This window comes from Dromiciops gliroides, chromosome 1 (assembly GCF_019393635.1).
Source record: "Dromiciops gliroides isolate mDroGli1 chromosome 1, mDroGli1.pri, whole genome shotgun sequence".
NCBI classification, from domain to species: Eukaryota; Metazoa; Chordata; class Mammalia; order Microbiotheria; family Microbiotheriidae; genus Dromiciops; species Dromiciops gliroides.
In genome coordinates this window covers 60341165-60412053 of record NC_057861.1, presented here as the reverse complement: position 1 = coordinate 60412053, position 70889 = coordinate 60341165, and the positions used below count along the sequence as shown (strand labels likewise).

The window sequence follows — 70889 nt, the reverse complement described above, 5'->3', positions numbered from 1 at the left end:
TCTTCCTGACTCCAGGCCTAAAACACTATGTCCACTGGGCCACCTATGGTTCTGCACAAAGTAGGTCTTTTGTAACAACTTCCTGGATTAACTGGTAACTAAGCAAATACAAATCATCTTACTGATTTCACATACATTTAATGGAACTAGAATGTTTAAACTGGAATCACCGTTCATTGCCAAATCCATGGTCCCTGCTGCTCTGGAGGAAGGAAGGCAGATTATAATCCATTACTGTCTGAGTTACCTTCTACCATCTCAACTTGGTTTCACATCATACATGGGAAGTAAGAAGAAGGGAGAAAGAAAAAACATGCCTAAAACTAACCTAAAAATCTAATCAAGGTGGTGAAAAAAGTGTAGAGGGAGCAACAACTGACTGAAAGCATTTACCACTTTCAGAATAAACACTACTACATCCTATTACTGAACAGTCTCACCTTGACAGCTACACTCACCTGTCTCCACCTGAGCCATATAGTGCTCCTTGCATCATGTCCGTTTCTAGGTGAGATACCAACGTCAAAGCGCTGGTTAATTTTGGACAGAACATTATCGGTACCGGTGCTAGCAGAAGCATTAGGGTTTGTATTTGTGTCGGAGTTAGGAATTTCCCAAGAGTTTGAACTGGCCATACCATACCCATAATTGGTAGTGTTATCCTGACCATATCCATATCCATAACTATAGTTCTCGTAACCTGTAACAAGAGATATGGACAACTCCAGTCATACAATCTGAGCAGGTCCATTTAAAGCTGGCCTCTCGGTTATAACCATTCCAACCTGGAGTCTCGGTCCAAAGCTCACTTAAGGAACTATATCAGCTCACAGAAAGAGATCAGTGGTGTATCTAAAGGCTCATCACCAAACTGGTCTGAATCAATTACAGACCTAAAAGGATAACTCTTCAAAAGGAAAATATATAGGCAAATATACTGGAAAATACAACTAATTTATGATGGACTTGGGTTTTTATAAAGACAGGGATTGTTGGGGGATTTTTTTGGGGGGGAGGGGGCGGGAGAATAGAAGAAGAGGAAGCAATCTGAATGAGCCCTGCTCTGGCAGTTAAGTCACATTAAAAGTCACTTAATTCTCATGAATTTTTATACTTATATCTGGGACAAAAGAACCAAACAATAGATCACGGGTTTAGTCTCAAGGGAATTTTAAAAAAATAATAATACTTGCCTCTGTTTGTCCCAGAGTTCCAGGTTCCATATCCTAGCAAAAGACCAAACCATTACTAATTACACCCCAAACTGTTTATAATGAACAAAGATTCAGTATCTAAATATTTCTAAACACATGCTAAATGACAGAGTGAGAATACCTACATTCATAATCTCCGAATCAGCTATGTAAAAGCTACCACCCACCCCCCAACAAGAACACAATAATAAAACATGAAATCAGGTAGCTTTACAAGTCAGGGACCGACATAGATCACCTGTATGGATATACTACATGGCAGAGGGCAAACATATAGTGTAATAGTTGCAGGCTCAAACCCTCTGCCACTATTGTGATACAACCATCACCCCCACCCCTCCAATCCCTTACCACCTTTCCCAGTTCTCAACTAGTAAATGATTGCAAAGAAAATTTGTAGCTCTCTGAGCCTCCTTTAAAACAAACCCAACATCCGCCCTCTACAAAAAGTAAAGGGGCTTAGGATACTAACCCAATGCATTAATAAAGGAAAGAGATCCAATGGATATCTCACTTTTTCTAAATTATACATAAATAATTTCACCATGGGAAAACTCAGAAATTATGCTAATCAAATCGAGATAAAGCATTGACCTACCTGACCCAGAAAAATGAACCATTACTGAAATGACAGTATTAAAGGAGCAAATACCACTTTGGCAGCAGTTATAAAGAAGCAATCAGTACAGGAAAAAATAAGAAAAAGCCATCAATCTATATTGCAAAGCATGGAAAGTTTCTCATGATGTCCTTATGACAAGATGTTAGTATGGTGTTCATTCACACAGAATCACAGAGTTGGAAAGAACAGAAGAAGTCAGTTATTCACATCTTGACATTTACTAATTACTATATAACCCTGAACGAGTCCACTTGTCTCTGAACTTCAACGTCCCTTGACTGTAAAATCTAACTTAGGGTAAAATCTAACTCAAAGGGGTGTTAGGCAGCACAAATTTTAAAAATATATGTAATGGGGCAGCTAGGTGTGCACAGCAGATAAAGCATCAGCCCTGGACTCAGGAGGACCTAAGTTCAAATCTGGCCATCAACCACTTGACAAGTACTAGCTGTGTGACCCTGGCCAAGTCTCTTAAACCCTCATTGCCCTGCAAAAAAAAAAAAAGTATTTTTATATATATATATTATATATATATATATTTATATTAGAGAGAGAGAGAGAGAGAGAGAGAGAGAGAGAGAGAGAGAGATTGAGATTTACAAACCTTAAACTCCATAATAATGCAGTTTTGAATTTTCCCCCTTGTTTCTTTCTGCTTCTGGGGGGCAAAGAAAACATGCATAAATCCTTCAAACACTTCAAGGGAGTTATATAATCTAGGGGTAGCTTATCTAGTCTTTCCTAAAATATGGCTCACAAAACTGAATATAATGCTCTATGATGAACATGGAGTACAGTAAGACTAACTCTTATAGTCTGGACACTATCTTCTTTTAAAGCACATTATATTAGCCTTAATTGTTTGCCATATTTTGCGTAATCCCCCCCTTTTGCAGTTCAACAACCCCTTCACCTCCCCACCCATCTTAAACACACACATTAATGTCTAAATATGCTCCAATTTTATTGCTGGAGTCAATTTAAAAGTTCACACAGGATTTCAACATATTAGATTCAACCCATTATTCTAATCTATTGAGATTTTTTTTTTTTCCAGGGCACTGGGGGTTAAGTGACTTGCCCAAGGTCACACAGCTAGTAAGTATCAAGTGTCTGAGGCCGGATTTGAACTCAGGTACTCCTGAATCCAGGGTCAGTGCTTTATCCACTGTGCCACCTAGCTGCCCCTATTGAGATCTTTTTGGAAGCTGGTTCTATAATCCAACAAGTTATAGATCCTTTCCAGCTTTGTGCTATTGGCAAATTAAATATAAGAATGCTATCTGCTTCTTCATCCAAGTGAACAATTTTTATTTTTTATTGAGCAGCATAATAAAAAAAATTTTTTTGAAGATTAACGAGGAGCAGCTAGGTGGTGCATGGATAGAGCACTGACCCTGGCTTTCAGGAGGGCCTGAGTTCAAATCTGGCCTCAGACACTTGACACTAGGCTAGAGACACTTAACCCAATCTGGGCCTCCACCAAAAAAAAAAAAATTTTTTTTAAAAAGATACTACTGGAGGCAGCATAGGGCCGAAAGGCAGATTATTAAAGGATGCTATTAGAATAGCAAGTTCTCAAAGTTTAGTCTGGGGACCTATAGGGGTCCTCAAGACCTTTTTAGGAGATCCAGGAGATCACAATTATTTTTATAATAGTAAAATGCTTTCATTTCCATGTTGGTAAATATAAATAGATATAACCAACATAAACAAAAGCTGGAGAGGAAGATCCTCAGTAATTTTTAACATTGTATAGAGGTCCTGAGACCAAAAGTTCCGAGAATCCCTCTATAAGAGAAATCCCTTGAAGGTCATGGTAATCAACTAATGACTCATCTTTAGGTCTAGTTAATCTGGTCCACAAGCCTCCATCTTGTACACAACGACAGTATGAGGCTATATCAGATGCTTTGCTAAAATTTAGGGAAACTATCATACATGGAAAAAAAATCACCAACAGGAAGCCTCCCCCAACCTCTCTTATTCTAGTGCCTTTCCTCTTTTGTTTTTTTTTTTAATTTATTCAATATATAGCTCACTTTGTATATATCTTTTTGCATGTTGTCTCCCCCATTAGCTTATAAGCCTTGAGGGCTGTGTTTGACCTCTTTGTATTACCCAAACTTAGCAAAGTGCCTGGCACACAGAATGCTGAAGTTCAAAATGAGTTGAGGATGAAGACAGAGTAAGAATAAAAAAAGGGTTTGGGGTTTTGTTTTGTTTTTTTAAAGCTTCATAGGGAAAAAAAGCAGCTCTAAAAAAAGGTCAGGAACAACTCTAAACTAAGGACAGATGAGGAAGAGCTGTCCAAGTCATATTTTGTTACTTTTATATTCCAAGGAAAGTGAACTTTCGACTGGGAAGGACAGAATAGAAATAGATAATAGGAACTGATAAACAAAGAACGATTAAGAAACATCTTGTTGCCTTCAATAATTTTCAAGTCACTTGTCTGAAATGAAATGATTGAATGTTCTGAAAGAACTGGTGAATAGTCAGACATCCATCCAGACCGATGATGTATCCAATGGAATACTCAGGGATTTCTATATAGCTTTGACTTGTTTAATATCATTGGCAATTTATTATGGATAAAAGTATAGATGGCATGCTTACACAAAGTAGAAGGGCTAACTACTTAATATATTATATGCCAGATTTAAAATCTGAAAAGATCATGAAAGGCTAAAGATTGGTCTAATCTAAAATCAAATATATAGGATCAATGGAAAGTATTACACTTGAGTTTTTAAAAAATACTATTTTATAGAAAGTGAACACAAGGGCAAGCATTCACTTGGAGGTTAGAGAACTGATAGAAGAACACTCTTAATTTCTCTTCTAAAGAACTTTGGAACAGATTATGAGACATAGGAGACATTGGCACAGGACTTCCGGCAGTACCGCCTTTCCTTCATCAGAGAAGGGTGCCGTGCTCTGTGAGCAAAGCACAATCATAGTATCTCAAAAGAAAACATAAGATGCATATCGCCACTTCAAATGTTTATATGGACTATTTATGTCCAAGTGTGTAGTAGAACTTTCAGAGAACGAGCTTGTATTGTTCTGACTGATGCCAACAGAGTGATGGCATTTGTCCTCTTCAGGAACAAAGGATAATCAACCAACTCGTCCTGGCTGGCCACTTCCAGAATGGCATTCTGTTCGGGGTGACATTTCAGGAGTGTCCAGAGTAGGGCACAAATGATAGTTAAGAACTAGAGTTCATGATCTGTGAAGATCAGTTTTAGAAAACAGGGAAGTGGGCAGCTAGGTGGCACAGAGGATAGAGGCACCGGCCTGGATTCAGGAGGACCCTGAGTTCAAATTTGACCTCAGGACGCTTGACACTTACTAGCTGGTGGTGACCCTGGGCAAGTCGCTACACCCAACTGCCTCACCAAAAAAGAAAAAAAAAAAAGAAAATAGGGGAGACCAAAGAAAAGACAAATGGAGTTAAGGGGGAGGGAATGGCCCACAAGAGCGTTCCCAGTGTTTTTCTGAGTTGTTCTATGCTAATAGGATTAGACTTGTTCTGGCCTAACCCCAGAGCTGTAGGAATAGAGGAGTGAAGTTACAAAGGAAGTAAATTTAGGCTTGATAAAAATTTCCTAACAATTAGAACTATCCAAAATTGGAATGGAATGGTCTGCCTTGGGCAGAGAATGATACCCAATCACTAGAGATTTTTCAGCAAAGGCTAGACAACTAACTTATTAAATATACCTAAGAATGGATGTCTTATTTGTCAGATCAACAATCTTAAGTGCCTATGTGCCAGAAACTGCCTAAGCACAGGAGATACAAAGAGAGGACAAACAGTTCTTGTTTCCCAAGGAGCTCACGGTCTAATGGGGAAGACATATGCATGCAAACAAACAACTACAGACAAACCAAGGAGCTAGGTAGTGCAGTGGTTAGACTGCAGGGCCTGGAAATCAGGAAGACTCAGTTTAAATTTGGACTCCTGATCCACTTACTAGCTATGCGACCTTGGGCAAGTCACTTAGCCTCTGTTGACCTCAGTTTCCCTCATCTGAAAATGCTTGATAGAGATAGGAAATAGCAAACCACTCCACTATCCTTTGCCAAGAAAAACCCAAATGAGGTCATTGAGAGTTGGTTACCACTGAAAGGACTGAACAATAACAACAGCACCAACCTCCTAGGGTTGTTGTGAGGCTCTATTGAGATAATAAATGTAAAGCACTTAGCACAGTGCCTGTCATATAGTAAGCTATGTGTGTATGTATATAAACTATTATTAGATGTATACAGGATAAATAAGAGAATCATCGATATACTAGCATTAAGGAGAACTGGGAAAAGATTCTTGTAAAAGGTGGGACTAGAAAGAAACCAGGAGATAGAGAAGGAAGGAATGAATTCCAGGCATGGAGGACAATCAGTGAAAATGCAGGGTTGGGAGACAGTGCCTTTGTGTGTATGTAGGTTAGGCAAAATGGTCTCTGGGGTTTTCCAAATCTGAGATTCTGACTAGATGACCCCAACATCCTTTTAACCCCTAAATCCTATGGCAGAACTAGAAACAGAAGCATGCATGGTACAAGTGAAAAGACTGTACTTTAGGTCAGAAAAGCCTCAGTTCAAATACTGGACTCATTAACTGTGAGACCTCAAATGAGTCATTCTTTCCTTGGGGCTGGATGACTTCTGAGGTCACTTCAACTCTAAGTCTATGTCTAAGTATAGAAAGGGAAGTAAGGTGCTTCCTGTACCAAGATCATAGGGATCATCAAAGGATAGGCCACATATTCTCTAAGTATTATGGGGGGAGGAAGGTTTCCTAAGCACTGTCTAAAGCTTCTGTAAAAGATTACTAATGACAGTGAACAAAAAGCATGGGCACAGTAACAGTGTTAGGCGTGCGAGCATACAGGACAGCTCCCTGCCTTCAGGGTTTATACTCCAATAAGGGAAGGGAAGGGAAGAGTTGAGGAAAAGACCTAGGAAATTCTGGAGACTCAGGTTCGGGCAAATGAAAATGAATCGTGGCAAGCTGAAGCAAAGCACTCTAAAAATACCTACTTTCATTAATAAAAGTTCACCCATTCGAGCTCCTATCTCAGGGGCAGGTACAAGGTTCTAGCTAGGAGATATGGACAGAAAATTCTCAGAATGAGAAGGCATGATGGATTTGCAATGGGTACCAGTGAAAATACCCACATTGATGCAATCAAGGACCCATTAATATAAATATTTAGCTTTTTAAAAATATCAACTTCACAAGCAGAAACTGGGGTAAAGAGCCAATCATGTGACTACTAAAAAAACTATTAGGGAATTGATCTACATTTGAACAAGAATGCAACCACTGTACCCTAGCAGAAGAGAATTCATAATCCAGAATTCTATCTAGACTATGTCCAAAATGCAGTGAAAAGAGCTCCAATGGTTTGGCACGGCTGGACAACCCTAAGTTTATGAAACAATTTTAGAAGTGTTTCAGAAGGTAACTAGCTTGGATCATAGGATCTGAGGTTCCGTCCAGCTCTAGCTCTAAAAGGCCATCTGGCCCCTTTACTTCATTTTACAGAAAAGGAAACCAAGGCACAGGAAGTTAAATGCCTTGTCCAAGATTTAAAACAGCAGCCTCCATTTCAAGAAGTCAGTCTGCTACCTTGGGCAAAATCTGTTTGGTGTCTGCTGGAAGCAATCCCCTAAACTTTAACTGATCACCTCATTCCCCTATGCTGATTTTCTGAAAGACTACCCTGATATTGTCCTATATTTAATAGAAACACTTTGAAGGACATCCTTTCCTACCTTGCTTGATGTATCAAATACAGACCCGGAGGCTGGCAGAAGCAGAGGGGAATCAAGGATTTCCATCTTATGTATGCTAACATATTTCCTACAATTCTCCAACACAGAAGCATAAAATTTCTAACTAAAACCTTAAGACTACTTACACAGCTAGGCATTATATGCAGAAAGTTTAATGTGGCCAAAGAAGTAATGGGCATCTGCTGTCCTTTGCCACCAAATCCCAAACTCTGTCACTTTTCTTCCCCGTCTGAATATGAGAAATCTAGACTTACCATAGTCACATGTGGGCTGGGCAGTAGTATCAGAAAATGTGGATTGCAGAGTTGTTTCTGATCCTTGGACAAACCCTAGAAACACATAGTGGCATTATCACTCAAGAAAAATGCATGGAATTGATAACCACCCCCCCACACACACACACCACACACATAGATCTTCCTTCATATCAATAAAGGAATTTCACTTAAATTATTAAGGAGAAAGACTCAAATTTAATGATTTTTTTCCTATAAATACATTCTTGTTTATAAAATGACCTCACTATAAAAGTAGATTTCAATCAGAAAGTAGATACTTTACAATATTTTTTAAGAGTAGAGGTGAGGCAGCTAGGTGGTGCAGTGGATAAAGCACCGACCCTGGATTCAGGAGGACCTGAGTTCAAAACTGGCCTCAGACACTTGACACTTGCTAGCTGTGTGACCCTGGGCAAGTCACTTAACCCTCATTGTCCACCCCTACCCCCCACAAAAGAGTGGAGGGGTGCCTGCATTTTAAAAGTATTTTTCAAATTAATTTGGTAGATACAGTAGTAAACAATGTTATAATTTGAAATCATGTCATATGAAGGAACTGGAATATTCAGGCCAGAAAAGGAGAATTATAATTTTTATTTTAAGGAAGATGTAAGACTTGTTTTGCTGGGCCACAAAAGGTAGACATAGGAATAATGGATGGAAATTACAAAAGTGATTTCCCTTCATTACAAATGAAAAATTTCTGGCCAATAAGAGCCGTCCAAAATTGACATGGGTTGCTTTGAGTTAGAGGATGTTATCACTGGAGATATTTCAAACAAATAAAAAAGATGGTGTATAAAGGGCATATATGTACAGGTTGGTACTCAGATCCTTCCAGATCAAAAAATCTTTCAATGATATGCTTACTTTATTTAGCAAAAATAACAAGCTAACATCTGTAAAATCACTAGAGAATCAAACTATTAAATGTTATTGCACATTCCTACTAATGACTTTTTCTTTTGGGGGGCAGGGCAATGAGGGTTAAGTGACTTGCCATGGGTCACACAGCTAGTGTCAATTAAATACATGGTCATGTATACTCATTTACTTAGGAGGTTGGTAGAGGAAGATGACCAGAAACACCAGTATCCCGAGTTCTTGACTTTAAACAAATATATGCATTTCAACAAGTTCAACAAATAGGTTTTTACATTTTAAACTATTTTGTTATAAATCTGTGAGAAAAAAATATATTCAACCAGATCAATATGAGATGCAAATAGTCTCTTTTTTATTTGTTGATAACTGTGTAAATGTTACTGCCTTTTTCAATCCCCCCCCATAAATTTTCAACTTAATCCAAAAGAAAATAGTTTATTTAAATCTGTAGAAAATGCCATTGCTTTTAAAATCTGAAGTGTCACTACAATAATGTTTGGTGAAGGGCCAGCTAGGTGGCACAGTGGATAAAGCACCAGCCTTGGATTCAGGAGGACCTGAGTTCAAATTTGGCCTCAGACACTTGACACTTGCTAGCTGTGTGACCCTGGGCAAGTCACTTAACCCCCATTGCCCCACAAACCGCCCCCCCCAAACAAACAAACAACAATAATAATAATGTTTGGTGAATCCAAGTGCTTGAAATAACTTCAGTAAACTCATTAGTATGACTTTGTTTAAATCTATTTATTCAATAGTTGTCCCTTTGTCTAGAAATGTGATTGATATTATTAACTGAGCTACATTCATATATTATAGTCAACTGTTCTTAAGTATTTAAGGGCTAATCCTGGCATGGAGTACTGTGAATGAGCTGGAGCTAACACCTGGCCTATTAGAGTCTATTTATAAAATATCTCACGGAAAGATTATAATAAGAAAATATTTATTGAATGAGGTGTAATATCATGGTATTGTTTTAACAAACTCAAATCCCCATGGATTGTGTGCTCTTTAAGGTCAAGCAAGGGAGCATGTTTTATTTAACCCAGCACCAACACCTAGCACTAAGACTTGAACACAATTTGTTTTTGTACAGTAGGGAACTAACTGTTGGTTATACTACTGAACTCCAGTCTTACTCCAAAATAGGCTCTGTCCACTCAGTCATGTCTTCCTTACATATATTAAAACTTTAATAAGGGCACCAGCAATTTTCTCATGATCAAAAAGCCAAACAAAACCTTTCTTTCAGAAGTGGTGGAGCCACAAAGGTTGGAAGTAATTTGGTTTTCAAAGTCCTCCAGCAGGTCAGAAGAGGAAGGGTAAAAGATGGTGAATAAAGTAAAAAGAATTACAATGAACTCAGTTTAATTGTGTAAATAAGCATCAGCAAACAAAATCTGCCCTCAAGACCAGAAGTGTTTGTGCAAAATTTGTTTCCAAGACTCTGAAAATTCCTTCCTCTTTCTATAAAAACATATTAAATGAACTAGGAAAACCAAACCAGTACTTCATTAACTTTGCCACACAAAAATAACTGCACAGTAGATACGATCGAAATCAGTTGCTTTTATTTATAATCATCTACAGTATGTGTATTCACTCACACACTTTGCCCATTAGAATGTTAACTCTTTTTAGGACAGAGACAGTTTTCCCCTTTGTATCCCTAGCACAGAGTCTAGCATATGAAAATCAATTAACTGATGCTTGTTGATTCGAGTCATTTCAACAAGCATTAATGGCCTACTATGTGCCAGGTACAGTGCTAAAACTAAGAATATAAAGGGGGGAGGGGCGGGGGGGAGGGCTAGGGAAGGAGGGAAACAACTAAAAAGACAGCCATTGCTGTCCAGAAGTTTTGTCTAATGAGGGAAACAACATGCAAACTTCTATAAACAAACAAAAATATAAGCTAAACTGGAGATATTAGGAAGGGAGATGCTGGTATTAAGGAGGATCAAGAAAGGCTTCTTGTAGAAGGTGGGATTTTAGCTGAGACCTTAAGGGAGACAAGAGAAGATATGGGGAAACTGCAGGAATGGGTGACATGCAGTAAAATTGCAAAGTTGGAGTGTTTTGTAGGAGGACCAGCAAGGAAGTCAAAGTCATGGGATTCCAAAATACCTGGGGGATGGGAGGAATAAGTCTAGAACATCGGTCAGGTTGTTATTAAGGGCTTTTAAAGGCCAGACAAACATTTAATATTTTGATCTTGGTGTTGTAAAAGAGAGAGCCACTGGTACTGATTGTCAAGATCCACTCAAATTTTCTGCACTTTAAAAACATACCATCTAACATTTTAACTTAAATGCCTAATATTTCTAATTTCACAGTAACTTGTTTGGCACAACTATCACCTACTCCTCCCCAAATTAGTTTTTAGGGGTGACTTAAATGGACTTAGACATATATTGTCCTACTGGGACATTTAAGAAGAGGTCATAACTTCTCTGGCCCTATTTTTCCATTGGTTAAACTAAAGTACTGGACCAATCCCAGCTCTGCCATCAACCTGCCAGTGAACTTTGGATATTTTACACTTCTGACTAGGTCATGTCTTACTTCCTCAGATCCGGGTAAACGCAGTAAGTAGCCTCTAGAACCCAAAGCTTTTTAAACTGTGTCGCATAACTGAATTGGGGGGGAGGGGGTGGTCTCGAAAAATTTTGGCAACAGTCAAAAGTTATGTATACCTATTTTACATAACCCACGTACCGAGGGTCGAGGAAAAATTTCTCCAGCGAAAAGGATCTTGAGTGGAAAAAAGTTTTAGAAGCCCTGTCTAGAGACGAACTCTAAGGTGCTCTGCAGTCCTAAATCTCTAATCTTGGATGGCCACTTTTTGAGTCCCTTCTGGCTTTAAAATGCCAGTTTCATGAGATGGGTGCCTCTTCATCGTGTGTCCTCTCTACTACAGCGCCATGGTTCCTTCGGTCTCTTTTCCTGCTTTGCTAACTTCCCAGTCTCAAAGCTGCCCCCCGAGTCCCCAAAGGCTGCCAAATCTAAGGGTCCTGCCTAGTCGGCCACGAACAGCACAGAGATAAACATGGGGGTGGAAGGAGGCCCGGGGCACGACGGATTCTATCACAATTTCTAAGGGTGCAGGGAGTGCCTTGTCACCCGGCAACCGAAGCTGCTTCCAAGCATCACACGGATCACCCAAGGAAATGGACAGACAACCCTCGCGTCTTATAAAGGAGCCTGGCGAGTCGGGGCAGCGGTCTTCCCTCTGCCCACCGCGCCGTCTGCTCCGGTGGGGGTGGGAGTGTCGGCGTCCAGAACAGGCAGAGGCTTACAGCCACCCCCCCCAACGCCTCCCCCCCCCCCCAAGCATCTCCTGCCCCAGTTCCTTAAGTACTTGCTGCCGGCTGACCCTTGGATCTGCAGGTCCGCAGAGAACCCGAGTCCCGGCCCCCAGCTCTGCTCCTTCCAAGGTCCCGGGAGTTAAAATCCCACCCGACGCCCAAGCGCCTCCTTCTGGTCCGACACACCGCCTTCCCCTCCCCCAGTTCTACAGAAGGGGAAACTGAGAGGTTTCAGGGACTTGCCCAAGGTCGTCCAGACAGCAAATCAAGGAGTCAGAATTTGAACCCGGGTCTTCTGACTCCTGAGTCTTCGCTCTCCTTTGAAGAGCACAGTCCCCAGAGAGAAACGAGGCCCAACCCTCGAGAGACCATGAAGGGCCGGATGGCGTCACCGAAGCCGGGCTTCCTATGAAGGGCTACGGTCCGACTAGCCAAAGGCTAGGGCGCTCGGGGGGATGCGGGGAAAGGTCGAAAAGTGGGCACGGGCGCCATCTTAAGCCTCGGACCGGACCCGGGGGGCCTTATTCCTCGAGACTCCGGGCAGTTTGCCGGAGCTACGGTTCACCTCTTCGGTCCTGGTTCTCCTCAAACAGGACGGTCCTTACCTGTGTAACTCATAGCGGCCAATTGCTCCGGAAATCTCCACAGCTGCTCCTCTGCCTCGCGGCCTCTTGTGCTCCACTCTCCCCTCCCCCACCAAGGCTCCGCCTCCGCCGCCTGAATTGGTCACTGTGTTCAAATCTGCCAACGCTATTGGCTGCCGAGACTGTCAACAACAGGCTTCAGGTTGTCCTCCGAGGTCAGTGGTTCGAGATCTGCCAATCTGTTAGCTGTGTGCGACCTTCTCCCCCCCCCCCCCCCCCCCCCCGCTCCGGCGTCTAGTAGGCCGTGATTGGCCGAGAGGCCTACAGGAATACAAGACCTCGTTAGCCCTGCCCCTCCTAACAAACGCAAATCCGATGCGCTCTAGACTCGAAGTGGGTAAAAGGTGGGGGGAAGGGCGTGACGTCTCTTCCGTAGATGGTAGTCAGATTGAAGAGCCAATGGCTTGCGGGGGCGGGGCATAGGTTAGCCTAAAGCGTTAGGTGGCCTTTCCTAACTAGAACCTACTCGTCATGTCCGGTAGGTGGCGGACCGCGTCAGGCCACACTCCAGGCCAGACCGCACGGGCGGACAGCGGCCCTAGCTTCTGGTAGGATTCCAGGACTTCCTGGCACTTTTCAATTCAAGGGCTGAGTCTCCTATTCTGCGAAGCTCTGCGAGCTGCCTGGGACGTTTTGGGGAAAGGATGAGCATCTCATCCGCTTGCTCTACTCTCTTCAGGTCCCCAGTCCTCCCGGGGGGCTCCACCCAATGGACCAGGGCAGTCCCCACCCCTTTTGTGGAGCTCGAGTAACTTTTCCCGCCACAGTCATTCCCCTTCCTTTTTCTCTCATGCATCTTTTAAGAGGACCCCTATGTGCCAGATTATGAACTAGATCAAGGATTGAAAAGAGCGTAGAGGACATCTAGGCAACCGGCTTCCCAAAGTGTGCATGGTAATGCCAAGGGGAACTGAGACCGGCGTTGAACCCTTAACTCCAAAATCTAGAGTTCTTTCCATGGCATCCAAGAAGCCTAAAGATTACAGCTTAAGAGAACTGGAAACATCAACCCATGCCCCATTTTATAGGAGGGAAACACAAAGGCTCAGAAATAACAGCTCGTTCCATTTTTCCCGCCTAGGATATTTCACTGGTCTGAGATACTCTATTTCGGTAGAAAACCTTCCTACAATTTGAAGTGTCCGTCCCAGTTAAATGGAGATAATTGCACCTACTCTCAGGGTTGTTTGTGAGAATAAAGAGATAACTGTAAAGCACTTTACAAGTGTTAAAAAGCACTATTTATTATTTTCCCCAATTACACTGGTGAGATCCGTGAAAGCTAGAGTTGTTTTTTATACTTTGCCTCGCTGGAACCATAGGTGGAAATCACTTAAGGTGATTCATAAATGCTAGTGTATGCTTTTAATGAAAAGCTTCCTAATTCGATTAAACAAATAGATTATACATTTGACAGTTTATTTGAGATTCCCAAAGTTCAAGTAGATGGCAATGTCATCAAGAAAATGATTAAGTCCTGTCCAAAAGCCATTTGCCTTGTCACTTTGTTGTAATGTACCTATTAGACTGGAACTCTATCTCCTTAACACATGGTAGTTTACTCCTAAAATTCAAAATAGCTTTCCTCTACTTTCCAGAAGTTTAAATTACACCATCCCCCTGGTCCTAGGCAATAAATCTCTCACCAATAAGGAAGGATAATCTGGATCATCAATGTTCAAGAAATACCACCCCAGGGGTTTACATCCTGAGACTCATATGTGTAACTAGAGGATTTTGGAGTGTCACAACTGCCTGAATTCTAAGAGCACCCCAGTAAATACATTGTGTTGTGAGCAAATTAATTACTTTTTTCCCCTAGGGTAACCCTTTTCATCTAAATCCATTTAATACTCTAAGTCATAGCACACTTAGTGAAGGGAAAATGGTTTTAGGATCTTGAAAAATGGTATAGGCAGGAAAAAGTATAATTAGGGCTTTAAAAACTATTTCAAGAGGAAGTCATTTTTGAAGTGATAGCCACCACATAAAACCATCCCTTGGCACCCATACTCCATAATCTGGTCCTGCCTGGTATTTCTGATATTCTTTCAGGAGGCAGTCAAAGGTGTAAGATGAGAACAAGAGGGGTTAACACATTTCCAATTCCCCTACTTGGGAAGAGAATCAAAGGAGGCTCAAAGAGGAATGAACCGCAGAAAACCCCTCCCCCTCCAAGGCACCCGACACCAGATAGAAGACAATAGAATCCAGAGCAGGAAAGGGCCTGGGAGACCATCCAGTCCCACTCATTTTACATATGAATGAAAAGCTTTTATTTAGGGCTTACTAAGTGCCAAGTACAGTGCTAATAAAGATTAGAAACTGAGGTCTAAAGTAGGACTGTAACTCGCCCAAGGTCATACTGGTAATAGGCAGCAAAGCTGGGCTTCCGAATCCAGTGTTCTTTCCACTACGCAGGGATGCAGGCTGCTCTCTCACCTCTGGGGACGGCAGGCTGGTCACTTCCTTTCCATCCATTGCTGCATAGCTCTAATTGTGTGAGTCAGAAATGCTAACTTCCTTCTGAGCACTAGGCTTCACAGACTCAGATAAGCCCCCTGGAGGAGGGGGTGTTTCCTTCTTCAGGTGAAGTGACCACAGCTCTCCTGCCCACTGGCCAGATCCCTTCTGCCACAAGATGGCATTTCCATAGCACAGAAACCCTCTGGGCTTTTCCTTTCATCGCTCATAGAAACTACAGCAGCTCTTTCACACTTCTGACGGCCTCGAGCACTTGAGTCCATACGGCCCCTAGGGGTCTGGGTCCCACTTTCTATCCAGTCTATAGTAAAGATCATCAGCTGCATTTCCCAAGCTATGTAGTACTTCTTCCTTGTCCACCCTCAGATCCAAGTGAAGGACTCACTAGCTATAGAAAGAAGACCCTTTGGTATGTTTTTTTCTTTTTCCTACCCAATAGAAGAAACACACATACACACACGCACACACGCACACACACCTCAGCTACCAGAGTGTTTCCAGAAGAGAAATTTAATCTAATTTACATACTTCTAGGTACATTAATAACCAGAATGTGGCCACTGAAAAAAGTTAAAAGGTCAATTGCCTCGCCCGGCTTTACTTGGCCCAGGACTCCAAAATAAAAATCAATGCTCCTTATCTCTACACAAAACTAGTTTAAAAAAAGTGGAAGGTCTAGGAAGCTATACATAAAAAGCAATAGTGAAAGAGGGGGATGAGATAGGGGAAAAACAGAGTCCCATCCCGGGGTGGGGGGAGGGGAAGGGGAGGGGGGCTCTAAAGTACCCCCTGCTGATCTTTGGGGACATGACTTGGCAGGAGAAAGCTGTCAGCTCTGAGCTTAATTCTTCTCAGGGAAAACCCCTCTCAGGGCCTCAGGCTGCTTGTGGGGACCCACCAGTGATTTCCGTGGCATTGGAGGCTGTCAGTGCTCTCCAGCCTGGGCATTGTGGAAGGCCTGAGGCCAAAGCTGGCCCCCACACCAGGCATCAGAGGGCCCTGGAGCAAGCACCGTGGGAATGATGCACTCATTTGAGTGGGCATCTAGTAGGGTAGAGAGGGGAAAAGGAAGGAAGGGAAGAGGGTAGGGAAGGGCAGATTCCCCCATGAAACAAGATGCCCTGGGAGTGTGTGAAAAGGGTGGGTTGTTTGGGGGTTTGAGGAGAGGTCAGAAGTAGTGAGGACTATCATGCAGCCAACCTGGGGCAAAGGAGGGGGAGAACCATATTGTTATTATTAACCACCTGGTGCCTGAGGGCAGCAAACAGACAAGGGCTTTGGGATTCTACACACAATTAACCGAGTGGAGACTGACAGCCTGGCTCTGGCTCTGGCTCCGGCTCCAGCCCTCGGGGTCCCAAAAGAGGAACTATTCTCCATGGCTCTCTGCAGATTCTAATCTGCTTGGCACAGGACAGAAAGAAGCAATGCCAACTCCTCTCCCTCCTGGCAAAAGCAAGACTCAAGGTGCTCATGGGTATGAGTTCTGCCCTAGAACCTATGAGGAAGAAATGTCCTCTTTGTACTATCACAACCCTGGTTAGGGTAGTTTTCCCAAGCCCAAGAGAGAAAGGCAGAAAGGGTGAAAGGGAGAAAGGGAGAAAGGGAAGGCTAGGAAGATAATTCATCATCGTCTGTAGTGTTCACGCTTAGGGCTACCAGGGCCTGGGCCTGGGCCCTGAGGTGTTGAGGTTGTGACTTGCTCCTTGGAAACGGAAACAGAGGAGGTTGGTGAAGAGAAGAAAAGGTGAAACCAACAGAGAGAGAAAAGAAGAGAGGTGGCTCTGGAATGCTTCACACTGCCTCCCATTACTGAGCCTCTGCCACTGTCTGTGCCTCACGGGCCTCAGGCTCCACTGGCCGGGGCTCTGCTTTGGAGAAGTTCATTTCCAGGATGTGCCTCTGGAGATGCCGTACCCACTCCTCCTGGATGGAGAGGGGACCCTGGAACTCCACTTCGCAGAACCTGTATAGGAAAGCCCAAGCATTCAGGGAGGGGCCCCGGACCCTCCTGGCACTCAGAAGGGCAGAGAAGACCCCGCCCTCCCCACACACCTGCCTTAGACCTGCACATGTGGCACACACCCCACACCCCACACAGGGCCCTGTGCTCTGAAGTTCCAGGGCTAACCTTAACTGCCTGAAGTTGGCACCTTGGCTGCCTTTCTATTTATTAACCTGAGACTGAGCTATTGTACCAGGATCGTCACAAAACATGGGGTAGATCTGTCTTATTACTTGGGCAGTCTGGTGTGGAACCCAATGGTCCCCCTTCTCAGAATGATGCTTTTTAAGTGTCCTAAGGATATATAATATTTTAAAGGAACTAATTATGCTGAAACACAATTATAAAAAAAGTTTAAATAATTCATGCAAGTAATTCCAGAAGGACTCAGGATGAAAAATGCTATTCCACATTCAGATAGCCAACTGAAGAACTCTGAGTACAGAGGTAACACATTTTTTTTCACATTCTTTATTTTTCTTGCCTTTCCTCCCCCTGCAACATGGCTAATGTGGGAAATATGTTTTGAATGACTTCACATGCAAAATGGGCAGCGTATTTCTTGCCTTCTCACTGGTGGTGGAGAGGGTGAAGGGATGGAGAGAATTTAGAACTGATAATAAGGTTTTTAAGAAGAATAAAAAAAAATAAGGTGAGCATTGGAGGCCCAGGGTTAGAGACCCTGGGATAGACAAATTAGAGACGGCATTTAGAGGACAGTGAGAGAAATTGCTCAGCCTCATTCAAATATTAGCTTTGCCACACAACAGCTAATTATACAAATCATGAGAACTGCCTGAGTGGAGGATTCAGTTTAAGGCTAAGGAGTAAGAGTTCTAGGGAAGAACAGCTTCAGTGTTTCTAGACAAGAATAGGAGTGGAATAAGTCTTGAAAAGGCATTAATTTTCTGACCCTGTTTTGGCTTACAAGGTGTCCCAGTCATGTAGATCTGCAGGATTTCCTCCTCCTAAACTATCAGAGAGGCACTTGACAGGTGGCCACTCTGAGCATTAATGACTACACCCAAGGATCCCCAGCTGGTTCTCTACTGATGTCGAGAGCAAAGAACTACAAGGAGCCAAAGTTGGATGGAACTATTATTCCTTGCCCAGAGGCCTAGAAAAATGAAGGGAAGAAAGTAGAGGCAGAGTTTACATACCAACTTGAGGTCTTGGAGAAGTATAGGTTTTGCCCTTATGTCTAACTCCACAGAAACCAGACCCTAAACAGTTGAGAGCTAGGATGCCCCTAAGAAAATTCACAGCAGCCCGCCCTCCCCAAATCCAATGTTTCCTGGAGTAACATACCTGCATTTCAGAGTGTAGATGTTGCCCACAAACTTCACCAAAGATGTCTGGGGAGGGCGGGGGACTAGTGAGGGGACAGGGCCTTACTCTGGAGGGTGGCTGTCCGCACTTCCCCAGCTTCTGCTGAAAGTCACTCATCTCCGCCCCCCGAGTTGGAGTTGGTATCCAGAGGTCGGGCTTGGTCCTTCGCTCAAAATTCGACCCATGGAGAGGGGGGGGATGGGAATCAACTCCAGACAAGCAAGGCAGGCCTGGTGATCCCCATTGTTCAAAACCTCCCATGTACCCTGTACACATACAGCATACAAAGTCCCAACCAGACAAGATGGGGAAAAGAAAGATGGGCTGAGCTTCCTGCAAGAAGACCAGTTTGGGGAAACTGAAAATTAAGAGGAAATAAGAGCCCTGGATCCTGGGAGAAAAAGGCTCTGAATTCAAGAGAAGGGTAAAAAGGCATCCAAACTCCACAAGCCCGGTAATGGCTCCCTGTAGCAGAAAAAACTCCATGCTAATAGAAGAAAAGAGCTGAATTTTCCAATAAGAGGAAGAGATGGGAGCCTAACTCAAGTTCTACTGTGTCCAAGTTAGACCAGCCATCCCTGATTCCCAGCCCTCCAACTTTAGAGATCCAAGCCCCACCCCCAAAGTACCAGCTGGAGCACCATAAGGGGAGAGGACTTGGCTGAGAAACCCCCATTGCCCACTCACACAACTAAGGAGGGATCTAGTAAGAAGAACCTCCCACCACCCTGCTGATCAAAGCTCAACACTCACTATTGGATGTTTGACGCTGGTGTTCCTCTGCTTTGACCAAAGCCAAAGGTGATGCCAGGGGTCCGCTCACCACCATCTCCAGTGCGGCCCACTTCCCCAGGCCCCAGCTCACCACCCAGGTTCTTGTTCACTAGGGTGAGGCTGTTGGGAGCCAAGTGAGGGCACTCGTTTGTCCCCATCTCGCCCGTGGCCTGAGTTACGGAACTTCTTGGTGAAGGGCCGGCCACCCTGGATGTAGCTTCGGTAGGCCCCCACCTTCTGGGGTCTGTGCTTGATCCACTCACTCAGGGTCTCAATTGGGGAGCCATTCACACACCACTCTGTCACCCCAAATTGTCGCAGGTGAGCCCGAGCGTGGCTGGCCAGTGCCTTCCGGTTCTCAAAATAGAGGCCACACAGCTCACAACAGGCCTCACTGGCTGTGGGCAGAAAAAGAGGGGAGGATGAGGGCAGGGGTGCCACTGAAGGAGTTCAGAGCCAACCCAGATTTGAATCCTGCCTCTGACACTGGCTAGCTATGCCACCAAAGCCAACTTAACTCATTTCAGGGAGCTTGTTTTATCCTCTACAGTCTGGAGACGGCTCTACTCTTAGGGCCTGCCTCACAGAGTGGAACTGAGTATAACATGTGTTTGGCAAACTTAATGCATTATGTCAATGTCAGTTGTTAGGAGGCAGCTAGAATGGACTGTGAGAAAACAGCTGTTCCAATGCCTCTGGACTCAGGGAAAACCCCACATTTACCTTGCACCACATTTGTGTAGCTTTGACTCTAGGAAATATTTCTGCCGAGATAACCTTCCCATAGGCACTATACCACCCACAGGATACCCAGGCACCTCTGGGGCTTGATGAGAGATACCACCACTCTAGAAGCCCCAGTGTGAGGTACACAGGACAGAAAGATGGCCTGCTGCAAGGCAGGTGGAGAGATGAACTAGGGATCTAAATATCTAGCCCTTACTCTACATCCCCCAGGGGTCTCACTACCCATGAAGAGAACCCACCCACCTTCACCTCTGAGCTACAAAGAATCAAAGGTTGGATGGGTGACCAGTGGTCACATCGTGCAAATTCCCACTCCTCATTCAGCCCCACCAACTCCAGACTTACAAGTGTGTGAGCTTTTGTCATGAATGGTCTTGGTCTTGAAGGGCAGCTCGGTCTGTATATAGGTCTTAGGCTTCATTTCCCCAGAGAGAAGTCGGTCTTCAGGCAGTGGCCGCTTTAATGCCATGGGGGTGAGGAAACCAGTAGATGGCTTGGTGGCAAGAGGCGAAAGGCTCATCTCCCGGGGGACATTGGCAGAGCCAGGCCCAGGTTTGCCTGGACGACCGGCCAATGGGGTCAGAGACAGGGCCTGAAGCACCTTCCCAGGGGATTTGGGCCCATCCTCACCCAGGGGTGAGGGCAGTTCGCCTGCAGCAGGTTCCTTCTTAATGAGACATGGTTTGGCCTTCTTCTTTAGGATCTCTCGAAGAGTGTCAATGGGAGAACCATTAACTGACCACTCGGTCACCCCCATCTGTCGCAGGTGGGAGCGTGCATGGCTTGATAGGCCCTTGCGGTTCTCAAAGAACTCACCACAGAACTCACAGCGGATGTCCCGGACCGGCTCAGCCCGGGAAGCTGCAGGAAAAGAGGGAAGAGGAGGGATGTGGGGAACTTCCAGAGGCATTGGGTGACAAGCACACCTAATGGTGTGAAAGCTATGCTCCCCTAGGCTTCCTTATCCAGGCCTAGACCTCCTGATAGGTTGGTGGTTGTTCTAGGAAGGGTTCCTAGGGGCTTGCTCTGATTCCCCAAAACAAAGCTCTCCTCCCTTCAGCGTCTGACTTAACTGCCCTTGAGCCTCGGATCTACGTTAGGCCCTGGTTCCTGCCCTTTCTGAGCCCAAGCACTCCAGAAGAGCCTTGAGAGATTCTAGTCAAGGAAAGTATAGCATGTCTACTCCCTTGTCTAGTGACTTCTTGTGCTTACCATGATCACACTCAGTTAGTAATGCCCACGGGACCCTGAGTCAGTGGCAGCCAGATTTTAAAAGTATTAACTTAGTAGGTCTCCCTTAATAGGGAAAGGGTTCTCTTCATTGCCTTGGCTCTCCTGGCCATTAAGAAGGTGGGCACCTTCCAGTCCTATTCTTAGCAGGGTCCCAGATTTCTATGGGTTTGACTACCTTCTACTCTTCCCTCCCTCCCCACCGTTCAGGGGGAAAACTTACATAGATTCAGGGGTGCCATGTCCTCACGAGGTGACCAGGGTCCATCAGATGGGTGGCCTTCACTGTGCAGGCTTCCAGCCAACATCTCCCGTTTGATCTCCATCCGCATCTGGTCAGGCTTCAGTTTCTTCTGGAGGGAGGGAGGTGGCAGACCAGGGAACATCTTCCGAGCAGTTGGTGGCGGAGAGGTGGTTGGTGAATGGCCCAGGGGGCTGCTAGACGGCTGTAGTTTCTTGGGAGGGGGAGGTACATGCAGTTCCGAAGCACTTCGGGCCTCCAGGGAGCCACCAGGGCCCCCACCCATTGCCTTGGCCAGTCCCTTTGGGCCTGGCAAGGTTGGGTTGGGAGGTCCTCCAGCCCGAGGCTGGGTCCGGCGCTTCAGGATTTCTCGCAGGGTGTCAATGGGCGAGCCGTTGACGTACCACTCTGTCACTCCCATCTGCCGCAGGTGGGAGCGTGCATGGCTTGATAGACCTTTTCGATTCTCAAAGAACTCGCCACAGAACTCACAACGGATGTCCCTGACTGGCTCTGGGCCTGATGCTGCAGGAAGAGGAGAAAGGAAGAAGGGTTACTGGCAACAGTGGCTAGGGTTGATCACCAAAATCCTTACCACCCCCACCCCTAACTCTCCCTTCATCAGATACTCCTAGCCAACCAAGGATAAGAGGAGATCAGTTAGCTGATTCAGGACTGCAATAGGAAAGGGTCATAGAAAGCTACCTGAGCAGGGTGGCAGGAAGCAGGGAGGGACAGAGAGAATAGGGATTCAGGAGATGGGGATGAGAGATGCTCCCCATAGGAAGGCACTTGAAGCAAGCTGCCCCTGCAAGCCAGTTCCTGCGATCTCCACCTATCTTGCCATTTGTCAATAGGGCTGGAGGAGGGTCACTGGTGTAAAGGAGGAAGGCCGATAGGGCTTTGGCTCACAGGACTTTGCCAGCAGCCTTCAAGTTGCTCTTGTTTTGGAGACTCAGAATCCTCCGTGGTGACCAAACTCCCTAAAATGTGGTTGGTCCTGAATGAGCAGCCAGTGCCGTCATTAGAAGAGACCTCTGAAGTAGAGGATACAACTGCCCACACCGCCCTCCACATGATCACAGGGCCCGGGGGACTTCAGAAGGCAAAGAATGGCCACAGTCGGCAAAGATGAGAACCTGAGCAGGGGAAACCCCAAAGACAGGGGAATGGCCCCCTCAATGGAGACCCAACCAAGGGTTCCCCTCCCAGGAGAGCCCCCATAAACACAGTGTCCCCTCCCAAAGGAGGCAGGCAATTAGGGCCACAGATAGTTAATAGCCTCCTAGTCAATCACAACCCAGGCCCCTGGGCAAAGAATAGCCCAGCCACACGAAGGACCTTCCTGTGCCCTTCCCTCAAATGGGAAGTGATAAAAGTTTCCCTGGACCCCCAAGGGGGAGACAGGGACTGGAGGGGAGAAGAGACAGTGGAAGAGAGAACCTACAGAGATTGAGAGGAGACAGCTCCACGTCTGAGGCCCAGAATATGCTGGCAGAGAGATCCTGCTTCCCCCGAAGGCTGGCCTCACCCGACGCCCTCGGTTTGGGCTTCTTGGCGGGCGGGGGGGAGAGCAGTGAGAGAGCCGTGGCCGAGGGCCGGAGGGCCGAAAGGCCAGACCGCCCAGGCTCTGCCAGCAACTCCCGCTCTGCCGGGAGGCGGGTCTGGAAGCCGTCGCTCTTGATGAGCTCGTGAAGCACGTCTATGGGGGATCCCTTGGCATCCGGGTCGCTCACCCCCAGGTGGCGCAGGTGGGCTCTGGCGTGACTGGACAGGCCCTTTCTGGTCTCAAACCAGGCCCCGCACAACTGGCAATCAAGCTCTCTGCCCGAATCACTATCTAAAGCTGCGGAGACAAAACATAGGGGGGGTCACCATGCCCGCTCCCCTGGGGCCATGTTGCTGGTCCCCCAGGGAAGGGGAAACTATTGTTCCTACCCCAGCCAGGCCCTGGGGAGCCACGGCAGTGGAAGGTCCAGAAGACTGAGTCTGTTTCAGCCAGAATTCCTGGCAAAAAATAGTAAAAGCCACAGAATCTGGTTGGTTCCTTGACTGTAGGAGACACTCAGGACTAGAGATTTTAACCAGAGTCATTTGCAGAGGTTGTTTTAACCTCTCCTTCCCTTGAGAAGCCCAGGGACAATACCCCCCGGGGATCCAACTCTGTACATCAAGAATATGAAGACAAAAGCTCCATCATTTCAGAGTGAGGGGCAGTAGTTCATTTGAATGGAAGTCTGAAGGGTTTGATATTGCTGAGCCCCTCACCATGTCCATACAAACTTGGACCCTGGGCCCAAGGCTCCAGTCACAGGATGCCATGCAGGACAGGGTGTGCTGCCTGGGTCAAAGCCAAGAGCCCAGACCTAGGGAGTGGCATATAACCAAGCACAACAGCTGACAGAGGGAACCCCATGCACCCATGGGAAGGGAATGGTTGGAAAGCAACGGTATTGGCGGAGTTAAGGAGGCAGAATTAGCTGGGTGACAGGCCCAGATAGAGGAGATAGAGCTGTAGGTGTTCACCTGCCCTCTCAGGACTAGGGTTGGTTCTTCAATGCTGGCTCTGTGCCTCACAATGCTGTCCTAGCCTCACAAAGGATGCTCGTTAGTTGGTGCACCTATACGTTCCCTAACCACACTCAAGTAGAAGTAAAGCACTAACAGGGGACTAGGGTGGGAGGGTCAGCAAGAGCTGCACTGGGCTCTCGCAGGGAATCAAACCCAGTGGCTCTTCTTTGAGAGCTCAACTAACCCAGAAGGTTGCAGCCAACTCTCAAAAGAAGAGGTCTGCCCTAGGGCACAGAGCCCCAACAAGGGTTCTCCGGACATGGGAAGGCCAGCAGAGGGCCAGGAGAAGGAAGAGCTGCCCTGACTCTGGTACTCTTTGTGCAAATGAGTCCAGGGGCCCCCTACGGTCTCCATCACCACAGTGGTAAAACTGGGCTACCAGCGGAATAAGAGGAGCCCTTGCTAGCCTCACACAGACCTGGAGTTTCTTTGTCACCAAGGGGAAAAAGACCAAGTTGATGCACAATGTAAGGAGCCAGGCTGCAGGACAGGGAAGGATCAACAGACAGAACCCAGGAGGAGGGGAACCTGGATGTCTGAATATCTGCCTCCCAGGTCTCAGGCCCAGGGGAAGATCAGGAACATGAGAGAGATGGCCCCACTCAGTAGCTGCAGCCCAAGGGGCCAACAGCAAAGAAAAGCAGTGGGGGATGAGAACAAGTGGTACCTATGGTGCCACAGGACAAGCTACTCCATCCTAGCCTTCAATCATAGATGCACAGGCTAACCTGACTGGCAAGTGCTCAAGCTGAAACTCCCCCCTAGGGGAAAGAGGAGTCAGTTCTGCTCTTAAATCTGGCCTCCTAACAGCCACATATCATCCCCCTCCCCACCACCAATCCCTTCTTTCCAACTGTCCCACCTCCCAAACTTCCTTGACCTTACCCAGCTTAAAAAATCCCAACTCACTGAGGTTCAGGGGCCCCTCATCCTCTGGCTGGGGCCACTGCGCCTTCGGGGAGCCTGACAGGGGGCTCAGGGGCAGCTTGGGGCTCTTGTCCTCAGGGTTCTTGGGTGGGGGGGACCCCGACAAGGTAGGCGGCACCTTCTTGAGGAGAGGGGAGCCTGGTGGGTGGGAAAGGCCCTTGGATGAGAAGCCAGGGGGTGACTTGATGGCCTTGTTGATGGGGAGCTCAGGGGGTCTGTCAACTGCCTTGCTGAGGGTCAGCAGGCCTGGGCGGGAAGAGGCAGCGATCGCCTCCTTCGGGGAGCCGGATTTCTTGGCCAGGGGCGGGGGCAGGGGGCTGCTGTCAGGTTTTCCTTTCTGTTTCATCAGCTCGTACAGCAGGTCGATGGGGGCTCCGCTACTTTCAGACTCAGCCACACCTAGCTGACGCAGGTGGGAGCGCGCATGGCTGGAAAGGCCTTTTCGGGTCTCAAAACAAGCACCACACACCTCACATGTTGTCAGATTCTGAGCTGAAAATCAAGAAAGAGACAACAGACATAGAACGGGCAGGCACATGAGTTCAGGCTAGGAAGAGAAAACACCTGAGGTGGCACCTTGGAGGGCCATCTTTACATGAGGATAGTAGAGGAGATAACCAATTGGCTAGCTGCAGAATTGCTATAGTACTGAATTCTTGGGCTGGTTACCAGCCACTCTGACTGGCAAAGAGGAGAATTCCTAAGCAGAAGGCTGGTTGCCTCACAATGAAATCCCTAAATGAATGACCCTCAGTGGGAATTTACCAAAGTAAATGACTAACAACCTCTAAAAAGTACAAAGTGCATATGTGGGGAAGGGAGGAAGTGGAGAATCTCTACTCAATACCCTCCCTCAGTTGCCTCAGATGAAAAAGAAACTCACCCTTGAGATCTGGGGGCTCTTGTTTGCTCCCATGGGGGATCTCTGGAGACATCTTGTTACCCAACCTGCTGGTGGTCTGCTCTAGCTGCCCAGGTGGAAGAGCACTCTTCTTTGGGAGTGGGGGTGAGGCCAGCTCCACAGCCACCATCTCTTCTTCCTCAGAGGTCAGGACTACCAATGGAGGAGATATTAGGAGAGAAAGAGACATATATATTCAGACTGAATAGTCAAATAGTCAAGAGACTGAAGTAACATTAAACATACCAACCTAGCACAGAAGAGAACCAATAATCAAGTGTGGTCCATCACAGAACACCTATGTTTTTCTGCTGGTACTCATGCATGATAAGCACTGTATCTATTTGTTGACATGTTAGATATCAGGTGGCTATCCAGCCAAGCCTATAGTCTTGGCCTTGAAGACTTAGCTCTCTTCACTCAATCTCCCTACAATCTTAGGTCTCCCTACAATCTTAGTCTGCCCCAAATACCCTGGAGCAGGGTCTTGGGACGGCTGAGCAGCTGGCTAGAACCCAATAAAAACCTCTGAGCCTGCAGAAACCAAGCATTTGGGCATCCTGATCAATTGAGCTTATCCCCAAAGGAAAAGGGGGAACTTTACATTTCCCATACTCTTTTCAAAGCAGATTTATAAAAAGTCAAATACATGCATGAGTGGCTAAGTGCTACAAAGTACCAAATCTATCATACTCCAAACAAGTTCCTCTCCTGTATAACATGCCCAGCTGAACATCAGGATGTAAAGGGCACTGAATTTGAAGTTAGAGAAGTTAGCTATGTCTACCCTCCATGACTTGCCACCTGTGTGACCTTGGGCACTTAATTTTTTTTGACACTCTATAATCACAGAATCATAAAATCATAGATTTAGAGCTGGATGGGGATCCTAGAGGGTATCTTGCCTAACACCCTCATTTTTAGAGATAAGAAAACTGAGGTCCATACAAATTGTGTGATTTGATCCTAGTCGAGCACTAGGATCAATCTCATCTCTGATTCTAAATCTTAAGATCCTACATCCTTTGATTGGGCCTTCCCTGCTATGACTATTCCCTGGTTCCATTTCACCCTGGGAAGGCCCACTCCTAAAGCCCCTCCAAAGAGAAGGGTAACAACGGGGTTCCTCAGGTGAGTTGGGGCCGGGGGTAGGAAGGCAGCCAGAACAGTTGGGAAAAGTTGGGGCAAACAATTCCATCAGTTGACAAGTAAAGCCACAATGATGGACTGCTAGAGACTAGGGAAGGCAGAGAAGCCAGGAAAGCTGGGACACATACAGTATAGAGGAAGAAACAGTTCAGCCTTAGTTATGATCAGCAGGATTTTGGAGCTGAAAAGAACCTTAGAGATTACCTAAGCAAACTTTCCAACTTTTTAATGATGAGCAGATAAAAGGCCACAGACAAAAAGGGACTTGCCCAAGCCCACCAAGGCAGCAAAGGGCAGAGCCAAGCTCAGAAACTCGGGCCTCTGCGTCCCAGGCCGGGGCTTTTGCACTCCTCAGCTCCGGGCACAGTCTCACCACTGGGGGCAGGCAGAGACATGCAGGGTGAGGAGATGGCTAACTGCTCCATCCCAGGGCAGTCTGACCCTTTGGTTTTACAGTGGAGAAAACAGAAGCCCTCCAAAGCACAGTGGGGCTCCCCAGGCCCAGACGAATAAGCTCTGGGCTGGGGAGGGGGCTCGGACGCGACTCAGGTCAATTCCCCCCATTTTACAGATCAGGAAGCGGGGACAGAGAGAGGAGGAAAGGTTGGGCCTGTCCAGGTTCCATCCACCATCAAGGCAGAAACAGCAAGGCTGGGAAGTTCTTTGTAGAGGGGGACAGGAGTAGAGGAGGTAAGCTCCTCCTGAACTGTGGGCCTCGGGTTCCCCGTGTAAGACGAGGCGCCTAGGCCGGGCGATCGCCAGAGCCTCTCCAGGCTGATATCCCGGACTCCTCCACAGGCCCTACCCGGGTAGTGACAGAGCCAGGCGTTTGCCCGGCTGCTTTCCCCCCGGACCCCCCCCCCCCCGCCCCGGCCTGCTCGCCTCTCTTTTAGCGGGGCCTCGCGGCCGCCCAGGCCTTCCCGGAAGGGGCGGCCCACGGCGCTAGCCCCAGCTCGGGCTCGCGCCCGGGTCCCCACGAGGCACGACGCGGCGCGACCTCCTCACCCGGCGCGGCTCCCGGGCCCGGGCCCGGGCTTGCTCCTGCTCCAGTTCCCGGCCCCGGCTCGGGCCCGTCCCGCGGCGGCGGCGGCGGCGGCGGTGGCGGGAGCAGCGTCGGCGGCGGCGTAGGCGGCGGGGAGGGGGACGGGGACGGGGAGAGGGACGGGGGCGGCCCCCCCGCGGGCGCGCGCTCCCGGGCCCCCCCGCGCGGCCCCGCCGCCGCCGCCGCCCTCCCGTCCGCTTTTGTCACTCGGCACTGGGCGGTGGAGGCGGCCATCTTGGGTCCGGCGCACGCGGGGCGGCCGCCCCAGGCGGGAGCAGTCGAGCGCCGAGTGAGCGCCGGCCTCCTCCCTCCTCTCTCCTCCACCCCGCCCCGGAGCCCAGACACCCGAATCTAGGGGGCGGGAGGAACCTGCTGAGCAGCTCAGGCCCGAGAGAGCGAGCACCGAGCTAGCCGCCAGCCAGGAGCAAGCGAACGCCAGAGGGCCGCTCTCTCTCCCTTTCCCCTCCTTTCCCTTCCTTTCCCTCCCTCTCCCCTCCTTTCCCTCCCTCTCCCTTCCCTTCCCTCCCCCAACTCCACCCTATTCTACTCCGCCTTGCCCCCATTCTCGAAGGCGCGGGTCCTCCCAGCCCAGCCCTCCCGAGGGAAGAGCCTTTCTTAGAATTCATGAAGTCAACTAGGTCCACCGCCCCCTTCTACCGATATGGAAACCGACGCACACCGAGAGTGACTGACCGAAGTCACCAAGGCAGGAGCCTGGAAGGGGCTGAATTTGAATCTAGGACCTCTCGGACACCAAATCCAAAGTTTTCGAGATAATGTATGTGTACTATAAAGGGCGGGGCGGGAGCAGACCCTGAGGCAGGAACAAAGTGATCACACACACCCCTCCTGTGGGTAGCGTCCCCGGGGTGGTCTTCGCTGGACGCCCACCGGTGTCTAGTCCCATACCAGATAGTGGCAGTAACCGCCCCCCACGTGCTTTTATGTCTCCATCGGTAAATAAGCGAGCCGAGCCAGAACAGTAGGTGCCATGGGACCCTTTCTCAGAGTTAAACACAAAGTCTGCCACTTAGGATGACAAAGGAAAGCAATTCTATGGAAACACTTTTTTTTTAAAGGCACTTATTAAAAAAAAAATGTTCCTGGGCCTCCAGGTTAAGGACCAGGGCTGGATGTTCTCTAAGACCCCACTCAGCCCTAACATTCAAGGCTCACAGTCACAGAACCTGAAGGGTGCCCTGGCTAGTCCAACCCATACACGAAAGGCATCTCCATCCCAACAAGTGGCCATGCAGCCACTGCCTGAAGACCTCAGAGGCTGGTGAGCTCATCACCTCTTTGGACAGGACAGATCCATGATTCTGCGCCAGCTTCCCAAGGCACCTCCAAGAAGAGAAGTGGTAGGGAAAGGACCAGTCCTTCGGGAATCACAAAACCTCAGCCTATCTAGGTCCAACCACATCAGATCAGAAATCCTTTCTACAAGATGCACAACAAGGGATCATCCAGCCTCTGCCCACGGACTTCCACCAGTTAAGGAGCACACACTACAGCCTAAGGTAGCCTGCTCCTACCTTTGGATTGTTCTAACTGTTGGAAATTTTGCTGGTTGGTGGTGGTGGTGGTTTTTCATTTTTTTTTGTTTTTTTTTTCCTGACACCATGCCTATATCTCCGGCTATACCTTCCACTTAGCACTCCTAGTTCTGCCAACATGAACAAGTCTAAAAGTCAGACCCCAAATTCTCCCTGCCCTCCAGGACATCAGTCTCCCGAAGCAGCCTTGGTGCTCTGGAAAGCCATGCATCCTCTCTTCATCTAGAGTCTGAGAGGAGGAGGGAACAGGAAGGAAGCTGTAGCCTGAGGGTGAGCTGGCTCCCCTAGAGGTTGGCAGTGCAGACTAGGCTCTCAGCCAGGGGGAGTTGCCGCCATCCTTTGGCTTAGGGAGACCATGTCCACAGGGGAAGGAAGACTGACATGCAGAGTGGTGGGAGGAACTGGGGCTGAGGCCTGAGACATGGACATCCAGTCCAATCTGCCCAGACCACCAAAGAAAGCTAGCTAGATCTCTGCAGAAGGATCACTGGTCCCTACAGAATGACCCTGGTGGGGAGAGAGAGAGTGCCAAGGACCCATGACTGACAATCCACTAAGCTCTTGACCAAGTTCCAATAGGCTTGGCAACTCTGGGTATGGGAGGACAAACTAAGATGAGGGCCAAGATCAGAACTCGGGCTCTGCAAATTCTGTCCTGTCAAGAGAGAAAGGGGAAAACGGATTCACTAGGAAGATGTCACAGGGGCACCTGAAGCACAGGGACTAGTCCTGTTGGGTGAAGGCTAGGGTCCCACAAGTCTCCACAGGGGACAGGCTAAGACCTCAAATCAATTTATCCAAGGGCAATGGAAATGATGTCCTGTATTCTAATGCCAGCTCAGCCACTGCCACAGAAAAGCATTTCTCTTCTCTGGGCCTTAGCTTCCTGCTCTATCAAATGAAGGCTTTGGACTTCATGGTCTTAAAGGTCCAGTTCTGAAACCGGCCTGAAAGCCAACTCCCCAGGTAAGGCAGGCATCCTGACAGTTTCTCCAGGGTCAGCAGATGGCGCTGGACAGCCAGGTACCCAGGTGGCTAGAGAACAGGCTGCTTAACCTGGGAGCTACTGTGAACTTGAGAAGAAAAAAAAACTTTGTTTTCACTCAGCTCTGCCTGAAATTTGGCATTTCTTTTACTTAGAAATGTTGGCAACAAACAAGCATCTGAGAAGGGGTCTGTGCACACACTCCGCCAGACTGCCACGGGGTCCCTGGCACAAAACTGTTTAGAAACTGTGCATAAGCCATAGCTCCGGGGAGGGTGACACACCTCATACTGCCTACTCCTACCGACTCTTCGTGCATAGGCCAAGGACAGCTGCAGAAAGATGGCTCCATTGTACTAAGAGCTCAGTTTCTTTGTCAGTCTGTCTTTGTTTCCCTAGTGCTTAACACAGCGCCTGCCACATTGGAGCTGCTTTATATATGCCAACTGACCAACTGACTGACTGTCCAGGGCTTGGAGGGGGAAAGCCCAGGCGTGGGAGGAGCAGCTTCCAGCTCAGGGTCACAGCAGGTGGGCGGCTTCAGTGATGGGAGCTGTGGAAAACACCTTTGTGATTCCTCATATAGTTTCCAAGCTGGGCTCGGTGACAAGACTAGACTTTGCAAATCAGCCAGCCAACATACCCCTAAACCAGACAAGAAGTAGCCTGGGCCTCACCACAAATGAATGAGCTTATAAGGACCTGCCCAGGGCTGATAAGTATCTCTAGAGAGAGGAGGGCCCACAGATGATTGAGACCCCAGCAGATACCTCAGAGAATCCTGCTGGGGAGCCTTGAGAGATAGCATCTCCACCAAGAGGTTAAGGCAAAAAGGATCACCTTGGCATGCTAGAGGAGCAGAAAGTAACCTCATAAAGGGCTTTCTGAATTCATCGACACCCCCTCCCCAACCCCCCAGCAAAAACAATGCCAAAGCAGGCCTCCCATTCCAGGCCTCTGCTGTAAACAAGCCCACTATCTTCCTGGGCTCCAAGAGCCTTTTCAGAGATCTGTCTCCAGCCTCTCCCCCTTCAACCCATCCTGCCCAGGCTGCTGGACTAATGGCCAAAGCCCCAACTGATCATGTCACTCCTCTGAGCATTCAAGGCTCACCACAACCTCTCTTCAGCTTATCTGTATCCTCCCCGTATTTGAGCCCCAGGTCACCTCTCCATGAGGGTCCCTGGATTCTCACAGCCCACATATGTATCCTTATTTTGGCCTCCAATTGTGTCACCAATCTCCAAGTAAACTAAATGGGAAGAAGGAAGGACCATGTCTTCTACTGCCTCCCCACAGTATCAGCCTCAGGCCTGAACATACAGGGTTTCCCTGCCCAATGCCATCTGCATTCAAAGATGGACATGATCTAGAGAAGAGAGACTATGGGACCAAGTACAGGAACAGTTCTTGGCCAATGTGGGAAGGTTAAACCCCAACAATCTAGTCTCAACCTTCCAGGGTGTCTCTTCTCTGGGCTTGTGCCTCCTATGTCATATATAAGATCACCTGCTCCAGACTAAAAACTAGTCAGGAACCTCTGGAAGTTAGAGGACTTAGGATCCCTCCCCTCTCCCCGGGACCAGACAAGAGTCACAGATCTTACTGTATGAAGAACCCCAGGTTTTTCTTACCATCTCGGTAGATTGGCCCCAACTCATCACCCCAGGCTTGGGGGAATGGAGAGAGAGGCGAGCCCCGACCTCTGCACTCAGACAGAGTCATCAGGCTGGGTGGGCCAAAGCCCAGCATCTCCCGCTCACAGCCTGGGGACCCGGGCTCTCCGGGGCCTGGGGCTACCAAGACAGGACGCTCCGCTGATGCTGCCAGCAGCTCCTTGAGAATGTTGATGGGTGAAATGGTGAGCTCCCAGTTGGTGATGCCAAAGTCACGTAGGTGAGCCCGGGCGTGGCTGGAGAGGCCTGCTCGGGTGTCGAAGCCTGCTCCACAGAACTCACAGCGCATCAGGCTGAATGTGCTGGGGTCAAAGTTGGCAACTGTGGAGAGAAGAGCAGGATGGCCAGTCAGATACAGAAGCCTCCGTCTGCCTCCCACTCTGCCCATAAGGGCGCCTCTTCCCTGGACTCAGCTGTGCACACTCCCCACCTCCTCTTACACTTCTAGTACTTCATGCCCTTCTTTGCCCCCCGCCTCCTGCCCAAATAGTCCCTACTGGGAAACCGGGCCCACTGAGTAGGGCTGTAGGCATCGTGGCTGGTTCCAGGCGGGCTGGCTGGGTCCCCCTGCCAATACTTCTCCCTTCATCCCCTTTCACATTCTTTCTCAAGCTGGAGCGGTCGTGGGTAACCCAGCAACTAACGTGCTCCCTGGTTTCTGCGCCCATGATACCCAAAGGCAGATTTCCCTCACTCCTCTTTTATCTGGGGTCCTGTCCAGCTCTTAGTCCTGTTGAGGGGGAGGGGGGCTCAGCACGTGACACATGGACAATTTGTTCTGCCCAATCTCTCCCTCCCCGTGCCCTTCCCCCTGAGTGATGAGGCTTGGATGGTCCCTGCATCTCCATGTGGCCTTTTGTCCAGGTCTACATCAGGCCCACACCTTGGAGTAGGGCCATATCCCCAGTTGGGCAGCATATACATACCTATGTCCATGGAGGGGAGGGTGCCAATTAACCCCACTTCTGGTTTTGTATACTTGTTTTAAATTAGGAGACTCTCAAATTGATTACATACTACCTTTTTTCTTCTTCTTTTGGAAGGAGAACTTTTGCTCGATTGCTTTCACTTCTTCTGCAGAGATGAAGTGCCGGACATTGTAGCTCACCCCTACACGGTTCAGGTGGCCCCGAACGTGGTTAGCCAGGCCGATCCCATTGTGAAACCTGTCTGGGCAGTAAGGGCACTTCCTCTCCTCATTCTTTAGCATGGGGGAGTCTGAGTCGAAGAGGTCATCAATTCCCAAGGGCCCTTCTAGCGGGGAGTCCAGCAGTAGCAAATCCAGTGGGATAGGCCCATCCAGCATCAACTCTGTGGAAGAGGTGGCCCCTGGAGGCTTTGTCAGCCGACCGTGGGCTTGGAAAGCTCCCCGGGAGGGCTGCAGGTTCATCTCCTCCACAAGGACGATGGGCACCATCTTCCGCAGCTGGTACTGCTGTGCCTCTGAGGACTCGGCCTTCTGCAAAGCATCTCGAAAAGTCCTCTTGAGTTCCAAGGCGGGTCGGGGGACGGTGATAGGGTTAAAGCTTCGGTTCTGAGGAAAGTCAATCTCAGTGGTTAAGGACATCTCCTCCTCCATGCTCCCCATATCGCTGGTATAGGACCCTGGAGGCCTGAGCTCCTCCCACCCAGTGAGGAAGTCTCGACCCATGTCACTCTCCAGGTCCCTCAGGTGGGCCATGCTTTTTTTTTTACTAGAATGCAATGTGTAGGGGTTATACATTTTGGCCTGGGAGAATGGCAATGTTCCCAAGGTCTTGTGGGTGGAACCATATGGGAACATCTTTCTTGAATGGAAGCTAGCAGTGTGATAGCCCTTCTTTACCCGGCCACTCCTGTCCAGCCGCTGGTGTCCCAAGGTGAAGGCAAGGGTAGGATCATATTGAACAGAGCCTTCCTGCCATGCTGGAGCAAAGAACCTGTCTGCTTTGCCAAAATAGTCCACATCGGGCATGCGGGCTAGCCGGGCGGGGCTGTAGGTGTCATGGCTAGTTCCAGGTTGGCTGGCTGGATCCTCGAAAGCTTCAACATCTCCCCCCCAGGGCTGCTGAGAGTGGGCATACTTGACATGTTCCTTCAAAACATTCTCATTAGGGGCTGGGAAACCACAGAGGATGCAACTGTGAAGGCCCTTTCCTAGCCCCAGGGATGGTCCCTGGGCTAGTGGTGGCTCATTGGGTCTGAAGGGTTTGTAGGCAAGGTGGCTAGGACTGTCCTGGGACTCACCTTCTGAGTGGCCAGAGAGGTCCAGGCCTTTGGCCCCATGGTCCCTCCTCTCCCTGACATGCATCTTGGCATGCTGCACAAAGGTTTTGGAGGAATTGGTGCCAAACACACATTTGGGGCATTGGAGTCGAGCATCTCGCCCTTCATCTGAGTATTCATTCAGTTTCTGGATTTCCTCAATAATCTTCTCCCTAGACTCCTGGTGGAGCCGGCGGTGCTGCTCCAGAGTGCCAGGGTCCCCAAATGCCCAGCCACACTCGCTGCAGGAGTGTCCCCCTCGGGAGTCACCTACAGGGTCCTGCCCAGGGCCTCGGCTGTGCTGCATCATGTGATCCAGGAGATGCTCCTTCTTCTTGAAGTAGATGCTACACTCAATGCAAGTGTAGACAGCAGGGTCTTCCTCCTGCCCCAGTGCTTCCTTCTCAGCCTCCTCCACCAAGTTACAGAAGTAGGGCCTCATTTCAATGTCATAGGGGCCACAGGGTGGGGGTTCTAGGGACAGCCGTTCCACTGAGTCTTCCTCATTCACTGTCCATGTCTGTTTACTGATGGCCAGCTCGGGACCGGCCTGAAGGCCAGGTCTGGGCAGGACCCACTCAGGGCGGGGCTCAGGAAGAGGGCTCCTCTCAGACACCTCTGGCTCTGCCACCAACCCCTTGCTTTCAGTGACCACTGCTGGCTCCAGGGTTCTCATCTTGCCTACCCCAGGAGCAGGGCTTTTCCTGAAACCTGGAAGGGCCAGTGGCGGAGCCGCCTCTCGAAGGGGCTGGACTCGCATTGACTGCCCAACCCCACTGTCTAGGCCTTGGCCCTTTTCCCTATAGTGGGCATGCTCATCAGGGTCTGAGAACCAATCAAACCTCAGGATGCCCTTCTTGTTCTTCAATAAGTGCTCTCTGTGGAAAGTGTCAAGGGGCTTTGGTTCAGAAGGGGGGTGCCTGTCCTCCCAGGACCCCAGGGGAACAGGGGGCTCAGCCGCAATCTCAGGAGCTCCTCGAAGCTCCGGCCCCCCTCCCAATTCAGTGTGAGTGTTCACAGTATGTACAGCTTTGGACTCGCTGACAAAGGAGGCCTCCTGGGAACAGAACGGGGCCCCAGCCTCCCTGGAGCTGGACGGCCTCTCTAAAGTGCTTTCCTCCCTGACATCGGCCCCTCTATCCACACAGAGAGGGCGTTCCCACGGTGCCCGGCTGCCCCTCCCGTCCGAAGGGCTAGGGAACCGGCCCAGGAGCAGCAGCGGTGGGGAACCCAGAGGGAATTCTGCACCACCTCCATCCCGGTAGCTGCAAAGAATCACCAACAGGTTAGGAGCTGATCTGATGTGAGGCTAGCATGGCTAAGAGCTGCCCTACTGGATCAGCACGGGGAGCTAGGAGGGGAGAGTAGGATTTGGAACTGAAGAGACCTTAGAGATCTTTTAGTTCAACCTCTTCGTTTTCCAGATGAGGAAAAATGGAGGCCCAGGGAGGACAATGACTTGCCCAAGGTCACACAGTAAGTGGCAGAATGGAGATCTGAACCCAGTCCCTCTGATTCAGCTAGTGACGAGCTACTGGGGCATCTGTGCTGCAACTGGGATGGAAAGAAGGCCCTAGAAGCTTCCAGACATGTTGGTCATTTTGGTGTACTCGGCCCTAGTTCCCACCTCTCCTCTTGCTACCCTTACCCATCACTGCCAGGGAAATTTAGGCTTGGGATTTCCTCCTAAAGAGGCAGGAACAAACCATGCCCTTCATGACAGGGAAGGGGGCGGCCCCATTTCCGTTTCCCCTCAAGGGATTGCTGTCCTGTCTGGGCCATGTCTCTGACTCACAGAGCACATAGCAAGGCTGGGCTGGGAGGCCAAGGGGCTTGATTGTGGGGGGTCTTTTCAAGTGGCCCTAAGCATCTTAGGCAGTTGTGCTTCCTCAAACACCACTAATACCACATCCCAACTCAAGTCTGGGGGCTTCCCATGGGCACATCGTCCTGCTACACCGGGTGCATCTATTTATAGGGAGGGCATGGTTCCCAGCATGCAGTGTCCCAAAGGAATTGGCCCCACTAGATGCTGGGATCTGGAATCCCTGAGATTGTGTCCCTAGGCTTCTCTTTGCTGCCACCAGCACTTCTCCCACTTTCCCTTCTCTGGGCAGGGTCCAGAGGTATCAAGGGCCAAGGAATTCCTACATCTGGTCTGAACCTGGTGGTATGCTTGAAAACATTCAGGCAATTCTCCATTGTGCCCAGGAAGTGGCTTCCCCATGGCATAAGTACATTCCCAGCCTTTCTTCCTCTTGGTTCTAGATGCCTATTCCAAGACCCTCTCCCCCTAGGCCCTGCAAGTCATCTTATGGGCTTTTGTGCAAAGCATGATTAGGAAGCTCACGTAGAGATCAGGAAAGAAGAATGGAAGAAAGGAGGGATGGAGGAAGGAAAGGAAGGAAGGAGAAGGAGGGGAGAAGGAAGGAGGAAAGGAAGGAAGGAGAGGGAGGGGAAAGGGAGGAAGACCATTACTGCATGGTGAATTGGAAGGAAGACCACTATGGGTTGAAGTCCTATTCTGCCTTTTGCTAACTGTGACTTTGGGCAAGTCACATCCTTCTCTGAGTCTGTTTCCTCAGCCATGGAATTAGGGGCTCGACTCCATGATTGTGATGCTCTGCCCGTGATTCCTAGACCAAGGCACGGTCTGCCCCTAAATCCCCCCCCCCACTTCCGATTGTGGAAGTCCTTTTCTTCAGGAGCTGCCTTGGTGCTCTCTCCTGTGAATCATGCCCTGCCCCTCTGCCCCTCCTCCCCCCCTCCCCAGAGGAATGATCTCTTCTTCCTGATATGTTCTCAGGGCCCTTCATCTAGACCTCTCCCTTGTTCTTATGAACTCTGCCTTCCACTCTACTTATTTTTCTACGTGCTACATTCCCCACTAATCAGAGAGTGAGCTCCTTGAGGGTAGAGGTTGTTACTTTCCACCTATATAACAATAGTAATGATAACTCATATCATTAGCATTCTTGGGCTTACAAAGCACTCTCCTCACAACAACCCTGTGAGGTAGGTTGTACAAGTACTATACCCCATTTTACAGATGAAGAAAGTAAGGCTGAGAGGTTATGTGACTTGCCCATAATCACACAGCTATGACGTGTCTGGGGCAGGATTAGAATCCAGATCTTTCCTGACTCCAGGCCCAGGTCTCTTTCCACTACACCATGCTGCTATTCTTCTGGTCTTCAGGGTCCAGTCCTAGGCTGGGGAGCCTGGAAGCCATCCTGGGGGATGGAGACTACCTCACCCCCACACTCTTCCCCCTTACCTAGGCACACTGCATCCCCACAGCACAAGGCCTTACACACAGTAGGATTTAATAAATGTGTGATGCATTAAACTGAAAGCCAAGCACATAACTTGCTCATTGATCCACACCAATGCTTCCTCCACAAGCTCAGATAAATGAGCTGATTATATACATCGGCCCTGAATCCCATCTAGAGATGCTCTCCCTGACCTCAGGCACCCCCTTCTGGTCTGGCCTACCATATAAGTCCATCCTGGTCTCTAGTGCCCCCATACTAGGAAAGCCTTATTCTTGCTCTTCTGCCTCTAGGGGAACAGTCTGAGACTGGAGGAGAGGGGAAAGGGGACAGGGGCGGGGAGAGGCTATCCTCAGGCATGGAGCCCACCCTATTCCATCCCCCCCAGGAAGTGAGAAGCAGACTAGCCTGGCACTCACCGGCTGCTGCTCCGGTGGGCGGTGGTGGCGGCAGAGGCAGAGGGGAGGGTGTCGCCGAGGCCATGATGGGGTGGCCCATCTGTAACAAAGATGGGGAAATCTTGAGGGCTCTAGGGTCATTCCCACTCCCTCCCCCAGCTCCAAGCTGGGGCTGCCCAGCCCTTTCCCAAGTCCCTTGTTTCCCTACCCTCCACCCCTGGACTGGTACCCATAGGGAAAGGAGGAAAGGAAAGACTTAGGGGTCTATTTCTACTTCTAATCACATTCAGAAATTCCTCCTCTTCTAAACCAACACCCTGTCTTCTTCTGAGACCCAGTGCTGAGGGTCCAGTCACTCCATGCTCTCAGTGGCCATCCACATGGGTCCAAAGTCACAGCTTCAGACCTAGCAAGGACCATACAAACCATCTAGTCCAACTCCCTCATTTGACAGATGAAGAAACCAAGGCCCAGAGGGAGAAGTGAATGACCCAAGGTCACCCAGATCATTAGTGACACAGCCTAGTTCCACTCACTCCAAATTCTGAGTTCTTTGTACCATACTAAGCTGAATGGGAAGCATATATCCACAGACACACAGCAGCCTCTGAGTGCACATGTCATCACTCAAGACTTAATTTATATTCCAGAGAAGCTTTCCCACTAACTTTGAAGGGTGACGTTTATCTATACTCCATTCAATAAGATGATTGGTTGTTTAGGCTACTTCTTCTCAACATGACATCTTTATGTGACATCTAAACACTGTGGCTTCCGTATTGTTCTGGCTCTTCCCCTAAAATACCATGTCTTAGTCTGTGCCCATCTGGCAGGCTGCCAGCTTCTTCTTCAGCTTTGAGAAAGGCAGTGCAGATCAATATTCGGGGGTGAGTGGATCAGACAGATGAGTCTTGATGGGTGCCCAGCCCTGAACACCATCAGCTCTGGACTCCCCTCACCCCTCATTTAAATGGTGCCATCCTTCCCTGGGGGATATGCCATGCCACAGGCCAGTCTTCAAGCTCTGCTTTCCCTTAGGTAGTTGATCATACAATGCAGAAGATGAGAGGGATGATGATGATGATTTACATTTACATAGCACTGAGAGATTTTACATCCACTATCTCATTTGGTCCTCATAACAACCATATGAGTTAGGTATTATTATTATTATTATCCCTACTTTATAGATGAGGAAACTAAGGCACAGAGAATAGCTCATTTGCCCAGGGTCACAAAACTAATAAATATCTGAAGCAGGATTTGAACCTATGTCTTCCTGACTTCAAGTCCAGTATCTCTAAGAGAGTCTGGACAAGCCAGCTAGAGAAATACAATCAAACCCAAATTATCTGCCTATGGTTATCCACTTTGGGATTAAACAAGAGGCCAAAAGACCAGCCAAACTACGGATCAAAGGAAACTAAAGTAGAAAGAGGGGAGATAGGGAAGATAGTAAGAAGAAGGAGAAAAAGAATGAATGTGTAAAAGAGAGGCTGAGGATAGACTGAAAAGAAAGTCAGAGAATAAAGCCTAAAAGGTTCTGTCTAAGCACAGGAGAGAACTGCTTCTTTGGAGACCCCAGGCTGGGTGGGAAGTTTTACTGTTCAGTTGTTTCAGTCATGTCCAACTTTTCTGACCCCATTTGGGGTTTTCTTGGCAAAGATACTGGAGTGGTTTGCCCTTTCCTTCTCTGGCTCATTTTACAAATGAGAAACCGAGGCAAAATGGGTTAAGTGCCTTGTCCAGTGTCACACAGTGTCTGAGGCCAGATTTGAACTCATGAAGATGAGACTTCCTGACTCCAGGCCTGGTACTCTACCCACTGTGTCACCGTGCTTCCCTAGCTGCTATGTGGGAAAACTAGCTTGTTTAATAACAATAACTCATGGGGAGGGGGTAGAGCCAAGATAGTAGAGAAAAGGCAGGGAATCCCTTGAGCCCTCCCTAATTCCCCCTTAAACAACTTTAAATAATGCCCCAAAACAAATTCTGGAGTGGAAGAACCCACAAAAGGATGGCATGAAACAATTTTCTAGCCTAAGACAACTTAGAAGATCAGCAGGAAAGGTCTGTCACACCTTGGTGAGGGTAGAGCGAACTCCAGCAGCAGTGAAGGCTGTGCCCCAGCAAACCAGCAGCAGGCCTTGGGGGTGTGAGAAAATAATGGGATTTGGAAGATATTCAAAGGCCCACCTGGAGATTAATCTAAACTGATTGAATTAAGTGCGAGTGATTGACTTTGCTGATTAGTCTTCTTCAAGTTAATTAGATTGTAACCACACCTGGCTGGCCCTTAAGAAGGTATTGTTCTTAGAAGTTAAGGACTTTGAACTCAACTTGAGACCACCTTCAAGTCCAGTGAACCAATGGATTTGGATGACGCCTACCAATCAGCTTGAAGTAGTGTGTAAGGACTGCCTCTACTCCAGACCTATGAAAAGCTTCTACACTCAGTTTGAGGAGAGTTCGTGATTGAAGCAGGCTCGTGGCAGAGGACTTGAGGAAGAACCTGACCAGGCTGGAATTCTAGGCTAGATAGGCCTTTTCTTAACTTTCTGAACTCCATTTGAATACCTGGTATGCTTTAAGAAATGTTTAATGCCCAAAGACTGGTGCTAAAGCTTCTAATTTAAGGCAACCACACATTAGATTTTTTTAGACAACACATTAAATTTTAAACTATACAGGGATGACTGAATCAGCTATGGTGGCTAGCTAGAAATTACAAGTGATACAAGAAAATGTTTGTAATGGAAATGATAAGTGATACAAGAAAATATTTGTAATGGAAGCACAAAAAAAAATACTGAAGAAAATAATGCCTTAAAAAACAATAGGCCAAGGGGCAGCTAGGTGGTGCAGTGGATAGAGCACTGGCCCTAGAGTCAGGAGTACCTGAGTTCAAATCCGGCCTCAGACACTTAACACTCACTAGCTATGTGACCCTGGGCAAGTCACTTAACCCCAATTGCCTCACTAAAAAACAAAAAACAAAACAAAACAAAACAAAAAACAATAGGCCAAATGGTAAAAGAGGCACAAAAATCCAATGAAAAGAAAAATGCCTTAAAAAGCAGAATTGGTCACACGGAAAATATGTACAAAATTCACTGAAAAAAAGATCTTAAAAACTAGAATTAGCCAAATAGAAAAAGAGGTACAGAAGTTCAATGAAGAAAGTAATTCCTTAAAAATTAGAATTGGGCAATTAGAAACTAATGACTCCATGAGACATCAAGAAGTAATAAAACAAAATCAAAAGAATGAAAAAAAATAGAAGAAAATATGAATTAACTCTTTGGGAAAACTGACCTAGAAAACAGATCAAGGAGAGATAATTCTCTTGTATCTGCTCATTTCACTTTGCATCAGTCCATGTAAATCTTTCCAGGTTTTTCTGAAAGCATTTTATAGCACAATAGTATTTCATTAAAATCATACACCACAAATTATTCAGCCATTCCCCAATTGATGAGCATCCACTCAATTTCCAATTCTTTGCCAACACTAAAAGAGCAATACTACTGACTAGGTCTGTATCACAAAGAGACTAAAAAAAAAAAAAGAAAAGCACCTATGTGTACAAAAATATTTATAGCAGCTCTTTTATACACAATAACAGCAATATTGTATGATAACCAACTGGGAATAACTTAGCTATTCTCAGCAATACAATGATCCAAGGCAATTCTGAAGGACTTATAATGAAAAATGCTATCCATCTCCAGAAAAGGAATTGAAGTCTGAATGTGGATCAAAGCATTTAAAAAAAAATTTTTTTGGGTCTATGTTTTCTTTCACAACATGACTAATATGGAAATGTTTTGCATGACTGCAAAGGAGAGATTTTAGAAGTCAAATTTTTTTTAATGTTAAAAACTTATTATATATAACTGGGGGAAAAATATTTAGCTCACGTGAATAGGTTTTAACCTTTTTGTTTGTTTTAACATTTTCTTTCTTTCTTTTTTGTTTTTTTTGGCAGGGCACTGAGGGTTAAGTGACTTGCCCAGGATCAAACAGCTAGTAATTATCAAGTGTCTGTGACTGGATTTGAACTCAGGTCATCCTGAATCCAGGGCCGGTGTTTTATCTATTGCACCACCTAGCTGCCCCTGGCTTTAACATTTTCAAAGTACTCCACACACTCACTGTCCTGTACAGTATGTGCTGCGATACCCTTTGCCTCATTTTACAGATGAGGAAACTAAGGTTAATAGAAGGTAATGGATTTGCCTGAAAGTATCATAGCTTATCCAATGGGAGGGCATAGACTCAAAGGAAAGGAAGGCTTCTGATCTTTGGACCCCAAATCCAGGGCTTTTTCTATGGGAAGACAGACTTCTTGGAGAATCAGGAAGAGAAGGTCCTGGGCTGGGAAGGAGCTAGCTTTGGGCAGCTGAATAGAGAGACATCCCTAAGCGTGATCCAGCTAGATCCAGTCACATTCTTGTGACCTGGTACTTGGGTCCTGGGAGCTACTGATTCCTGTTTCCTTCCTTGGGTTGCCTGGTGCCTCAAAAGCTGCAAACAGCTTCTCTACCTCAGTGACCAAGAGGCAAGGAGGAAGAGCAACAGTAAGCACTGCCTAGTACTATCTTGGCTGAAGAACAAGGAGAGGCTGGAGGTGGGCAGTGTTGGAGTAAGCGGGCAGGAAAGGACAAGAAGCATCTGCCCCAGAGAGTGGGGTTGGAGGGATATGAAGCAGCAAAGTCATAGGGAAAGACATAGGTTGGAAAGAAAGCTATCTGGGTTCAAGGCCCAGCTCTTCACTAAACTGGCTATGGGGCTTTAGGCACAAGTCAGTTCCCCTCTATGAGGCTGGTTTCCTCATCTGCAAAAATAAGGGTCTGGCCTGTGTGGCACCTCTTATCCCATCCAGCTTCAACAGCCTAGGATGCTGTAAGTCCCTTCCTCTCTCTGAGCCTCAGTTTACAGAAGTAATATTTCCTGCTGCCTTGTCTACTTTGTGGGACTGTTCTGAGGATCAAAGGAGACAATAAGGATTTGAGAGCACTTGAGAGTTAAGGGATTAAGGTATTATCAGGCAATGACAGTAGAGCAGGCAGAGTGCAGCCACAGCAGGGAAGCTTGCCCATATGGCCCCAGAAGGAAGGATAGAGAAGGGGGAAAAGGCCACTTTGCCAGGAAGGAGGAAAAGCTGACATAGAGGGGAAGGGGCTCAGGAAAGAACCCTGTCTGGGCTTTCACCTACTGCCCTTTGGAACCCATGAGCTTTCCCAGAAAAATTAACCAGGAGATGAGTGATGACCACATTCAGACTAGATGAGCTCTGAGGCCCGCTCTGGCTCTGAGATTCTATGATGCTTCTGTGGGGAAAGAGGAAGAAGGGAAGAGACGAGAAGAAAGTGACAGCTTGGGTGCAAGGAAGGAGGTATTTGAGGGATAGCTTTGGACACTGCTGCCTAGACTGGTCCTGGTAGAAACCCACTCACATGAGAAGTTAAGGTACAGTCAGTAGGGAATCTGACTTGACAGTAAACTGGAAACATTGGGGTTGTTGCTGGTGACTTGGACCATAGCACTGACCAGGGTTTGTATTGCCCTGTTCCAAGGAAAATAAACACCTAACAGGGGAAGGAAAACTTTATCTGCTGAGGGCTTCCACACAGCTAACCCCTGCCCCAAAGAAGGTCAGATGTAGGATCACAGACCTAGAGATGGAAAGGACCTTACAGGTTATGGACTTCAAGTCCCTGGTTTTAGAGATAAGGAAGCTGGACCAGAGAGGTTAAGCCACTGGACGAAGGTCACAGATCCAGAATTCATGTCCGTATGCTCCAACTCTGCATTCAGTGCCATCTCCCTCTCCCCTTCCCAGTCTCTACCCAGGAGCACTGAAATGAGTGTTCCTGCCTCCAGGCCACCCCAAGGTTGGCAGTGTGATAGAACAGGTCACAACCCTCTCCCTCCAGCTGGAGGCCATGGAGGTTAGTCAGTGAGACAGTTTCCTACGCCTGGAATGTCCTCCCAATCCATATCTACTGGCTCAAGTTTTAGCTAGCCTTTAAAGCCCAGAGGCCCCACATACACTCACATATCTATAACAGCACTTTTTGTGATGCAAAGAACTGGAAACAAAGTAAATGCCCATCGGTTAGAGAGTAGCTAAACAAATGGTGGTACCCGAATGTAATGGAACATTACTGCTTTGTTAGAAATTGTGTATATCCTGAATACAGAAAAGAATGGGAAGATTTATATGAACTGATACAAAGTAAAGAAAATGAATGAGGAAAAATATATATTCAAAAACTACAACAATGGGAATGGAAAGAACAACAAAACAATCAAGACAATGGTGTGAAATTGTATGGGGGAAACTTGGCCCAAAAGAAGAAATATGTGAAGGCACCTTCCCCTGCGTTTTTGCAAAGGTGGGGGGACATCATGGGTGCGAAACACTGCATATAATTTCAGACTTTTTTCAATATGTCAGGATAGTTTTGCTGAACTGGGTTTTTTTCCTCTTTTTAATTTTTTTGTTATAAATGACTGATCTCTGGGAGGTGGAGGGATACAACGGGTAGGTGATATAAATACAAAAGATATCAACACAAATTGACAAAAAAAAAAATCCCCCAACTCAGATGCCTCTTCCTCTAGGAAGTCTTTCATGATCTCCCAGTCAATAATACCTATCCCCATCAGCCTTCAGAATAACACTTTGTTTTGAAGCTTCCTAATGTCCTGGTTTTGGACTTGCACTACCAGGAATGTGCTTTGTGAATTCGAAGCATGGCTCTGCCTATCCAGCTCCCACCTTTTCATTCTAATACTCAGTTTCCTCATTTATAAAATGGGTATATACTAATATTTACTCTGCCTCATCCATCATATGGTTATGGTGAGAAAATAATTTTGCAATCCCTCAAATGTTGTCAAAACACGAGCTCTCCTTCCTAAACTGTAAGCTGAATGGGGGCAAAGGCCCTCATCTTAACATCATCACCTCTCCTCTCTCAAAAAACTGAGCAGACGACAGTCTCCAGCCACCCAAGAAGCACCAGGACACAGTCCAAAGCTATTCCACTGTGGTCAGGAGGTGGGAAAGGAGAAGGGAGAAGGGAAGATAGGTTCGGTTTTGAAGGAGCTGGGGCTCCAATCTGCCCCATTCCCACTCCCTCAGCGTGGTAGAGAGGTCTAGGACCCTCAAAGTGTGCTGGGAAATGACCTGTAGTCCCTGATACCTTGGGGAAGTGCTCTGGTCACAGAACCAGAGCCTGCAGGCAGTTCTCTGGGGAAGCACAGAAGGAGTTCCTGGACACACATTACGGATGGAAACACTGCAAGATAAATTTGGGCTGGCAGGGGCCTAGAGACCAGTCAACATGGCAGAACGATTGCAGCTGCAGCAGCCACAAGCATTTCTATAGTCATTTAAGCTTTACAAAGGTAGTATAAGAATTATCCCTGCTTTACAGATGGGGAAACTAAAGCCTAGAAAGAGAAGACTTTGCCCAAGGTCACACAGCTGATGAACATCAGAGCCAAGACTCAAGCCCAGCTCTCCACACTCCAAGGCCAGCCATCTCTCCAGGACACTGCTACCTCGTCCATCTTCTGTTTTTCCCTCCTGAAACTGGGAAACAGGGAAGGTAAGTGACTTGGCCCCAGTGCTAGTGTCCTCCCTCCCAAGGGGAATGGCTAGGGCCTTACAGTTATCCTCTTCTGTCTGTACTTCTATAGGGAATTGGAATGGAAGCTTCTTGGAGAGTAGAGATTGTATCCCCAGTCCCCGGAATATGGTAGGAGCCTAATAAATGGTGACTGATTGAGTGATTACAAAAGGTCATGTGGGTACTGAAATAATGAGCAGAGCAGGGATTTGAACCCCAGATCTTAGGATGCTAGATTCCAGTTCTGTGATGCTCTAGTCCAGTTCCATCACTTTACAGACAAGGCAACTAAGGCTCACAGGGAAAGGCAGCTTGCCCTCATCAGTGGGGCCTTTTGTTTTGGCATGGAGCCCAAAACTTGCCCAAAAGTAGGAGCCTACTACATGTTTATTGAACTTTGTGGGCCTATTCAAGGCTCCTCAGCTAGTTGGCAGCAGAGCCTCCTAACTCTCAGTTCAGGGCTCTTTCTACTGGATTATATTAATTTTCAAGTCTTTGGTCAGTCGCTCAACAAGCATTTTTTTTAAGGGCACTTTCATTGCTGCTTTTTCTTTTCTTTTTTTGCAGGGCAATGAGGGTTAAATGACTTGTGCAGGGTCACACAGCTAGTGTCAAGTGTCTGAAGTCGGATTTGAATTCAGGTCCTCCTGAATCCAGGACCGGTACTTTATCCACTGTGCCACCTAGCTGCCCCTCAACAAGCATTTTTAAGTGCCTATTGTGTGTCAGGAACTGGCTAAGCACAGAGGATACAAAGAATGGCAAAAACCCCGTCCTTACTTTCTAGCAATATAGAGTCTTATGGAAAAGACAACATAGAAATAACTATGTAGGTTACACAGCAGATACACCCAGTGGAAATGGTCCTAGGAGTGTGGGAGACAAGGAAAAACCACATGCAGAAGGTAGAGTGTTGTTGGAGCCTTCATTACTCAGTGCCAATCTAGCTTCCCAGCCTGCCTTCCTCATCCATTCCATTGAACCCCTTCGCTCTGCAGGGTCATAGCAGTCATACTTGCACTTTCCCCCTTCATAGGACTATTGGGAGAAAAATGTCTTAAAGGGCTATAGAGACACAAGCAGCTCCCAAATGACCCACCACTGCTGACTGCACTACTGGAACTCTATGGTACCAGGTTTGGAGGAGTGGTGTCAAGGGTCATCCCAGGCATAGTACCAACACCCCCATGAGCTCTGCCTTCCCCTGGCAAGGGTGAGGGAAGTAGGGCTCCCACTGCAGCCAGGCTTGGTAGGGAACCAACAGGTCTTCATCGTCATCATTGTTTGTCCTTTGTTCTTGAAGAGGATGACCATGACATCAGGGTGATGTCATGACTTGCATTGAACTGGATTTAAAGTAAGCCAGGGCTGTGCAAGGTCACCAACCTCACTCTCTCCTCCAGAGTCATCTGGGGCCAGTGGCAAAACATACATCAGGATGACTGGAGATGGCCCCACGTGTTTAAGGAAATTGGGGTTAAGTGACTTGCCCAGGGTCACATACCTAGTAAGTGTCTGAGGTGAGATTTTAACTCAGGTTCTCTTGACTCCAGCGTCAGTGCTCTATCCACTGTGCCACCTAACTGCCCCTGACCCAACCCAGGGGAGAGGAGCAGGAGTCCTCAGGCTGACTGATAGGAGTCAGCCTTGAGATAGTCCAGGGGCCACTAGATCCATACACATGCAAGAATCATTTCCACATCCTATTTTCCCCTTTTGCAGATAGAAGAACTGAGGTCCAGGGAAACAAACTGATTTATTCAACATATCTCTGACCAAATAGTGATTTCAGGCTTCCTAACTGCTAACTTAGGGCTCTTTCCATTAGATGATTCCATAAAATATTAACCCCACATATACCTACCAGCTGTCCTTTGAGAATCTTAAAGAACCCTGTCTACCATCAGACACTAAGTAAAAAACGTTGCTGGGGGAGGGCAGCTAGGTGGCGCAGTGGATAAAGCACCAGCCCTGGATTCAGGAGGACCTGAGTTCAAATCTGACCTCAGACACTTGACATTTACTAGCTGTGTGACCCTGGGCAAGTCACTTAACCCTCACTGTCCCACAAAAAACGCCAAAAAAACCCCAAAACGATAAAAAAAAATCATTGCTGGGAATGGAACCCAAGGTTCCTCAAGACTAAGCCTTGGTCACCTGAATCCTCCCCTCAGGTCCTGGAACCTTCCTCCTTTCTTCCAACCCAACAAGTAAAGCCTATACCTTCCAGGACCAGAAATCCTGCACTCCCTCTCTGATTGGAGTTCAAATTTAGATTGGGCAGAGAATTCTCCTTCACTCAGTCTCTTCACCCTATCCCACTGAGACAGGGCAATGAATGAAGTCAGCCTAGCTTCTTGAATGAGATGATGTTTAAAAAAAAAAAAAGCACTTCATACAGTGCCTGGCATAGAGTAGGCCCTGTATCAGTAGCTATGCCCTCCCCTTCCCCTTCCATCACTTTCTCAGCCAGAGCAGACAGGTGCCTTCTTCCCATGCACATACACCACAGCCTCCTACTCTGACAGTGTCCTTCTTCCCGGCAGGGGCCTCAAGAATAAACCCAGGACTAAGGTCAGAAGCAGACCTGCTGATGGGGACACATCCCATTAGGCCTCCCACTGTCACATTGGGTTATTAGACACACTGGACCCAGCTCGAGGGATTCAATGGCTACCACAGCTCCAGCTACCAGGAATGGGGGCCTCTGGAATAAGGGTGAATCCCCACCTCCTGGGAGCTTTTCAGGGACACAGAGACCCCTGGCCTCTGTTCTGAAAAGATCCTCAGTGGCGGGATCTGTTTAATTTGGGGGCTGAAAGAACACAAGACTAGGAATCACAGGATTATACAATCCTGCCTTCAAAGCCGGAAGGGACCTTACAGGTAATCCAGGCTAATCCCTCTCCAAGCCCTTAGGCCCATCCTCTTTTGACAGAGGAAGAAACCAAGATCCAGAGAAGTTAAGGGACTTGCTCAAACTCATAAGGATTGTGAAAAAAAGAATGCTAAAGTCTGGCATTTAAAGGCACATATACCCTGGGACTCCAAGTGCTAGAGCCACATGGCTCGCTTAACTTTGTCAGAATTCAGTTTTTTCACCTGTGAAAAGAGGAGGTTGGACTATCTAAACCCCAAGGTCCCCCTCTCCCAGTTCTGACATTCTATGTCCTAAATTGTTCGAAGGACTCTCCTAGCCAACATTAAATGTTCTAAGGGTCCTCCCATCTCTGACATCCTGTTTGCTAAAGATCTTCCCAGCTGACCCTCCCAGCTCTGACCTCCCATGTTTCTAAGCACCAAGTCAGCCCTGACATTTCAATGTCCTAAGGGCCTTATCAGCTCTTCCACTCTGTGTTCTAAAGGTTCTCCCATCTTTGACTTTTCGAGTTCTAAGGCCCTTCTCAGCTCTGACATTCCCCATTCTAAGGACTCTCCCAGCTGTGGCACTCTATATTCTAAAGCCCATCTCAAGACGGACATCCTGGGGGCGGCTAGATAGCACAGCGGATAAAGCACCAGCCCTGCATTCAGAAGTACCTTAGTTCAAATCCGGCCTCGGACACTTGACCCTTACTGGCTGTGTGACCCTGGGCAAGTCACTTAACCCCCATTGCCCCGCAAAAAAAAAAAAAAAAAAAGTAAAAAAAAAAAAAAGACTGACATCCTGTGTTCTAAGGCCTTCCCAGAGCCAACATCTCCTATTCTATGACCCCTCTCAGCTCTGACATTCTGTATCCTAAGGGCCCTCTCAACTCTGACATTTCATATTCTAAGGGCTCTTCCAGCTGGCCCTCCTTGTTCTAAGGGTCCTCTTGGATGTGACATTTTATATACTAAAATCCATCCCAGGTCTGCATCCTATGGCCTTTCCAATTCCTACATCCCATGTTCTAAAACACATCCATCTCCTATATTCTCAGCTCTAATATTCTAGCTGACACTCCTTATTCTAAGCCCTATCCCCTTCCCCCACCCCAAGCTGCCATACTCCATGTCCTAAAGTCCATCCCAGCATTGCCATTCTGCATTCTAAGGCCTTCTCAGTTCTCACATTCCATGTTTTAAGGGACCTCTCAGCTCTGACATTCTGTGTTCTAAAAGGCCCTTCCAGCTCTGATATTCCCTGTTCTAAGGGTTCTCCCAGTTCTGACATTTTACATGCTAACTGTGCTCCCAGGTCTGACATTCCATGTTCCAACAGCCCTCCCAGCCATGACATTGTGTTCTAAGGTCTATCTCAGGACTGACATTCTGTGTGCTAAGATCTTTCCAGTTCCCCAAATTCCTTGTTCTAAAGTTCCTCCCAGCTCTGACCTTCTGTGTTCTAAGCACCCCACCCCACCCCAACCTTGCTTTGCTCTGACATTCTGTGACACTAGAAGTAAATGAAGCTAGGTCAGGGAAGCCTCCTAATAGTCACTCTGATGGAGTGTGGCCTATTGGGAAGTCGGGGGCTCACAGAGTCATAGCTACTAAAGACGCTCATTTAAAATAAAGCATCCATGCAGGCAAGGTGTGTCGAAGTAACAGAAGCATATGGATGAAGCAAGAGAGGCTGCCTGGCCAGAGGAAGTAGATTCCCCAGAATCTGGTACAGAAGGGAGGGCAGAATGCCTCAGTATCTGGGCTGAATTGTGGTACTCAGATAGAAAGCTTTCTGGGGCTGATGCACCTAGGGCAGCTGGCAACATGGGATCTTCCCAGGGCTAGGGCCTATTTATAGAGCCCACAAGACTGGCGGGGCAGGTGTTGGCTGAAAGAGGGGCCAGGCAAGGCAGTAATCGGGGTATGTGTGTGTAAGGGGGGAGTGTGTGTGGGGGGGGGATGGAAAGGCATCAGGAAAAGAGAGAGCTCTGGGAAGCTAGCCATGGAAAAGTCATTCTTGTATGTCCACTGGATACCCCCTCCTTGGTGCTGAGTTGGGCTAGGTTGCCTGAGCTATATAGGCCCATAGTTCTGGCCCCACTTGAAGGAAAGGAAGCTCTGCTGGCTGCAGCCACCATAGGAGTCAACTGCAGGCACTCAGTGGCTGGCCCTGGGTATGTGACAGGCCAGGGAGTCAGGAGCCAAGGTGCTGGATTCCCTCCCTGAGGCCCACGGGCACACACTTTCATTGCTCCAGGCCCCTGGTCCCCAGTGCTCCTCCTCCCTCCACCAAGGGCTCCCAAGGGCATCAGAGCACAAGAGCAACATCAGAGACTTGGAGGTGACTGTAAATCTTCTTGGAGAAGATATGAAGACAGGGAGGGATCACCGCTGTTAATCAGTACTTGGAGTTGCCTGCATTTCTCTCTCTGCTGCTCAGGAGGACTGACTCCCAGGCCGGGACCCTCCCTTATCAATGCTTCAGTTTCAAACCCTGTACGAGTGGCCCAGGGAGCCAGGTCCTCTTTTTTAAGAGATATGTACTTCAAAATCACCCAAAGAAATCTTCAATAATGTACCACTCCTCTCAGAAACCAGTGTCTCCCCCATGCCTAGCAAAGAAAGCATATACCTCTGGGCCTAGTTCCCCACCCCTTGGACATAGCCTGCCCCTCCCATGGCCTTTTGTATGGACCTTCTAACACACCTATCATGTGCTATCTGTGTTAATTAGTGCCTTATCCCAGACTGGACTGAAAACTCCACAAGGGCAGAGGCTGCTTGCCCAGCTGGAAAAGGGCAATACTGTGTAGATAGTAGGTACTTTAATAAACATTTATTGAATTGAATTGGTCCTTGAATTCAAGATCCTCCTCAATCTGCTATCATTTAACTGGTCCAGCATTTTATCTCATGCTACTCCCCATGATGTATTCTCTACTCCAGGAAAAAGAAAATGATTGAGAATCACAGACCATGATGAGACTAAAGAGGGGCATTCAGTCCCACCCATTCCTGACAAGTCAGCCCCTGCTCAGGGACCTCCAGTGGGAAACCCACTACCTTTTAAGATAATCCCTTCAACCTTTAAAGGGCTCTCTTCCTCAGGTACTTTCTCCTCACATCAAACACAAATCTACCTTTCACAGTGACTGTCAGCTATTGCCTCCAGTCAGCTTTGTCTTCTGAGGCCAAGCAGAAGGAGCCCTATCACTCCCCACCGGACAGGTCTTCAGCCATCCCCAAAGCCCGCCTCCTCTGTGTTCTCTTCACCATGCAAAAATACATCCGTTTCTTTCAACTGATTCTTGCATGGGATGGTCCCCAGGCCTTTTACCATCCTGTGTGCCCTTTGGGGCATAAGTTCTCCATTCCCTGGTTTTTATCTCTGTGCCTGTGCTTGCAACATCCCTCCCAAACCCCCTGAATCCAAACATTGAACCTCCGAATCACTGAACTCCAATCACCTCCTTTCAAAGCTCACTCAAGCCTTCCCTCATCCCCCTTCCCCCCAATGACTAGTCCCCCGTTTTGGCTCAGATCATTCCTTTCTGCCCTTTTGTTCACTTCCCTTTGGGTCAGAATTACGTGCATGCATGTCTAGAGGTGTGCTGGAGCCAGCTCAAACCAGCTCTTGCCAATTATTAAATTTTCAGCGTGAGCATTTATGCCTCATAAATCAGCAAATCAGGGCTTGATTTATTGTTCTGTTGATGAGCTAGACTTAAGAAAGTGGAGAAAATGTTACTGATATAAACTTAAAAGTGCATGTTCCCCCTCCCCCCAGCGTCAGTGGTTAAACATTTATCAGCACACCCCTGGGCATGGCTTTCCCTCCCATCAGATTATAAGCCCCTTGAAAGCAGGGTCTTGCACAGAAAGGGTACATAAATATGGGTGCTGAACCGACTGAACAAAAGTCACAGTAGAAATATATGACTGAGGAATTCCCAAGGGGGCAAAAGCTCAGTCACAGCAGACAGGATGAGCCAAGGCCGGGACGGTGGGAGAGGGCAGGAGGAGAAGGGGAGACAGAAAGCAGTCCAGGTTATGGACAGAAGCAGGGTGACAGGAGGCCAGAAAGGTAGGTTAGAGCCAACTTGTGAAGACAAAGACAAACACACATCATCAGTAGTCCAGGGAGATTGGGGAGCTAGTTAAAGACCAAGACGGGGCTGCAGGCAGGAGTCCTTAGGGTGAGCTCACCAAAGAGGGAATAGGGAGAGAACAGCAGAGTAGAAAACCCTGCTGGGGACAGAGAATTAAGGCTCTCCTGTCCCCCACCCCCACCCCTGGCAGGGATGCCTGGACTGGGATGCCTCTGTGTGAGTGGCACTGACTTTCTCTGAGCTGTAAGGGTTCCACAGGGGGAGAGGTGCCCCTGTCCCAGAATTCCCAAGGGAGGTCAGGAAGAAGAATGCTGTGAGATTCCTCAGACATAGAGGAGGTGAGACCCAGAGAGGGGCAGAAATCAGGGCCCCAGCATCTTGGCTTCCTATGGAAGGGACTAATGCATTTCTCACTGCTAGTCTTCCCAAAGTGAAGGAGTCAGGCAATGCTGGTCTCCCTCCTGCTAAGTAAACTGAAGCATAAGCAAGGGGACACATCCAGCCATCCAGCCATCAGAGGCTACAAGTTCAGCAGACCTGGCCCCTCTGGCCCTCCCTTGCCTAAGCCCAACTTAGCCCCAGGTACCTTGACCCAGCTGAGTCCAGACACTCGGCTCCCATTTGCCTTAGCAATAGCCCTTCCCTTCTCTGGACCCCAGTTTCACACTGTGTAGCTAGCAGTCAATCTTTTTGAAAAGGACGATGGAAAGAAAGGGGGCAATGCCTCAGGCATCTACGCTATATGCTTAGAGATCCAGAGAGAGGCAAGAAGCCCTAGGGAGAGAACAAAGACCCACGGACCATAGATATAAGGCAGGTTAAAGGTCACATGAGCCATCACTAGTCATGACCAGGAGGATTTCCTTGGGAGGTAGGAGATGGACCAACTCTCACTTACCTCCCCCACTCCCAGACTTGGGGAACAAGGATTCAGCTAGGCCACCCTTCCTGGGCAGGCCAATCAGCAGAGCCACGTTTTCATTTCTGCTCTGCCTTGTATCCCTGTAGAACCAAAGCCATTTCTGCCTAACAAGGTGCTAACACCCCTGCCCCCCTCCCCTCCCTGCTGGAGGCATGCCATGCTCTCCTGTTTGCTGTGCCCCTAGTCCCCCTTACCAGCAACACCATCATTATCCTGGGGATCCCTGAGGCCTTCCATGCTTCTGGGAGCAGGGGGCCTGGCTGGATACAGGGCGGCCACAGGGCTCCCCTCCTCACCATCTTCAGCTTCCACATCTTCCTCACTTTCTGATCTCAGGACCAGGCTAGGTGGTCTCTCTGGGGCAGCAGGCCTGGGTGGTGGGGCTGTGCCCCCCCCAGGGGGGCCTTCCATCCCTGGGCTCCGGAGGCTCAGCAAGACATTGTAACAGGCATCCAGCTCACCAGGAATCTGGCAGGGGAGAACAAAGAACACTTAGGGAAGGAGAGAAGGAGAAGGGAAAGATTCAAAAGTTTCTGGCCAAAAGGTGGCAAGAAACCCTTGGGGCTCCTGGTCTCCCTCCCCACCTCTGCTTTTTCTGTGTCCCTAGTCCTCAGTCATCTACTCTTGCTTGACATACTTTAGAACCCCTACTCCAAAAGTCATGCCAGTGGGTAGGCAGATTAGAGGCCAGACTCAGGGAGGCCCCAGAAGAAGGAGGAGAGGAGCAGGAGGCCTCACTGGTCCAGAAACAAAGAGTTCGCTGGGGATGGGGGTGGGGGTATCTGAGCCAGTTTCCTATAAATACCTTCAAGGTAACGGCAGAAAGTGAAGGACAGGAATGAGGCACTGTCTCAAGAGACAGGTTGGGAGGAGAGAGGAATGGGGCCCACTGACTGAGGCCAGGGACGGGAATGGGGGAGGGAGGGGTGATCTGGGGCCAGGAGAGTAGGGGACAGGCAAAGCAGTAGAGATTACCGAGGACTCCTGGGGCAAGGCCAGCAGAACTACCCCACCCCTCCCAGCCGACTGGTTCAGGGAGTTAGAGCCTACCGAACCAGAGGTTGGGCATTTCCCAGTGTTACCTAAGGGAAGCTGAGCACCCCCAATTGGGCTCCAAAGGGCCACCCCCAACCTGGCCTAAGCAGAACCAAGTCCTTGTGTCAGAAAAATGGGTCCACGCAGTAAAGGATTTGGTCTTTGATTGATCCTGGCCCAAAGGCAAGAGGTCAGAAGAAAAGGAACATGGCACCCCATGAAGATGCCACAGAGGCAGAGCTGAGACACATAGCCTCCTGCCCCAATCTAGGGAAAAGCAAGTTTTCTTCTCTGAATAGCAGGGCAGCAATTAGCTAGAGTAGGCGCCAATTCTCTGGGCACAGCTGGTACTGGGAGGCCGCTGTCATTTCTGGAATTGGCAGGGTCAAGACTTTCAGGGACTTTGGCTCCTTGGGTGATGATGCCTGATGGCCCTGGGGATGGGGAGGTTGGGTGGGGGCACTGAGGTAGCAAACCCCCACTTTCTTCAGCTCCATAGTACCCTATGACTACTAGGCTATACCCGTTTGGCACCTGTAACCCTATTCTCAGTATCCTAAGTCTACAGAGGGGGTGAGAGAGGAAAAGAAAGAGGGAAAGGGAAGAAAGGAGGACAGAGGGGAGAAGGAAAAGGGGAGGAAAGGAAGAAAGGGAGAGAAGAGAGGGAAGAAAGGAAGGAAGGAAGAACAGAAAGGAAAAAAGGAGATGAGGGAAGGGAGAGAGGGAGGGGAAAGATAGAGAAAGAGGGGGAGAGAAAAGAAGGAAAGGGGGAGGGAAGGAAAAGGGAGGGAAAATAGGAAGGGAAAGGGGAAGAAAGAAAGGAAAGGAAAGGAAAGGGGAATGGAAGGAAAGGAAGGAGGAGGGAAGGAAGAAAGGGGATGGAAGATAGGAAAGAAAGAGGAAGGGAAGGTAGGAAGGAAAAGGGAGAGGAAAGATAGGGAGGGAGGGAAAGAAAAGAAGGAAGATGGAAGATAGGGAGGGGAGAGAGAAGAAAAGGAAAGGGGAGGGAAGGAAAGAAAGAAAGGGAGTAAGAAGACAGAGAGAAGGAAAGAAAGACAGGGAGGGAATGGGAGGGAAAGAAGGAAGAGGAGGAAAGAAAGATAAGAGGGAAGATAGGGAGGAAAGAGGGAAAGAAGAAAGGGAAAGATAGGGAGAGAAGGAAGGAAGGAAAGAAAGGGGAGGGAAGGAAGAGGAAGGAAAGAAAGGAAGGGGTAGAGAAGGAAGAGAGGGAAATTAGGGAGGGAAGGAAAGGAAGGGGGAGATAATGAAGGGGAGGGAAAATAGGGAGAGAAGAAAGGAAGGGGAGGGAAAGAACGGGTAGGGAAGTTAGGGAGGGAAGGAAGGAGAGAAAAGGGAGGGAAAATAGGGAGGGAAGGAAGGAAAGAAAGGGGAGGAAAGGAAGAGGGAGGGAAGTTAGGGAGGGAAGGAGGAAAGGAAGGAAAGGGGAAGATACGGAGGAAAGGAAGGAAAGAAAGGGGAGGGAAGGAAGGGGGAGGGACGATAGGAAAAGAAGGAAGGAAAAGGGGAGGAAAGGAAGAGGGAGGGAGGATAGGCAGGGAAGGAAGGAAAAAAAAGGGGAGGAAAGATAGGGAGGGAAGGATGAAAAGGAAGGGGGAACGAAGGAAGGGGAAGAGAAGGGAGGGGGAAGGGAAGGAAGCGAAGCAAGAAAGGAAGGGAAGGAAGAGAAGGGAGGAAAGAAGAGAAAGAAGGGGGAAGGGAAAGGAAAGAAGAGAGATGGAACGCGAAAGAGGCAGGGATGGGGGGAGGGGTCGGGGACCCAGGCCCGCGTCTCCCGAGGGCTCCAGGCCTCCCGGGCTCCCTGCCCCAGGGGAGAGGAGATTCAGGACCCGGCCCACCCCAGCCCCCAGCCCGGCCCAGCCCCCAGCCCCCAGTCGAGGAAAGGGGAAGCGGCCCCGCCTCCCGGGGACACCTGCCCCGGGGCTCCCCCAGCCCCCGGCCCCGGCTCGCCCCTCTCCCCACCTGCCCGGACCCCGCCCCCCAGCCCCGCCCCCGGCTAGGCCCCGCCCCCGGGCCCTCGAGCCCCCCGCCCCTTGGCCCCCGGGGGTCCCGGCCGCGCAGGGCAGGGGCGGGGGGGCGAGCGCGGGGTCGGGGCCGGGACCGGGCCGGGGCCTCTCCCTCCCCCGGCGGCTCCGCCCCGCCCCGCCCGCAGCGTCGGGGGCTCCCTGGGCCGGGCCGGGTCGGACCAGGCGGGCGGGGGTCCCGGGGCGAGACTCACCGCAGGGCGGCGCTGCCGGCCAGCCCGGGGCGCTCCGGGCTCCGTTCAACGCGGTCGCCGCTGCCGTTGCCGCTGCCGCTGCCGCCGCCGCCTGTCCCGGTCCCGCGGCCTCCGCCGCCGCGCCGGGGACATTGTCCCTTTAAATCTCTCCCCCGGCCCCCTCCCGCCCCGCGGCCCGGCCGCTCCGCCCCCCGGCGCGCCGCCGTGACCTCAGCGCGACAGCCCCGTCGTGACGCCATGTTGGGGAGGTCGGGGTCACCCCCCCCCCCCCCAAGCCGCCGCCGCCGCGGCTTCCCTTTGGGGTAGGGGGGAGGGAAGGGGTGTGGCGGGTAGCGCGACGCCATGTTCAGAGTGGCTAGGACATCTGCCGACTTAAAGGGGCCGCAGTCCTTTAGGAGTGCTCCTGACTCTGAAGGGACCATCTAACCCTCTCATTTTACAGAGGAGAAAAGTGCAGCCCAGAGGAAGGGAAGTGACTAACTCAGTGTCATGAAGCAAGTAAGTGGCCAAGCTGGGATTCAAAGCCAAGTTCTTGAGGTCCAGATCCAGACCCTGCACCCCACTCCTCTCTGTCTAGGTCTTCTCCGGGGGTCTAAAAAGGGGTACCTGCTCCTCTCTGTGCCCCCCCTGTTTTTCCCAAAGCCAAAAGCGTGGCATCTCTTACAATGACAGCAGACTTGGGGAGAGGGCTGGTATGAGGAGAGTCAGACGGGGCCTCCATCCTCTTGTGCCACAGTTTACACCCCCACCCCCAGGAAATCCTTTGTGGCACATGACAACCAAAAGGCATCATGCTCCCATCCGAGGAGGTGCTCCTGCCGAATTCTGCCTGGCTCAGAAACCACATCTGGACTCCTAAGCAATTCTGGTCACCACATCGTAGGGAGCCCACGGAGGACGGCAAAGAGGACCTGGGGATCCCGGATTTAGAGATTGAGGTGGGGAGAGACCTTAAGTGTCAATAATTCAACCGAAGTTTACAAGTATTATTATATGCAACGCTTATTATTCGTCTGACGCCGTGCTTGCTATAAGCTACTTACTGGTACTAATAACCGGCAAAAAGAAAGATATTTCCTGGCTTCGAGGTGCTTACATGCTAATGGAAAAGAAGACCACTTATAAAAAGGAACCATAAAATACAGCCAAGGAGAGAACGGAGATTTGGTTCTTAGAGTGCTCAGATCCTAGAACTAGAGTTCCATTCCACCACTACCTAGAGAGATGTTTAACCTCCTGGAGAGATTTGAAGGACTGAACACCCTTCCTCAAGGATTTGAAAGGTTTTCACAAGGAAGACTAATCTGACTTGTTCTGGACCACTAGGGAAGAGGGCAAGGGGAATTTATTTTTGAATGTGTGTGATTTCATTGGTACAGGAAACTCCCAATACAGAGCTGCATCTATTTTGGAATTGATAGTCTTCACCAAGGCGTTAAGGGTCTTGTCCAGGGGCACACAGCCAGAAATGTATGCAAGGCTGGTTGTGAACTCAGGTCTTAACTCCTAGGCTGTCCCTCTCTATCCACTAAGAGCTACCTCTCTGCAAGAAAAGCCTTTCTAACAAATTAGAGCTGCCCCAAAGTCTATTGGACTGTCTTCCCAGCCCCGCCCCCCTCTACCAGTCCTCATCAATGGAGGTCTTTAGGTGGTAGATAAATTTTTGTTTAGGCTAAAGATGAAATCGATAACCTCTGTGATCTCTTCCAACTCTGAGATTCAATGATTCCATAAATTGTCACCAGGGGAAGGTCATTAGGCATTCAAATAAAAAGAAAATGTTCTTAGCCCCAGAATGGGTCCCAGTTTATAATATCTAAACTATTCTGATCTAGCTGTAGTACTCAGGCCCATCTCTTAGTTCATCCTCTTTTTCATGAGCTCAGAGCAACTGGGTCCTTTGTGGCCCCCAGATAAGGATGGCGTACTTTAGAATTCAGAGCAAGACTTTAGGAGATTATTTAGTCCAAGTCCCTTATTTTACCAATGGGGAAACTGAGACTGGGGGAAAATTTACTGAAGTACACACAATTAGTAAGTAGCAGAGCAAGATTCAAACCCAGGTCCTCTGATTCCAAATCCAGTGTTCTTCCTCCCCCCACCCCCATACCATCTTCTACCCCAGATTCTTGAGGGCATTTGATTCAGAAAACTTTTATTAAATAGCTACTATAAAGACCTCTGCCTTTATTCCACCTCACCCACCTGTAGTGGGGTGATCAAGATAACCCTTGATCTTACAGTCACCCCTAATTGAGCTACCTCCGAGATTCTAAACTCTGAAACTACCCTCTGATGTTCCTTTCTGCTCTAGAACCATGATCCCATGCTTCTCTCTCTGATCACAACCTTCCAGTTCTTCCATCTCTCCCTCTATTTTACTCTAATTTATTCTTTTTTTTTCGGGGGGGGGGGTGAGGCAATTGGGGTTAAGTGACTTGCCCAGGGTCACACAGCTAGTAAGTGTCAAGTGTCTGATGCTGAATTTGAACTCAGGTCCTCCTGCCTCCAGGGTTGGTGCTCTATCCACTGTGCCACCTAGCTGCTCCCATTTAATTTTTTTGGGTGAGGCAATTGGGGTTAAGTGACTTGCCCAGGGTCACACAGCTAGTGAGTGTTAAGTGTCTGAGGCTGGATTTGAACTCAGGTCCTCCTGCCTCCAGGGCCGGTGCTCTATCCACTGTGCCACCTAGCTGCCCCTCCATTTATTCTTTATTGTCACTTCCAGTCCTTCCATATTCTCCCAGCCCTTCACATCACATTCTTGACTCCATGGTTGACTTGTTCAACTACACTGTCTTATGTCCTGGAATCTCTTGCTTCTTTGTTTTTGTTAAAGCCCAATTCTCAGCTACCTCAACCATCCACCTTCTCCTTTCTCTTGAATGCTGCTGATTGCAACTGGGAAAGGCCACACAGCTGTGTCAACTGATTTCACTACAGTTAGGCCATTCAAATTTAAATTTCACTCAGACTCCTACTACTTCGGGACAACTCTTTGATTCCTCTCTGATTGGGTATCACGGTTTCCACAGTTAATATTCCAAATCTCCTTTCCCTTCCTCAAGCTTCTCTCCCTGTCTTTTCTTCTCAGCACAGGACCTCTCTTCCTTCTTAATGGAGAGAATAGCGCCCATTTGTTGACCATCTCCTCTTCTCTCCTATTCCACATTTCAAAGACTCCATCATCAGGGGGCAGCTAGATGGCACAGTGGGTTAAAGGCGCTGCCCTGGATTCAGGAGGACCTGAGTTCAAATCCAGCCTCAGACACTTAACACTTACTAGCTGTGGACCCTGGGCAAGTCACTTAACCCCCATTGCCCCCGCAAAAAAAAAAAAAAAACAACAACAAACAAACAAAAAAAACCAAAACTCCATCATCTCCCATTCCCCTGCCTTTGCACAAGGTCCCTTTTGTCCCTGACAGCACAAGAATTGACCCTTCTCCTTGCCATGGCCAACCCTATTACTTGTTTTCCTTGATCCCATTTCCCCCATCTCTTCTGGATGCTTGCCTTATTGATTCTAGCACTGGTCCTCATCTTCAATCATTTCTTATTCACCAGTTTCTTATTCTTTGCCTACAAACTTGGCCAAATGTCCCAATTTTTAAAAATGTAATAAACATTTTTATTTATAGTTTGGGTTCCCAATTTTTATCCTTCCTTCCCTCCCTTCCCCCTCCTCTCCCTGAGACCACAAGCTATCAGATATGGGTTATACATATATGATTATGTAAACATTACCCTATTTGTCATTTTGTACAAGAAAACTTGATTAAATGGCAAAAAATGAAAGAAAGTAAAAAACAGCATGCTTCAGTCTTTTCCCATCAATATCAGTTCTTTCTTTGGAGGTGGATAATATGTTTCAATAGTCCTTTGGGATTGTCTTGGAGTCATTGTGTTGTTGAGGATAGTCAAGGTTATTCATGGTTCTTCATCAAACAATATTGCTGTCTCTGTGCACAGTGTTCTCTTGGTTCTGCTCACTTCACTATACATCCAAATGTCCCAATGTTTAAACCTTGTCTTAGTCCTCAGAGCTATCATCCTAAATCTCTCTTCCTTTTACAGCCCAAAATCCCGGGAGAAATATGATGCCCCTTGATTCTATTTCCTCACTGCCCACTCAATACCCAACCCATTGCAATTCTGCTTCTGACAACCACTGAATGTATACTGCTGTCTCCAAGATTAGCAATGATCTGTTAACTGCTAAATCCAGTTGCCCTTTTATCAGTCCTCCTCCTATTGAACCTCTTGGAAACTTTTGAACCTTTCCATCGCCCCTTTATTCAATGATGCCCATATAATTCTCCAGGCACTGTGTTAAACACTGGAGATACAATACTAGCAGAAAGAAAAAGTCCCTATCCTCAAGGAGTTACATTCTGTTGGGGGGAGGGGGGAGAAAACATGCATGTATAGGTATATCTAAGATAGGTCCAGAGCAGATACAAGATGTGGCACTAGTAACCCTTTTCCTGGTAGTGTTTGAGCTGAGTCTTTGAGGAAGCTGGAGATTCTAAGAAGTTGGTCCTCTTGCTGTAGACTAGCTCCTTCTCAGTCTCCTTTGCTAGATCATTATTATCCCCCCCCTTAACTTGTGCTCTTAGGCTCTAGATTCCCCAATCTATGCGTTCCAGCCCCACTCTCTCTCCAGAACTGTAATCTTGTATTATGTCCTGTAAGTATCACTAACTAAGCATCTTGCCCCCAAAACCTATCCCTCCTCCAAATTTCCTCATTTCTGTTGTAGGCAGCACCATCCTCCCATTCGTTCACCTTCCCTCTCCCTTACCTGCTATGTATGAGTGGTTATCAGGTCTCGGCTAGTACTTCCACAATATCTCTTGCATAATAATAATAACAACAGGAGCATTTATATAGCACTTTAAGGTTTGCAAAGCATTGGGAGGTAGGTGCTGTTATTATCCACATCTTATAGTTGAGGTAATGAAGGTAGACATAGGTCAAGTGACTTGCCCAGGCTCACACACCTAGTAAGTGTCTGAGACCAGATTTGAACCCATCCTGAATCCAGGCCCAGCATTCTCTCTACTGTACTACCTATGCCACTTAGGCCCCCTCACAGAACTTTTACCCCAATTTAGGTTCCCATCACTTATCACCTGGGCTACTTTAATATCCTGCTGACTCCTCTCAGCCTCCATTCTCTTACCCTCTCTAATCCATTTCCTGTGTAGCTATCAATTTGATATTCCTAAAACACAGATCTGACCATGTTATTCTCCTACTAAAAAATCTCCAGTGGCTCCCAGTCTCACCTCTGTGATAAAGCCAGGCTTTAAATCCCTCCACTTTCTTTTTTCTTTTTTTTTTTTTGGTGAGGCAATTGGGGTTAAGTGACTTGCCCAGGGTGACACAGCTCATAAGTGTTAAGTGGCTGAATCTGAATTTGAACTCAGGTCCTCCTGAACTCCAGGCTGGTGCTTTATCTACTGCGCCACCTAGCTGCCCTAAATCCCTCCACTTTCAATCCCACCCACCTTTCTAGTCTTACTTCCTACTATTCCCCTTCATGCCCTCCATGTTCCAGGTAAGCCGAGCTATTCACTTTTCTTCATATGTGACATTCTCTTCTCCCTGGCTCTGCACACACGGTCTCCCATGCCTGGAAGACCTCCTTTCCTCATTTTCCGTCTTGGAGCCTGTCAGCTTTCCTCAGAAATCTTTCCTGATTCCCCCCAGCTATCAGGCCTCTCTTCCTCTTTAATTCCGTTTTAAGTATAGAGTCTATATTTGTTTGTCGACATATGTGTCATCTCTGCCCTGCATCAGGAGAATGGAGGCTCCTGGAGGCAGGCTCCGTTTTCATTTTTAGCTCGGTATTATCCCCAGTGCCTGGCACAATGCCTGGCACAGTCAGCACTTTGGAACTATGTGCTGAATTGTGTCTGCAACCCAGCCCATGTACCTTGGTACCTCTGCGGCTCGCAAAGCACAGAGCTGGCTATGGAGCCTCTGCCTCTGCCTCAGTGAACCCCAAGTGTAAGTCCAGGAAGGTCTCCACAACCCAGCCCTTTCGACTTTTCCCAGGCTTCTTGTATCTTGACTATCCTCTGTCACACTCTGTGATCCAGCCCCACTGGCCCACCTGCTATTGCTTGTATAGGGCCCTCTATTTCCCACCTCTCTGCCTTTTACCTGCTGCTCCCTTGCCTGAAACCTCTCCCTCACACCTCTGCCTTGAGAAACTTCCAGCTTCCTTCAAGACTCAGTTTATCCTCCACTTTTCCCAGTCTCCCCACCTGCTGGATCCTCCCCTCTGAGGTTACCTTCCATCTTTTTGTTTCTTGTTTATACCTAATTACTTTACCTCTTGTTGACCCCTTAAGCTGTAAGCTCCTTGAGGGCAGGACTGTTGTTTTTTTTTTTTTAATTTTTTAATTTCTGGAATAAACAAGCTTTCCCATAACATATTACAATTAAAAGATGATTGTACACCAATTGCAAATCTGTGCACAACTTGCTGTCCCCCCTTTCAAATAGACGACAAAATTATCAGTCCTTTTTTGTAGGGCACTGAGGGGTTAAGTGACTTGCCTAGGTTCACACAACTAGTAAGTATCAAGTATCTGAGGTTGAATTTGAACTCAGGTCCTTCTGAATCCAGGGTCAGTGCTTTATCCACTGCACCACCCAGCTGCCCCCTCTTTCTTGTTTTTTTTCTATGCCCTTCCCCTACCCCCCACTAGATGGGACTGTTTTTGCCTTCCCTCATCTCCCTAGTGCTTAGCACAATGACTGGCACCGAGTAATCATTATATGTGGTGGTGTGTGTATGTAAATGTATGTCTATGGTATATATTTCTATATATGTTGTATATGTACATGTATTATCTATGTATATACATATATATGTCTATATGTGTGTGTGTAATATATATATATTGTCTATTGATTATTGACTGATTCATAATGCAAGGAAAACAAGGAAATGCAGCTGCTTCAGACAGGGGCTCCTGTTACCTCCAAAATCAGCAGAATTCCATCTGACATGGGCCATTCTGCCCCTCCCCCTCCTATAAGTAGCAGCCTTCTCCCTGGTTTTCTGGTGAAGGAGCTGAGGTCGAAGAGGTTCAAAGCCTTGCTCCGGGCTACATGAGTGACCTAGCCACACAGCCTTCTTCTGCCTCCAAGGCACGTGTGCTTCCTTTAGCTGGGGTGCTGGTTTCCAGGCTGCCTTCCAGAGGCCACGGCTTCCCCTTGATGACCCTTTCTCTCAGACTCAGACTTCTGTAATAGGGCCTAGCACCCCAGAACTTCTCTGGGGCACATCAAAGAACCTTCTCCTTGAGAAACTACACCAAAGGACAGACGCACTTAAAGAGATAAGTGGAACTGGATCTTGATTGAGTTAGTTCCGGGACCATCACCCTTCATTCCAGTCTCCCTTACCCCTGGGGAGATAAGATTAGGTGTGGCTGCTGCCTTTGTGGCCTAAGGAGCAGAGAGATGACTTGAGAGATCCGCATCCACTCCTCACCCAACTCCTCCAGCCACCACCAGTGGAGGATAGTCCTCCCTCAATAGGGAAACTTTCCACAGTTAGATGATCACCTCTTCACACCACCATTGGACCTCTGTAAAAATATCTGCCTTGGGGTGGCTAGGTGGTGCAGTGGATAAAGCACCAGCCCTGGATTCAGGAGGACCTGAGTTCAAATCCAGCCTCAGACACTTGACACTAGCTGTGTGACCCTGGGCAAGTCACTTAACCCCCATTGCCCCACACACACACAAAAAAAAATCTGCTCTGCCTTTCTCCTGCTGGAGGAGATTGGTATCTCAGAGCCACACTCTGTGCCATGCCTTCTCCCCAATGAAAAGAAGTCCAGAGGGCAGCTAGGTGGCACAGTGGATAAAGCACTGGCCTTGGATTCAGGAGGACCTGAGTTCAAATCCAGCCTCAGACACTTGACACTTAACTAGCTGTGTGACCCTGGGCAAGTCACTTAACCCCTCATTTGCCCTGCAAAAAAACAAACAAAAGAAAAGAAGTTTCCCTCCCCATCCCCTAAATAAACTATTATCTTATTTTACTGGATTTGTGTGCAAGAGGGTGTAATTCTTCAAAGTGGAATTCCTAAGGACCCCAAACCCCTCCTCCTATCCCAAACCTATTTTCCCCATGTCACTTCGGTGGTTCTTATCTGATTTTTGTCTCTCTAGATGGCTCAGGGAGAAGAGACAGGAAGGGGAGCCTGTCTCCCCACCTCCCCCTGCCCCATACACCTTTCTAAGTTCCTGTAGATTCAGGAGGGGTAAGGGGGAGCTCTCAGCTGCTCCCTTTCACCTGACGAGTCATTACCCCCCATTACCCCCTCAGCTCAGGCCTGGCCATCTAGGCCACAAAGCCCCACATTGGCACCAGTGTGGGGACAGACAGATCAATATGGCACAGCCCATGGCTTCAAGCAGCTAAAAGTCTTGAGGCCACAATAAGACAGGAATGCAAGTAACTGTAACATAAGGCAGAATGGGAAGAGTGACATGGTCGGGACAGATGGACAGATACAGGTCTATGGACAGAGATGCTCCAGGACACAGGCTGCAGGTACAGATTCAAGCGCCCAATGATCCGATTACATCTATGTGACCTTAGACAAGTCAGTTCTCCCATCCGATCCCAATGTCCTCATGTATAAAATGAGGACAGTGACATGCCACTTACATCAGAGGGTTGTTGGGAAGAAAGCTTTGTAAACATCCAAGTGCTGTGTAAACATGGAATAATTGGGTATCAGGGGGCTCGGAGGAACACCACTAGGTATGGGTTGGGAGAAGGAGCTAAAGAACCCTTGATATGTCCCTTCCCTCCACTCAGTACCCCCCCACACACAAGCCTTAGCTTCCTTCAAGGCCCAGCTTGTGGGCCACTTCCTACAGGGAGCCTTTTCAGATTCCCCTAGTTGGTGACCTCTCCCTTCTCAAGTCACTACATACTAAATTGCTGACCTGTAACCTCACCTCCCCGCTTGAGAACAAGGGCCATAGGGAGCAGCTAAGTGGCACAGTGGATAAAGCACCGGGCCTGGATTCAGGAGGACCTGAGTTCAAATCCAGTCTCAGACACTTGACACTTGCTAGCTGTGTGACCCTGGGCAAGTCACTTAACCCTCATTGCCCTGCAAAAAAAGAGAGAGAGAGAGAGAGAGAGAGAGGGAGAGGGAGAGAGAGAGAGAGAGAACAAGGGCTGTATCCCATCACCGAGTCCAGGGTGCTTCACATCCCAAGTGCTCTATAAATTTGAGAAGTGCTTATTGGGATCAATTAGATTGGGATCAATTAAGTCAGGTGAGGGGGTGTGTGCGACTGACAGGGAGAGCACTGAGGAATCTCCTAACAACGGCCCCTTCCAGAGGTCAGGAGAGGCAGCATCTATTTGTTATCCTGTCCAGTTCAACTGAATGAGAATAAAGTAGATCCCCAGAAGCTTGGATTCAGTTCAGTCTGCCCCTGAACAAGGATCCCTTCTGTGAAATACCAGACAAGTGGTTCGTCGGGTTCTTGTGTGGGGGCACCCAATGACTCCCCAGACAGCCCATTTCACAGAACATGAGCTAAAAGGGACCTGGGAGGCCATAGAGCCCAAGTCCTTCAATTTACTGATAAGGAAACTGAGGCCCAGAGAGGTTGAGTTATTCCAGTGTTACACAGCCAGCAAGTGGGTCTTCTCTTTCTTTCTTTTTTTTTTTTTTTGCAGGGCAATGAGGGTTAAGTGACTTGCCCAGGGTCACACAGCCAGTAAGTGTCAAGTGTCTGAGGATAGATTTGAACTCAGGTCCTCCTGAATCCAGGGCCAGAGCTTTATCTACTGCGCCACCTAGCTGCCCCCTAAGTGGCTTCTCACTCCAAATCCAGCCTACCTTCCACTAGGTACTACAGCTCTTTGGATTGATTGGACCTTGAATTTCCAACGCTCTCCTGGACCAGCCAAGGGATAAATAAGCAGCAAAGGAAAGGGACCCAGGAATCCTAACTCACCCTGGCCCTAGTAACATTCTGCCCCATGATGCTCAGAAAGGACCTTTATTTCAATCCACAACTTTATGATACAAAGTTCTGTGCGGGGGACCCCATCAGTCACAGCTTGTCATGGCCAGTCCTGCCCCTCCTTGCCTCCTTGGGGCCAAGAGGACAGGGACAGGAGTGGGTAGAGCCTTGGGTACTGAGGGGGGAAGGTGGACTAGCAGAGAAGAAAGGAAATACTGACAGCCCAGGTCTGCGCCTTGGTTCCCGTGCTTTGCAAGTTCCTTCTGTCCACATTAGTGCTTACACAGAAGCCCAGACCAGCCCTGGACAGAGTCAAGTGGCATCTCCATTGGTACAGGGCATCTTCAGAGGCTGAAGCTGCATCCTAGAGGTCTTTTGCTGATCCTGCATCCAGTGCACCAGCTGAGCATGTGACCTCTCAAGGTCAGCCAGGCGGTGCTCCTGGGGGCAGAAAGGTAGGAAGGGGCAGTAAGAGAAGAGAAAGGGTGGAGGCAGCAGTATATAAGGCTTAAGACCAGCTTCCTGGGCCTCCAAAATCTAGCCAGTTTCTCCATGTCTATCCTCCTACTCTGATTTTCTGAAGCCCTTTTGTATAGACCTCTCCAAGAGTCTCTGAATGTCAGAGCTAGAAGAAACCTTTTGCAGATGAGAAACTGAAGCCCAGAGGAGAAGAATGATCAAGTTTACCCAGCTAGTAAAGTCAGAGCTAGTATTTGAACCCAGATCCAACCCAGGGCTCTCTCTGCTCCCCTGAGCTACCTTTCTTCTGCTTTAATCATAACCTGCCTCGGATTATACCAATTTGTATGTTTGCCTCATTCCTCCAGTAAGATTGTGAGATCCTGGAAGGCTGAAACTGGGTCCCATCTTTTTCTCCATTTCCCCTCCTTTCCATAGCCGCCCCCACACCCCCAGTTTAATGCAGTGCCTTAAGTGTTTGCTGAAGGGGATGGGATTCTTACCAAACTATCCAGCCTGGCATTCTCGCTGCTCCTGCTCTGGGGGCCTGGGCTGTGCCCAGGATCCAGCTTCTGAGCTCTGCCCCAAGAGACAATCCTTTTAGACCCTCAAACCTCTCCAGTCTCCAGGAGGGGAACTTGTGACTGGGAGAGGGAGAAAGCTATTCAGGGCTTTCTCCTATCTCGGGCTGTCGGCAGGAAGACCATACAGGAGGAGGTGCTGTCCATTATGCAGGGGCTAGGATGGGAGTGGGGAAGGGCAGAGATTGGGTAGATGTGGGGTAGGGAGGGTAGAACCAGGAAAGATGCTCACCTGGCTCTGAACTGGCCTTGGATCTCTTCCAGTTGGCCAAGTAGCTTCTTCTGTTGTTCCCCGAGGGCCTGGGTCTCACTGGCTAGGGTCTCCAGCTGTCCAGCTAATGTTCTCTGCTGGTCCCACAGGGAGCCTATCTCCTGCCGAAGCTCCGCCAGTTGTCCCTGGCAGAGAGGAGAGGAACGTTTGATGGGAAGAGAGCCCAGAGAATGGAATAGGAGGGATCTAGCCTCCAAAGTCCTCTCCTCATCTGATGTTTATAGGTCCGAAGCTGGGTCATTACCTTCCCAGAGAGTCGGTGGGCACAAATGCTATGGTCCACTTCATGTGGCTTCTCCAGGAAGCGCTGCCAGGGAACAGAGGACTTCCTAGGCAGGGAAGCAGAGACTCCGAGCCTAGAGTGGCCCTGGGCTGGGGAACGTCTTTGAAGGGAGCCCTTGGGCCGGGCCTGGGATGAGGGCCCAGAAATGTGGGGACTGGCAGTCCGGGAGGCAGGGACACTCTGGGTACGCTGGATACGGCGACGTGGTCTCTTTGCAAGCTGATCCTCGCCTCGGCCCCGGCCCTGGATGCTTCTGAGGGACTGGCTCTTGGAGATGAGAGGGGTGTGCTTGGAGAGGTCCCTGGGGGCCAGGAAGCCTGGCTTCTCTGAGGAGCTGCAATATGTCCCAGTAGAAGGTTCTCGACCTCTGGTCCACACGGCAACCCAACCTTTAACCCTGACCTATGACTCCAACCTAAACTCAAGCTTGACCCTCACCCTAAATCCAAGCCCTAATTCAGTTCTTACCATCACCCCGATGCCAATCCAAATCTTTATTCCAGTCTGAACTCAGAGACCAAATCCTGATTCTAATCACAACCCAAACCCTGACCCCCAAACCAGTTCCTTACCCTGCTCCTAATTCCAACCTTGATCTTGACCTGTACTTTATTCATAAACCAAACTTCTCTCCCACATTCCCCACCCAGCTAACCCTCCATGATTCCTGGTTACCTTCCAAAGCCCTGGGTCCTACCGCGGGGGGCCATGCTAACAGACACAGGCACGGGGCGGCCTTCCTCAATGGCTTGAAGTATGGTGGGCAGTGGTTCCAGGCTCTCCTGTGTTGGCTACCAGGGAGATCACCATTAGGGGGCCCTAGCCAGTCTTCTCAGCTTTCTTACCGCAGGTCCCCTGGTCTTTTCAGGAAGTCCCAGGCTAGGCTTTGGGCTGGCTTGAGCTCTGAGCTCTAGATTCTGGGCTAGACTGGACTCTAAATTCCATTCCCAAGAGTCTGTGTTTGGGGCACTGGACTCTGGGCTGGACTAGGTTAATCAATCCATGGGCCAGGAGACCAGAGAGGGGAAAGGGGGGGGGCTGAGTGGTCAGCTAGGGGCACCAGAGGTAGGGTGTGGGTACCTGGTCCAGGTCAGAGAAGATAGTGCGGAGCTGAACATGCAGGATAGCCAGGCCTCTGGCCAGGTCTCCACTGCCCTGGTAGCCTCTAGAGGCCCTATCCCCTTCCCCGCAGGCCACTTGGACCAGGAAGCGTTGCATGGCTGAGCTGTGTCGCTCCAAGAAATCATTCATGAAACTCATGTAACCTTCCTTCTCCCCAAACCTGGAGGTAGTAGGAGACAGTTCCCAGACAGGGGAAGTTAGAAGGAAGGCCTGTCTCCTTCACTCGTACCTGGCCCCCTCCCCCAGACCAGTGCCCAAGCCTCACTGGCCTACTTGACTTCCCTCTCTGTACCTTTGCCCAGGCTGCCCTCCCCGCTAGCTCTTGGGTTTCCTTTGCAGCAGACCTTCCCCATCCCTTGCCCCCTACCCCAGGCTCTGTTGTCTTCCTCTCTCAGATTTCTTCATCTACTCTGTTACATGCCGACTCCCCATTAGAACACCAGCTTCTTTAGGGCAGGAGCTTTTTTTTTTTTTTGCCTTTCTTTTTACCCCTGGCACTTAGCACAATGCCTAGCCCATAGCAATTGCCTAATAAAAGCTTGTTGACTAACTAACTGACTGTTGACTTACGGAGCTCGGTTGGCAAGGTTCTGAATGACCTTGGCAATGAGGGTGAGGGTTCGAGCCAGTCCGGGGCCTGGGTACTCGTGAGCGAGGCCGAAGAGGCTCGGGGACATGATGGCTGGACACAGGAATCTCAGAAAGAGTGAGGCACAAACCAACCTCTCCCCCAGGGGCTCAGCCCCCCGCTTCTGGCATGCTGCCCACCAGCTCGAGAACACAGCACTCAGTTCAGCCGGGAACCATCTGTGGGGTCAAGAGGGATCACAGCGCAGGAGATGAGAGTGCACTGTTTCAAGAAAGGGAGTTAGGATCCAGAGGGATGCACCCTGAATCTGAAGAGGAAAGGGAACCTTGAGGAAGAGGAGTAAGAGCTAAGAGAAGGGCATGGGGCAAAGACCTGGAAGAGGTCAAGGGACAAGGAAATCAGATATCAGAGATCAGGGTCACTGGATGAGAGGGCACAAGGGTAAACTC

At 48.6% G+C, this 70889-nt stretch overlaps 3 protein-coding genes across 3 annotated transcripts in view; 1 reads left to right on the top strand and 2 right to left on the bottom strand.

Moving 5' to 3' along the window:
* Positions 1-19310: 19310 nt before the first annotated feature.
* WIZ (WIZ zinc finger) lies at positions 19311-54591 on the bottom strand. The gene is given in 12 exon segments (XM_043986721.1): positions 19311-19397; positions 19399-19486; positions 19488-19755; positions 20450-20965; positions 21558-22100; positions 23023-23421; positions 25056-25565; positions 25957-26127; positions 32341-32703; positions 33403-35891; positions 38321-38399; positions 54036-54591. Coding segments are annotated over 12 exon segments (5715 nt in total). The 5' UTR covers positions 54253-54591; the 3' UTR covers positions 19311-19325.
* Positions 54592-56632: 2041 nt separating this feature from the next.
* On the top strand, positions 56633-57971 carry LOC122745242 (proline-rich protein 2-like). The gene is made up of 2 exons (XM_043990410.1): positions 56633-57360; positions 57755-57971. Exons 1-2 carry the CDS (start codon positions 56633-56635, stop codon positions 57969-57971), a joined length of 945 nt encoding a protein of 314 aa, XP_043846345.1.
* Positions 57972-67155: 9184 nt separating this feature from the next.
* Positions 67156-70889, bottom strand: part of RASAL3 (RAS protein activator like 3) — a 19990-nt gene continuing 16256 nt past the window's right edge. The window contains 7 exon segments of the mRNA XM_043990409.1: positions 67156-67576; positions 68098-68173; positions 68408-68571; positions 68691-69063; positions 69405-69520; positions 69810-70011; positions 70422-70658. Of these exon segments, the coding sequence (XP_043846344.1) occupies positions 67448-67576; positions 68098-68173; positions 68408-68571; positions 68691-69063; positions 69405-69520; positions 69810-70011; positions 70422-70658 (1297 nt within the window). The 3' untranslated portion in view covers positions 67156-67447.

Coding starts and splice junctions, on each gene's coding strand:
- LOC122745242 (XM_043990410.1), top strand. CDS start 56,633: ATGGGGGGAGGGGTCGGGGACCCAGGCCCGCGTCTCCCGAGGGCTCCA. Junction 57,361..57,754: donor CGTGACGCCATGTTGGGGAG/GTCGGGGTCACC, acceptor TTTTTCCCAAAG/CCAAAAGCGTGGCATCTCTT.